The following is a 72,089-nucleotide window of genomic DNA, read 5'->3' as shown; positions in this document are numbered from 1 at the left end:
TGCTGTCGACAGCAATTTAGCCGGACCATATATATATATATATATATATATATATATATATATATATATATATATATATATATATATATATATATATATATATATATATATATATATATATATTAAGAGGATTTAAATGTCCTTAATTTTTTGTCTTCATCAAATTTTTATTTTTTAAATATTAATAATTTAATATTTTAAAATTTATATATTTAAAAAAAAAACAGTTAGATGTGACTATATTATTTTTTTACATGCACATAATAAATTTATAATTTTTGGATTTTGGATTTTGTTTTTTTATATGAATAAATAAATTGAAATATTAACATCTAAAATTTATCCATATCTATGTATTTCTACAATTTCTTGATATCATTCAAACAAAGTCGAAATGTCTTAATATTTTATATGTGCATATAGAAAAATGATATTGATCAAATCTAATAATTTTATTTTTATATTTGAGTTTTAAACTTAAAGCTATTAACATTTAAAAATAGAGACATACCAGATGCATAAAAATAGAGATATTTGAACCCTCCACTAATATTTTTATCTCTCGAATATTAAAAAAGTATAATTTCATACTGACAAATAAAATGGGACAAACAACAAAGCGCAAAAAAAAAATAATGGGTGAAAATTTTGTGCAAAAAACTTTAAACAAAGCCTTATTCAAAATCAAACTTATACCGTTTAATTGGTGTCAAAATGTGAAGAAATAAATTAAATTTACGAAACTATTTATATTAATTAAGTTTTAAATTATTCGACTAAAATTTTAAATCCGCTTTTGAATAAATTTTATCTATTTTTTTTTTTTTGTGACAACCAATTCCTTAAATATAGACGGCCAGAATCAGAAATAGCAACCCCACGTTGCTGGCCCTGAATCTAATGAAGTCGTATCTTCTGCATTGATACATACACCGTACATTAATAGATATAGACCGTCCGATTGAGATCCGCACTAATATTAAAGAATCCCGTACATTATAGACGGTTGAATTGGCTATGATCCTGATCAGACGGCCGAGATGTATTAAACTCAAAACATTCTCTTCTTTTGAGTTAATGCAGAGGATACGCGTTCGAATCTGATCCGCTCCGCTAAAATCTGAATTCGTATTCTCAAAGATATCTCAAACTTTGTGTGACTTTATGGAAAATCTCAACCGTTAAGTTGAGATATCTCAGAGGATACGCACTCCTAAAATCTCTCAGTAGACTGTTCTCGAACTTGTTCGAATTTTAACGCGATAGTTCTAGAACTTGTTCATCTCCCGCGAACCATCCCTCACCACCGATTCTCTCCATTGAACGGTTCAGATGTCGCTGTTTCGAACTTTCTCGAATAAAAAAAAAGCCTTTAAAAGCCTCCATGCCCTTCGTTCCTCCTCACATTTTAAAAGAAAGCTTCCCAAAAAGTGCTCTCAAAAACCTCTAATTTCATCGATATTTGTTGTGATTTGTTAGTTTTGATCGATAATGGCGGGAAAGGGAAAGGGCGAAGGTCCGGCAATCGGAATTGATCTTGGTACCACTTATTCGTGCGTTGGTGTGTGGCAACATGATCGAGTCGAAATCATCGCGAATGATCAAGGGAACCGTACTACTCCTTCATACGTGGCCTTTACAGACACGGAGAGGCTGATTGGAGATGCAGCCAAGAATCAGGTCGCCATGAACCCTACCAACACTGTTTTCGGTAAGTTCGATTTTCAAAATCATGTTCCCAATCTACATTCCTTCTCTGTAAAGATGTTAATTAGAGATAAACCTCACTTATTTTGGGGAATTTAATGGTTTTGTAGCAATCACTTGGAACCCAGAAAGTCACAAAAGCACTCTTCAATTGAATATAGTTTAGCAAACAGCCAATTGATTTTGTATCGAAATATATCCAAAACCAAATTCATGGCATAATAAAAATTAATTTGGTAACTGGCATGTTGTTGTACTTTTATATGAACAGAATGTAACTTGTGCACTAATACATGGAACAAATGAGAACTGGTGTGAAACACTTAGGATTTATGTGAACATGCAGTTTAAAAATAATTTCTGAAATCCAATGACAGTGCTGTGGTGCTTGTTTTGTGCTTGATTGGATAGTAGATTCTCCCATCAGCCTTTATTCCAAGAAAATGAATTTTATGGAGACATTCAACTTACCCGCTGATCTGTTTTGTTTATGGAGGCACTCTAACTTACTCGTTGTTTTGTAAATGTTGCAGATGCAAAGCGTCTGATTGGGCGTCGTTTCTCTGACCCATCAGTCCAGAGCGACATGAAGCTCTGGCCATTCAAGGTGATCCCCGGTCCAGGGGATAAGCCCATGATCGTGGTCCAATACAAAGGTGAAGAGAAGCAGTTTTCAGCAGAAGAAATCTCCTCTATGGTTCTCATCAAAATGAAGGAGATTGCCGAGGCCTATCTTGGCTCCACTATCAAAAATGCAGTGGTTACGGTTCCTGCCTACTTCAATGACTCTCAACGCCAAGCTACAAAAGACGCCGGTGTAATTGCTGGCCTCAATGTCATGCGTATTATAAATGAACCGACTGCAGCTGCCATTGCCTATGGCCTTGACAAGAAAGCTGCCAGTTCAGGAGAGAAAAATGTTCTGATTTTCGACCTTGGTGGTGGAACCTTTGATGTGTCTCTCCTCACCATAGAGGAGGGAATCTTTGAGGTGAAGGCAACGGCTGGTGATACTCACTTAGGCGGTGAGGACTTCGACAACAGAATGGTGAACCACTTTGTGCAGGAATTCAAGCGAAAACATAAGAAGGATATTACTGGTAATCCCAGGGCTCTTAGGCGTCTCAGAACAGCTTGTGAGCGAGCTAAGAGAACCCTGTCTTCCACGGCACAGACTACCATTGAAATTGATTCTTTGTATGAGGGAATTGATTTCTATTCCACCATCACACGGGCACGGTTTGAGGAACTAAACATGGATCTTTTCCGGAAGTGCATGGAGCCAGTTGAGAAGTGCCTGAGAGATGCCAAGATGGATAAGAGCAGTGTCGATGATGTTGTGCTTGTCGGTGGGTCTACTAGGATTCCAAAAGTGCAACAGCTTCTTCAAGACTTCTTTAACGGCAAGGAGTTATGCAAGAGCATCAACCCTGATGAGGCTGTGGCATATGGTGCTTCTGTCCAGGCTGCTATTTTGAGCGGTGAAGGTAACGAGAAAGTCCAGGACTTGTTGCTGCTTGATGTCACCCCATTGTCTCTTGGTCTTGAGACAGCCGGTGGTGTCATGACCGTTTTGATTCCCCGGAACACTACCATTCCCACCAAAAAGGAGCAGGTATTCTCCACTTACTCAGACAATCAGCCTGGTGTGCTGATCCAGGTGTATGAAGGTGAAAGGGCCCGCACCAAGGACAACAACCTTCTCGGCAAATTCGAGCTCTCTGGCATGCCTCCAGCACCAAGAGGTGTGCCCCAAATCAATGTGTGCTTTGATATTGATGCCAATGGTATTTTGAATGTATCGGCTGAGGATAAGACCACCGGTCAGAAGAACAAGATCACAATCACCAATGATAAGGGTCGACTCAGCAAAGAGGAGATAGAGAAGATGGTTCAAGAGGCTGAGAAGTACAAGGCAGAAGATGAAGAGCTCAAGAAGAAGGTTGAGGCGAAAAATGCTCTGGAAAACTATGCGTACAACATGAGGAACACAATCAAAGATGACGACATCTCTTCAAAGCTACCTGCTGATGACAAAAAGAAGATTGAGGAAGCAATTGATCAGGCGATCAGCTGGCTTGATGGCAACCAGCTGGCTGAGGCAGAGGAGTTTGAAGACAAGATGAAGGAGCTCGAGAGCATTTGCAATCCGATTATTGCTAAGATGTATCAGGGCGGTGCACCAGGTACAACTATGGATGAGGATGGTCCGGCCTCAGGTGGTCCCAGTGGTGCTGGTCCCAAGATTGAGGAAGTTGATTAAGCCATGATATTAGGTGGGTTTTAATTTTGTTGATGCATGAACATGTTGATGTTGTAGTTTCTTGTTTATTTTGTTGTGGTAGTAGGGTGTTGATGTGTTGATTAAGCATTGTGATCAAACTCAGAATCTATTCAAGTTGAACTTCTAATCCAATTTGGCGGCCAGTCTTAAAACAGAATTAAACATAAAGCAAAAATCATGACCTTAGATTAGCAATAATTAGCAGGAGGTTGATAAATAATTTTTTTTGTGAATTAAATTGCAGTATGCTGTATTGCTCAAATCTTTATTACAGCATACAATCATTTTTTTATGTATACAAGAGTAAGGCTAAAGCCGTTGGAAAGAAGGCTACAAATTGTGAAAACTATTGCATTATTTCCTTGTGGAATTAGTCGGAAAGTTTCCTTTAGCAGAAAGGTGAAAGAGAGATGGCAGTGTCTTATTTGTAAATTTCTCAATTATAGTTATGATTACGATCTTCAATACTTCCATCTTCCATGTGTCGCTACTTTTAGAAATCTGTAGGGGTGTCAGTGGGTACAATACGGTCTGGGTTGAAGTGAAATTGTTTTTTATCAAAGCAGTAGAAGACTGGTAATGGATAGATATCAGTGTTGAAGGTTATTTGGTACCGATCTGAGAGTTGGTATCAGTGGGGATTATGTGTGCCAATTTGTAGGGAGTTGTTACTGGTACCTTGAGGAATATGTATCAGTGAGATCGCAGTTGGTTGTTTTTTTAATTCTTTCCAGGATAATATTGCATTGTATGTGGTGGTTTCTTTAATGGAACAGGTTTCTAATTTCATCATCATCTTGTATACATCATGTTACACCATCAAATCTCCAAATTAAAAGTTGGTACTCTAAAAATAAAGCCATTTTGAATCGTAATAAGTGTTTGAGAAAACTTTATACCAGCCATAAAACTCACCTTTATGTTGGATTGAAAAATAGGTTGAATGTTAACCACCAAAAATAGTTTTTTTTTTTTTTTTGTAGTCTAGTTCTACTTTGAAAGTTAAGTTGAGTTTTAATCATAAAATATAAGCAACTTCATAAAATGTTCCAAACCATTGAATTTATTTTTCTTCATGATTATATAAGGCAAATTTTGTTTAGTATTTATAATAGATAGTATATAAGAACAAATCTCCACAAAATGTATCTATATAAATTTTTAATATTTAAGTTACTGGTACATGGAGCTGGACTGCTGCTGGTACATGATACTGATATGCACTGTTAAGATTGGATGTAACTTATTTTCTGCACAAATTGACAGCACCTGTCTGGTTAACAAAAAAAAAAAAAATTCTGGTACATTTGTTTTTCCTTTTTTTTTTCCTCCTGTTCCGAAAGAACTTGTTTTAAGCAGTAACATTTTCACCCTTGACAGCCTCTGTCAAGCTTATATATATATATAAAAAGTAGTAACATTTTCATTTCACATTAATAAATTGGGGGAAAAAAGAACCGTGCATTCCATAAATATTGTGCCACAACCACAATACAAATTTGTCCAAACTAGAGATGCACCAAATAGGTGATGTATTTCAATTTTGTAAGATGCCAATCAATTTTGTTAGTACGAAATATAAGCATCATATTCTAAAATCAACAATCCTTGTGGAGAAGGCACTTGCTTGCTGAGGGTATATCCTCGAGCCATCCTAAATTCGCCAGTGCCGCCTATTATTCCTCTCTCCATCACTGTCCCTAGCACAGCCCTGCCGAAGATGGCCAACGTGCTGCCCTTGTACGGCCCGTCGGTGAACCCAAAATTTAGTATTGTTAGAATGCCGCCGTTCTTTTCCATGGATGGTACTGTAACCAGCCCTTGGGCCCTACCTGCAGTAGTGTGAAGGAATTGTTTTGAATTTTCAAAAATAAAAAATTAGTGAATTTTTTTGTTGTAATTCTCACAATAATTCCTGTCTAGTGAGGTTAGGGTGGTAAACAGAGCAGATTCGGAGCGGATAATGCTGATGCAAAATCTGTATCCGTCTTTTGATGAGCGGATACAGATACGGAAAGCAAACGGATATTAAAATTGAAAACTAAATCCGCCTTAATGGATACGGATACGGATACGGAGCAGATATTTTACGAATACGGATACAAAATGAATAATTGTCGGATAATTAAGTTATATGAAACTAATGACAAAAATATTAACTAACAAAATTGAAATATGAAAATGTATAAATATATTTTTTAATTTTTTTTATGAAATTTGTAAAAAGGTACAAAATAAAACGGGTACAATATATATGTTGGTGATTTGTACTAAGCAAAATCAAATAATGAGAGGCCTTTTCGAGAGTATTTGTATAAAGTCCATTTTCTTGGCCCACTATGTAAATATAGTTCAACGAATCATTATGTAGCATTATGTAGCATTAATTACGAAGTACCAATCAATTTGGAGGTTGGATCTGGTCCTTCCTTTAGCATGTCCAGTGTTTTAAAATGCAGTTTTGTTCATGCATGCGGAAGGCTACTTCATACCGCATATGCGGTATGCGGACGCATATGTAAATTTTCATGCGGATTTATATATGTGGATTTTAAAATAAAAATTCACGTATATATATATAGAGAGAGAGAGAGAGATAGATAGGCTAATATGCTTTCGGTAGCACTTCGGCCGAAGTGCTACCGGTCCAATTTTCGATTTTTAAAATTCAAACGGTCGATCCAAGCCGTTCATCTTATTCTCCATATTAATATCTGCTTGGAAACCAAATTTTACATTTTTATGAATTTTTTTTACTATTTATTAAGTTTTTTACAAAATTGTTGATCCAACGGTGGCTGCACAAAACAGTAAAACCGTTGGATTAGCGATTTTCAAAGTGGCTTAATAAATAGTAAAAAAATTCAGAAAAATGTAAAATTTGGTCTCCAAACAGATATTAATATGGAGAATAAGATGAACGGTTTGGATCGACCGTTCGAATTTTAAAAATCGAAAATTGGACCGGTAGCACTTCAGCCGAAGTGCTACCGAAAGCATATTAGCCTATATATATATATATATATATATATATATATATCATATTCATATATTTGAATTTATTTTCACATAATAACATAACCAACAATATTTTTTTGACTTTTTTAATACAAATTTTAATTAAAATACAATCAAATTATCAAAACCGCATGGAAAAACTGTATGGCCGCATATTTCAGTCCGCATGACCGCATATGCGGCCGCATGGTCAAAACTACATGGACATTCTGAGCACAGCTGCCGATCGCATACGCATATGCGGCCCATACAGCCGCATTTTAAAACACTGAGCATGTCATCGATGACACCTATTGCGCCAAAAGATGAATAATTTCTTGGGGGATTTACAACACCTACAGTGGTTGCATTAGACCCAGAATAAATCTCGTGGGAGTAGAAATGGAGATGAGTGGTTTTCTCTCCTTGGAAGAGGAAGAGAGTTGGGAGTACAATGCATATCTACAAAGCTGGTTATTTATTGATAAAGTGTGGTTTAGTTAAATAATTTGATTAATTTCTACTAAACATAGTCCTTTTATATTCGGGCGGACATATGCAGCCCAAAACGTGTGGGGTCCATTTTGACCAATTATTTTTCTGTTTTTGAGAAATTTAGATATATGTCTAGTTATTATTACTTGTTCAATTATATATTTTGTCATCTAAATTGAAAAATTAGTTATTTAACAAATTTATTAATGAGGAGGGTTCAAATGCCTCCATTTTTAGTGCCTACACCATGCCTTCATTTTTCAAAACTTTACTAACTCAAAATTTAAAACTTAAGATTCAAAATAAAACCGTTAGATGTGATCTATGCTATTTTCTCTATGTGCTCATAAAAAAATTATCACATTTAAATTTTGTTGTTATATCAATCAATAAGTTGAAAAATCAACGTTTAGAAATTATCCACGTTAGTATGTTTTTTACAAGCTCTTGATGACAACCAAAACAAAATTGAAATGTCATAATCTTTTACATATAAATAGATAAAATGATGTAGATCATATTTAACGATTTTATTTTGATTTTTAAATCTTAAATTTTGAGTTTTTAAAGTTTTTAAAAATAGAGACATAGTATAGAGACAAAAAATCAAAGTATTTGAACCCTCCTCTTTATTAATATACTCATGTCTGAATATTATAACTTAAAAATATAATTTAATAATAAATAAAAATTAAATATACTATTTTGCCCTTCTTCGAAACTGTATATCACTAATTGTTCCTCTCTTTTGCCGAAATAATCTCTCTATTCCTCTCCGTTCCCTCGATTTTGGCACTCAAATAATAATAAATGAATAGTCGTTTCCACTTTCCAGAATGCATGTGCTGCACATGAAACATTTCATTATACATGGTATCTGTAATTTATCTATTTGTACTGTTTTCTTTTAGGGGAAATTAGTTCCATCTCACTCTCAAATGGTGAATTTAAAAAAATGCTATCCCAAAATTTTTTTTTTGATAAATGCCACTCCAAATCGCATTTATTAAGAAAATTGCCACAAATACCATATTATTATACATTTGTAATAAAAAATAAACATAATATGTTGAGTATTTTCGTATATTCCAAAAATACCCTCAGTCCCTAATCCTTTCCTTTCCTTAATGGTCCGATCAGAAACGTCTCCTCTCTTTGTTTCTTTGTCTCCCAGTCACAGTGGTGAGGCTGAAGAGAAACTGGGGTCCGGGAAGTAAAAGGAAACTGGAGCTATTGAAGCATTCTGAGGCTGAAGAGAGGGACCCGCGCAGCAGAAATGAAGGCTACTGTAGAGATCGCACTAGAAGCGAGGCTGGACTGAAGGGAGAAGGATCTGTTGGGCCATCTCAGTAATAAAAGCTGATGTAGAAGCGAGTTGATGAGCCGAGATGTGTTTGAGAAATCCAAAGCCGACCGATCAGATTAATTCCAGTTCTATAGATTTCGCCTATATATATAGAATTAGTCTATGGTTTCTGATTATGAAATCATTTGCCAACTGTTTGGAATTTTATTATGTTTTTTTTTTCAATTGGCTTAGGCAACCCACTGTATTCATTTACCAAATAATTTGTGTTAGAAGAGAAAAAGAAATTTTGAAGATCAATGCTATTTTCGTCAGTTCACTTATACTGTAAATTGTTTATTTAAAATTATACATTAATATGGTATTTGTGGCAATTTTCTTAATAAATGTGATTTGGAGTGGCATTTAGCAAAATGGAAATTTTGGGGTGGTATTTTTCTAAATTCACCATTTTGGAGTGGCATGGAACCAATTTCCCCTTTCTTTTAAGATGCATTTACCTGAATCTTGTCAAATTGGTGACAAATTAGTGAATCTCTTAGTAAAATAGATAGCTGAGAGTAGAACTAGGGTGTTCTTAAGTTCACCAAATTTTTTGGTGAATTCAAGTCTAAAACTCATCAAACCGGTTTTAAGTGACGAATTCAAACCGTTGAAATCCGTCTACTTTACGAGTGATGCGTCTACATAAAAAAAAATTAATTTTGCGCAGAGTCGAGTGGTCAAAATATGTTCAAAAAATGAATGCATTAAAATTAATTTATTAACCTTCTAATTTTGACCGCTTGACTTTAAACTAAATTAATTCGAATGTTTAAAATCTTCACATGTAGACGCATCACTCGTAAAGCAGGGAAATTTCAACGATTCGAATTCATCGTTTGAAGCCAATTTGACGGGTTTTAGACTTGAGTTCATAAGAACACCCTAGTTTACTCGATAGCTGCTTATCACAACCCAATCTGATCTTTTGAACACTTCGTGTAACTCTTGAGTAATTGAGCAAAACTGGAACGATATGAGAAGAAAAGAAGAAACAAATAACTTAATGATATTTTCTGATTGGATAAAAATACTACCGTTCTCTCTCCTTTCCATTTGTATGATACGCTGGACCACTCTTAACAAATGCTGAAATGCTATTATTTAAAATGTACATGTAATTAAGTAAAAGCTGAAGAACTCAGTAGCAATTTATGTCATGCGTTGGCCCATCTCTCTCAATTTCTACTAATAACTCTTCTCAATCAGCTACTTGATTTAAGAGAAAATTTCTAGTGTGTCCATGTAAATTTTAAAAATAGCCACTTTTCCTATAAAAGTTCCATAATATCCAACATCTCATCAAAACTTTGACATTATTTCATGTATCTCCGTTTATTTATTTAATTGTTTTAAAAATCAAATTGACAAATTTACCCTTTCACTGCTTCTCTCTTCCAACACTATGTCCTGCTTGATTACGGAGGAATTAGAAGTGGTGGATAAGTATATCCCTCTGTAAACTCTTCAAACAAAGCATGAACTAAGATAAATTCACCATTTGGGTAAAATTATGATGGCTTCATCATTCCTTAAACAAAATTAACAAATAAAAAGGGAGTATTTGCATGTACTAAGATATGAAGGAAGCATTGAAAAAGAAGAACCTGTCTTCTAAGAGAACTAATATGTCATTTCCTATTGATAGCTGCAACCTTAGGGATTGTCAAAGCAATTAATTACATTAACCCTTGAGGATGTTAATTTTGCATAAACCTCCTTAAAAAGTATTATATTTCTTTCCAACTAAAATGTTCCATAAAACTGCAAAAAGCATGTGGACTTTACCATCTAACAGGACGAATAGGAATATAAAATATTCATTTTTTTAAGGCCTATTAAAGAAGCATGTGTTGAGTTGCCACTTGCCAGGCCTTGACAATTTCCGAGAATTCTTGCTCTTGAGAATCGATTAATCGAAGCATGAGGAAGAAATTTGAAGTTTAACTTTTATTAAGGAAATGAAACGGAAGGTTTATCACCTTTTTTGGTCAGTTTCAAAATTGTTGTTTTATTTGTAAAATTTTCAGCTTTCCCCAAAAGTTTGCTATCGCTTAAAAATGAAAATAAGAGCGAGCGAGCGAGAGTGAGAACAACTTGACAATCTTAACATTTTCTCAAAAAAATAAATAAACAGAGAGAACAATCATTTTAAATTATAGCTGTAGATTTCTCGTTATGAAAAGAAAAAAAAAAAAAAAAAAGTCGAGTACTTTGTATATTATATCGGAGAGAATTATTTTATCATGAGAGTATTTAGAGGCATTTTTTATCTTAAACTTTTAACAAAATGTAACGAGCATATCGGTGGTTTTGTTTTTTAGTTAGTGGTTCCAACAAAATAATTCTTATTGTTATACGTAAATATTTGTTTAATTTTCAATGAGATGAGGATAGGAATTAATTTTCTGGAACCACTGACTAAACGAAACAAATATATTATTACTCAATATATATATGATAGAATTAGTAATTCAATAATTGAAGATAGAATTATTAATTTCTTTAATTTCATTTATCTTTTTTTTTCTTATAACATGGTCTTATATATCAATTCAACCTCTTGACTACTCTTAAAATATTTTTATGAACTGGGACTTCAAATTAACATCTCATGATCACTTGTTTTATTGGCATAAACACGAGTAACATTCCAATGATCCGAGACGATCGAGCAAACAAAAAGAAAACAAAAAAATGTTGTTAGTTATATGAAAATGGATGAATGGATGGAAATGTTGTTAGTTTTATGAAAATGTGAATAAAAAAACAAGAAACAATGAACGAGTAATTACTAATTTTAGATAGTTGCTTAATAAAGTTTATTTGAAAATTGATGGATGGATGTATTGAGAGTGTTCATAAGAAGTCCTGCTAGTATAACATCAGTGTCATACGACACTAATTTCAAAATCAATTGAATAGGCTTCAAATGACTAATCCAAAACGTTCAAACCGATTTACTTTATGAGTGATGCGTTTATATATTATTTTTTTATATTTTCGAGTTATTTTAGTATAAAATTAAGCAGTAAAAATATTGAAAAATGAATGTACTAAATTAACTTAAAAAACTCACACATTTGACCGCTTGACTTGATATTAAATAAATTTGAAAAATTATAAATTTTGATGTAAACGCACAACTAATAAAGTAGATCAGTTTGGATTCACCATTTGAAGTCGATTTAATAAGTTTTGAAGTTGATGTTATATAAATATTAAAAAGTGAAGTCACGTGTTCATTGGAGGATTCAAATCTACTGAAATCTTTGGAAATTTCAGTGATCCTGAAATTCAAAATCCAACAGTTTTAAGTTTTCATACAAGAATTTTAAAGCAACCAGTTTTTTTATATACAAATCTCAAAACATATAGACATTTGAATTGAGAATTTCATATTCCTGAAATCTCAGAGATTTTCAGCAGATTTGTTTCCGTTCATAGGATTGTATTTCCTTCATAATAAGTCAAATCGAGAGTCACTACATAATTTCTTATGACATATGTTATGACCTTTTCTTTTGTTAATTAACTCAATGTTTATGTTTATGTTATTTGGGCTTATGTTGTGGCCCAAATGTTATTTGGGCTTTTTTGGGCTTATACTCAGTTTCATGAAGCTGCAATGCACCCGAAACAGATTTGAAATAGACAAATACTAAAATTATATATATTTTTGATACGTTACTTAGCAAATATATATATATATATATATATATATATATATATATATACAGAGATAGGCTAATGTGCATTCGAATGTATATGGTCCGAAGTGCTTACGGTCCAAATTTGAAATTTTAAAATCCAAACGGTCGATCCGAACCGTTCATCTTGTTATCCATATTAATATGTGCTTGGAGACCAAATTTTACATTTTTCTGAATTATTTTACTATTTATTAAGCCACTTTGAAAATCGCTGATCCAACGGTGGCTGCACAAAACAGTAAAACCGTTGGATCAACGATTTTCAAAGTGGCTTAATAAATAGTAAAAAAATTCAGAAAAATGTAAAATTTGGTCTCCAAGCACATATTAATATGGAGAACAAGATGAACGGTTCGGATCGACCGTTTGGATTTTGAAATTTCAAATTTTGACCGTAAGCACTTCGGACCATATACATTCGAATGCACATTAGCCTATCTATATATATATAATAAATTGATAATTAGTCAAAATTTAAAACTAAATTTCTCCTATAGAAATTTTGATGAAAAACAAATATGGACGAATACAGATTTAGAATTATTTGAAACAGATAGTCTAATAATGAAATTTCACACAAGTATTATTTGATGTTTCATCAATGACCGTTAATTTGAAAAGCGATCGTCTCACATAAATAAATAAATTGATAGATAAAATAAGTAAGTATAAATAAACAATAAAAAATTAGTCAAAAATAAAACAAAGGTTTGTATTGCCAAACCATTTTGATATCTTAATTAATTATATACATGTGATCTTAAATAACTAATTAAGATAGCATATATACATATCACAAGCGCAAACAAAAAAGGATGTCTGTTCGTTTATTAGACGCATCTGGTTTTTTTCGATGATAAGATTTCATACAAAAGAAAACTATATATGCAGCAATTCATGTTGTCAATGCAAACAATTTTAATTTTGAGATTGTTTGACATAGGGTGATATATTTTTATGCGTAATTCGTCCGATAGTGTAGTGTTTTTTTTATTTTAATTTAAAATCTTCATTTACATTTTGTTTCCATCATAAAATGATTTAATATATTTTTTTTTTGTGATAAAAGAATTTTTGTTTGTTGATAGGGTCAAATTTGTCATGATTTTTCCTATCACTTAGCCTATATTATTGCCATTCATCGAGTTACAATTGCTTATTTTATAGAAAATCAAATTCTTTTTTGTTATTTCACTTGATTTTAGATAATTGCATATTTTCAATGATATTGGAGCAAAAACAGGCATAAAACACGCAATTCTGACACCTCAGCCACAAGCTCACGGGTGTCGTCATCCACATGCTATCCAGAAGCGCTTCCACAAACGGTTATACCGCCCATACGAATCTCAGCCAAACCTCATGCTATTCCGACATCTGCACGCAGAAACTGCTAGAACAGCAGTTATAGATCTAACTTCCCAATCAATGCCTATTTAAGCAAATGGACGCCAGGGAAAGAGGAGACTCTCCGAATTGACATACCACAAAAGACAATACACATCTGAGAGCACTTAGAACTAGGGTTTCACTTTAGTGGATGCTATGCAAAAGGAAATCACTAAGTAATAACAAAGTCTCAACTAGAAGAGAAGAAAGGAACAAGGCATGAAGACGGCGTGCATGAGATAAGGAGTAGCATAGGTGTTTTCCCTTCATCTCTCTCTATTGCTCTCCCTCTTTATGTATTTTGTTTCTTTTGTTGTTGAATCCACCATGAGCGACTGAGCAACCCTATTATAGGGTGAAGACATGTAATCTTAAATTCTTATGAGTTTAATCTAGTTGTTCATTTATATTATCTTTGCACTATGATCTGAATTCTTACTAAGATTTTATGCCTTATGATCTTATTTATTGTGTGGTTAAGTGACCTCGTATGAATGGAGTGTACAATCCATTCATACCTAATTGGGATTAACCAATATCCGAAGAATATAAGTTATCCTAGATACAAGTATAATAGACTGACCGATTGACCGCTTGTATTTGAACCACAGTTACAAGACCTATTGGGAAGTGGTTTAGCAGACGAATATCACATTCCATCACCGATAGTGGGGTAATCTTGATTATTGCTATTACCAAAGGTTAGAGGAAGGACCGACCAAGTGAACTTGACCCTTTTGTAATATTAGTAATTATGACTTATCATTAATCTACATGCAATTGTGCTAAGTATTCGACAGGTACTTACTCAGTTAGGGTGTTGTGAGACTGACCGGAGATCAACACTAAGATAGGATTAGCAGCTCTCAAATCGCATTGATATTAGTATAGGGCATTTGCGGTCTTGGCCAAACCATGTGTGATTCCGACTAGAGTTGAAACCAGATCTTGTACGGTTTACCCAAACGTGTGCGGATGGTGACAGAGCCGCAGGCTATTGAGTAACTTTGCAACTGACAAGTATTAGCAATAGCATGCGGATTGTGACAGAACTGTGCGCTATTGTTATGACAACCAAAACCTAGATTAAACAAGTTTGAATGATAAAATGTCTGATTCTCTAGAAGCTTATCTTCTAAACACTTAAACTACTATCACTTCTTTGTTGTAATCTAACATTACAACTGAGAAACCAACTATCGACCAACCAAACACAATCAACCAACTTAGAGGAACCGATAACCTAGACCTTAGTTTATACCTTAGATCTCTTAATACACCATCTTTACGGATCGACACCCCAATCTATACTACACAGTAGATTTATGCGCTTGTGAATCGACAGCAAGTAGAAATTAAGATTATAAATATTATTAGCATTGATTTTCACCCTATCATTTGTTTATACAAAATAATGTTGCACACATTAATTGAGGTAATTATCGTGCCGCAAATAAATAAATAAAAATCGTATTTTTTTTTCTATTTTTCTAGAATCTCAACTATTTTAAATGAATATGATTTTCTATAATAGTTTAACGTTTATTAATAACTAAATCATCCTCTCAACTTCTTATCAATGACCGGAACTGCTAAAGAAACATACATTGTTTGGCTCCTATTTAAAGTTAAGAACGACTAAATTGTTTACTTCAAGTTAAGGTGACTTAAATTATTCATGTTTAATTAAAATTTATTATTCAATCCATGACTTAAGCTAGTCTTATTTGGTTGGAGATTGTTACGTAATTTATGACTCAAAGTTGTTGACATCCATATATTATACATTAAAATTAAATAAAATAATATTACATAATTTGAAAAAACATTACATAATTTTAAAATAACATTAAAGCTAGATTTGCATTCTGATAAATTAATAGACAAGAATACAAAGAAGAAAAATTATGAAAAACATACAACTAATAAAAAAAGTTAATATTGATGATGGTTTTTACTTTTTAGCAGGGTTCTAAATAGCTAGCTATAGCGGCGCTATAGCTTTTCCGGACCATAAACGCTAAGCTATGAGATAAAATTGTGCTAACTCAGCTACGACCGCTATAGCTGTAATAGCTGACCGCTATTACCGCTATATGAGACCCGCTATAGCTACCGCTATGCTACATGATTTTTTTTTTGCAATTTATATGGACTTCTGTACTTCTATTCTTATTTCTAATGCTACATGGTCTTCTACGATAAGTATACTAAACCAAACTATATGCTTCTATTTTTATTTGTGATTTATTCTATCATTCTATATCGAGAAATATTCAAATACTAATTCTTCATTTTGATTACTCTTTTTATAATATTCATTTGTAAAATTATTATCGTTCGTTTCAATTGAAAGCTGATTTTGATTATTATTATAATTATAAAATGTTTAAATATGTATATTGACTTCATTTACCTTATAAAATTAATTGCTCTTTGTCTATTATAATATGTAATACCATGAAGTATAAACTATTAAATAATGTTACTTTTTAGATTTTTTTTCCTTCTTATTTGCGTAATTGATAAAAAGTATAGACTTAGATTAGTTGTTACATCAATTCTCTAATATTAATTATGTTGATAATTAGTAGAAATATAGAATATAAAGTTTGAAAAGGGAAAATCGCTATGTATGATAGCTTCCGCTATAGCTACGCTATTCGCAATAGCTTTTTTTTTTGTCTCCCCACTATGCCGCTATAATCGCTATTTAGAACCTTGATTTTTAGTGAGTGGGACATTATGGGGCCGTTCGGCAACAGAGAAGGTTTAATCCGATTTCTTTAGCTTTCTTAGTCGCTTAATCCTACCGAATACCGGTTCCTTAGCGTGGATTAAGAACATCTCCTTTAGTTTTTTTTTTTGCCCGGATCTTAATCCTCTACCTAGATCTCAAGCTCAAACCCCATTTCTTTTAAAAGTTAATTAAATGCATTTTAAAGTTTCTAAAATAATCCATTTTATTTCTTTATTCTAGAAAAAAAAAAGAATGAAATCGTGAGTTGATCATAACTTTTTAAGTTGAAATAATGCAATGTATATGTTAAAGCATTGTGAAAGCATTTTGGAATCATGGAAATATCATGTTTATACATATTTAAATGAACAATATGTGTGTATTATAATGATTGAAATAAATATGTCGTGCACGCTAGCCTATTTATATGATTATTTCAAATCCAACGATTCTTACATAAATATATTTATGGAACCATATTGTTTCACAAATAAGTTCTCGTATTTATGTTTTAATGTTATTTAATTTTAACAGTAATAAAATTAATTAGATATAAAATATATGAAATTCAAACATTGTTTTCTAATTTTTAAGATATTAGAGACAATCAATTTATAAAAAAGATGATTGATTGTTAATATATAAAAACCAACCGTCTTCTGATAGCCACTATCAGTTTTATCGAAAAAAAAAAACCAACCGTCGAACTAATTGAACCAACTAATCTCACGTTCACCATATTTACAACAGTACTCTCTGATTATATTGAGCTAACTTTTGAACCAAATCGGAGTGCGCAAGCTTGTGGAGAATCACAAAATCACAATGTAAAATTTTATATTTTGATCATTGATTTATTTTTAGCCTTGATCTCGAATGTGCAATCGATTATTACAATTAATCAATTTTGTCGACCGTCTCAATTTGGAGTAAAGCAACTCATGCTACTTAAAATTTCATTTATGGATAGATATAATAGTCCAAATTATTTGGATGCTCTATATGTATGTTGCAAAGCATCATAATTGAAATTTTAATTGAAATTAGTTTTATACGTAACGGTTTTATTTCAAAGAGACGGTTTTATTTCAAAATTAATTTTCAATTGTTTTAATTATAAATTTAAAGATAAAAACACAACATATAGACTGCAGACACAAAAATTTTGAACATGTTCCAAAAGTTGCTTTCTTATAAAATGGATGGCAAAAAAAAGTTACCTCATTATAGAAGGACACAAGTAGAACTAGACAAAATGTCACAGCGCTATGTCAGTTTTGATACACTTTACACGTAATTTCTCATTATATGCCTTCCACTTAGGAATCAGCATCATATTCATATACATTAATTAACTCAGATTTTGAGTTAGTGTATCACGATTGTAAACAGTCCGAATCCGAATCAATCCAATCAATCTGATTTAAGATAGAATGCACTGAGACTCTTAATATTTGTACCAATTAATCAACATTAATTAAAAGTTTGAGATTCATTCTGCATTAACTTAAGTTCTGAGCTAATGCAGACGATAGGAGTTCTCTCTCGGATAAATACATTTAGCAAAATAATATAAATAATAATAAATTTTGTTTGATAAATTTTCTCATGAAATATAACTATTTAATAATTTCTGTTTAGCTAAGGCTCTGTTTGGCCATTCAATGTTACCGTGGAAAAAAAAATCACTTAGAGTGATTTTTTTTTTCTACGAGCACAGTGTTTCGGCCATTTAAATTGGACCCGTTCCCGCCTGACAGCTGAACAGAGCCTAAAATATATTGAAGTCCTAAAGTAATCCCTAACTCACATACAGCCAATTTTTTTAATATTAAAATCTGTGATTTAAAATATAAGCTCTCGAACATTTTTTTTTAATTAGAAAACAGTTATATAAAAGATTAGTGCAATATTTCTTTAATGTTTGTCTCATTATTTCGACTATAATAAGCCTAATATTAAATACCTTTTGAGATTATATGATGGTTATATTTTTTGTAAACAAATCGGACGTCAAAAACTAACTAAAAATTAAGAATAAAAATATGTGATGTGTGTAACTTTTTTTTTTAGTAAAAATTGGAGATCAAACCACTCAATTATTTAATATTCACAGAAAATTTTTCTATTCGGATTTTGAACCTGCAACTTCATACACGGAGAACATTACTTTTGTCACTAAACAAAAATAAATGTTATGAAAATTCTAACTAGTAACCTACAACTATAAGTTAACATTCATGAGGAAATTTTAATTATATAAATCCTTTTAAAATTTATAAAAGATAAAAGATAAATTGACTAATTTGTTATTTACGATATAGTTTAGTCAGTCCCACAAACAAGACTTAGAATTAAGTTGTTGTATAAGTGTCAGACATAAAAAAAAAAAAGTCAGAGAATTATAATGGCATTTTTGCTGCGATATATGATTGATTCCTTGATTTCTTATACATAGAAAGAATTTATAAAATTAAACATGAATGCATGTTATCCTTCCTTGTATTGTATTCCAAAAAGTCGCATATCTAACTTGAAACAATGACAGACATATTAATTGAGCTTTCAAAAAGTTTATAATTTCACTTATTTTTTATATAGTTTAGATTAAAATACTACTTGCTATAAGTAGAATGAAAATTTTATATAATTGACTTCTTTTCACGTTTGATCTTTATAATTTAAAAAATTAATATTTTTGTTTAAATTTGAACTATCCAATCATTATCCAGACCAATTTGATTTGAAGTAGAATGCATGAGGTCCTTTAAATTCCATACGGATTATGATCGGACTCCAGATCTAAACAGGGGCGGAACTAGAAAATTTATATAGAGGGAGCTGAAAACTTAAAATTATTAATTATTAATTTGTAGCTAGTGAAATTTGAACCCAAGACCTCCCAAGTACAAAATAGAGCCTTAACTATTATACTACAAGTACACATTTGATATTTTATGAGGGGGCTAAACTATATAAAAATTTTAAGAAAATAAAAATTCAATTAAATTTCAACTTACGTGATTAAAAATTACGAAATCATGGGGTGGCTTAGCACCCCGGGGCTATGTGTAAATCTGTCCCTGGATCTAAACATAAATATTATGTTACCTTACGTAATATGGATTTGTTTAGAGCAAGGTAGGTCCGATGAGAATCGGATCTACTTTTAGAATCGATCGGCTCCAAAACCATCCAATCTACTTTAAAATATGTAAACACGAAAATTGAAGCGCGTGTGTACAAATATTAAAGCGGACTGTTTTTTTAAAGTAGCATTTTATCTTATTTATTTTCCTCATTTTGTTTTTGTTTTTGTTGCTTTGGTCCTAACTTTCTCTAAAATGTACAAGCAAGAGATATGTATTTGCTCGCTTTGTGCACTTGCTTTTTGCCCGTAAACAAATGCCCATACCTTGTGCAATCGATTGGAGCGCGGAAGTACAATGATACGAAAGATACTCATGATGACTAAGGAGCTTTCATGTTCGATTTGTCATCATATATACCAAATGTATATAACTATATATCAAGTGGGCTTTACAGCATGAAAGAGCATGTATACTTTTGACTATTTTCAACCTTCGATTTAGATCGATTATTGTATGAATTTTTTTATAAACTATAATTAGAAAAAAGATTCTTATGAAACTAAGTTACCAATATGATTATTATTTTTTTTTTTACAAAAATCATAAGGACCGAAATGCCGATTTTTTTTTTGGAGACCGAAATGGTTGTCCTAGGTCTTTTTAAAAAATTTCACCGTATTTTTTTCTTGAAATCTGTGAAAATGACTGGGACCGAAATGATATCTCGGTTCTTATGGGTTTTGTAAAAAAAAAAAACAATCAGTTGGTTTGATAATTTTTTTTATTTATTTATGGTTTCTAAAAAAATTCTTATTATATACACCCATTGATTTATTGCTGGCAAATAATATATACAAGGGGCAGCATAAAATCAGTATGCAGAAGAAAATAAAAAAAAAATGCTGATTGAGATTATGGTATTATGCAGTGCGTACATCAGTCCGTACAATGAATTTATATTTTTATTCTTAAAATTTAAATAGTCGAACTGAAACACTCAATGTGATTTTCGTATGAATACGTATTTTGGAAGCCATATTTTTTATTTTTATAGAAAGATAGAAAATCATTGAGTATATTTAAATAAATAGTAAAAAAATATAAAATTTGACCTTCAAGTACATTTTAATATGAATATGATATTAAACGGTCCAGATTAACTGTTTGAACTTTTAAATTGAAAATATGACTGCGTAGTACAAACCGATTTGAGCTATGCATTGTAACGTAGCCTTAAACATAATTAAGTAGACTGAGTTTTCTATTTAGATTGGATATAATGTTTTAAATCAAATCTAGCTTTAATTGAGATTAAGAAAAATCAACAAATCTAACTTTTACTAAGAAAATTGAACAAATGTGATATGAAAACCAGGACTGTGCTTAATCCCATTTAAAATTCTCAGAGTCAGAGGTAATTTTTTTACTGGATGGATCTGAAGTTAATAAAAATTTAATAATTTAGTAACTATGATAATTTATTAAGTTATTATATAAATTTTACACAAAATATTAAGGTATGGATTTGTTGATGAACACTTTTTTTACACTAGATGTATTGACAATCTTAACAATATATTTCTAACGGTTAATTAATGATAAAACCTCCACCGAAATTAATTATTCTTACGTGCATGATAAATTTTTAATAAAATGACATTTCAAAAATTAAATTAATATATTATCAATAAATCACAACTCAATCTAAAGTATCTATTTAAGCCAATTTTTCATACCATTTACAGTGTATTTTTTAAATTTTGGGGGCTGCCAAGCCAATTTGTGCTCTCCAAAAAAAAAAAAAAAAGAGAGCAACATATTGGTTTAAAAGCCTTGGTATTTTTCAAAATCCCTCAAAAACATGTTTTTTTTAATTTTTAAAATATGGAAAAAAAATTTGGGTTTAACATAGAATTCATATCACCTGAGTTACCTCGAAATACATTATAGATTTAAATTCAATCAGACGGTTGAGATTTAAATTCACCGTATGAAATACTCGGACTTGTTCAACATTGTCGGCGAAAAAGCAGAGGTCAAAATTTGGAGACCACCTGCGAATCTCAAGCAAAACTTGAGACCTGCACCTGCTCCCTCAAAAGACAATGAAATAAAATAATGTCAGGCTGTGCAAGAGTCAATGCCAATGAACGAGCATCTTTGAACAATTGAACAACACACCGTAAATAGTGGTCAATTTATTAAACCAATGCCGGGTAATTGGTAAAAAAAATGCTTGGAAAGGGGCAGCGCATTGGGTGGTTCTGATCTCTCGATTCAGAACCTGAGAGATGTGAGCCGTCCGTTTTAATCTAATACGAAACTCAAAATGCCGAATTTTTATTGAGTGATGCTTCTATGGACAAAAGGACCTATTTGTAAAATGAACATCTTTTTTATTTTCAAAGTTCAAACAGTCAATCCGAACCGTTCATCTTCTTCTCCATATTAATATGTGCTTGGAGACCAAATTTTACATTTTTCTGAATTTTTTTACTATTTATTAAGATGGGTACAAAAAATATCAAATTCAGACCATTGAATTTTGTACCCATCTTAATAAATAGTAAAAAAATTCAGAAAAATGTAAAATTTGGTCTCCAAGCACATATTAATATGGAGAACAAGATGAATGGTTCGGATCGACTGTTTAAACTTTGAAAATAAAAATATGTTCATTTTACAAATAGATCATTATGTCCATAGAAGCCTTTGCCATTTTTATTTATACTATATTAAAAAAAACCCAAAACATCTCAAATTCTGAAGATTTTTAAAAATATTTAGGCCGCATAATGGTTTGGCGACTCCATTCTTGTGGGGACCTAAATATATTAATAGTACAATGTATTTTTGGGTTTTTGGGAACCTTCAAATCAATCTACGGTCTTTCAAGAATGGAGACCCCAAACCATTTTGTGGCCTGGACATTTTTGAAAATCTCCACAATTTTTTTTTTAATATGGTATAAATAAAAATTTCGGCTCAAAATGAATCCACTTATATTCAGAATAGATACTAAATTAAATTTAACTCGATTCGATTGAGAGTATTTTACTTACTATATGACAAAGCATCATCATTATCTAATAAGTTACATAATAAGACATCATCGAAACTTTCATAAATTTTAGACATTAATTTATGAAGTTTTAAAACATTATTTAACAAATTGTTAGAGATATCAAATTTTTACTAAAATTCATATTTTTATAAAGTAATGCACCAACAAGAGGAGTTCCATGTTATTTTTTATGGATTTCAATTTGTATTTCTTAACTATTTTTAGTGATAAAGTCCACAAGCCATCCTTTCACAATTGTATTAAGAATAAATAAATGATATAATATTGTTATATTTTTAAACCAAAAAAATACAATTATGTTTTTAAGTAAAAAAATGTGCTAATCGAAAATTTTCATATTGATTATCAAATAATTAAATAAGTGAGAATATCAGGCTAATGTTAGCAGCTATTTTTATTTCCAATGTGTTTGGATCGACAATGAAAACCCGGATTAGTGAGCTATTTTTTTTTTTTTAATTCGTTCAAAACATAAAATAGTTGCTAACCCGGGTTAGTGAGTTATTCTTGTTAATTATATGAAGCTTAAATTTTAAGCTGCACTAAGGAGCATCCGTTCGGCAATAGAGTTGAAAAATAACTTTCTTAAGAGAGCTTTAAAGTTGACAAAATGCTTAAGCCATGTGAAACTATGGCTTAAAAATTTTAGACAAACTTAAAAAAAGTGAACAAAATGAGTACTAAGGAGGTGGCATTAAGCTTAATAAAGCACCCGCCTGTTGGGTGAGCTTAAGACTCCTTAGAGCACTAAGGAGTGCTAAATATTTGACTAGTTTAACTTCAAAAAATTTTAAATTAATTTCAAATAACAAATTCAAATATTAAAACTAATTTACTTTACAAGTGATTGCATTTACATGTACAATTTATAAATTTTTAAACTCATTTAATATACAATCAAACAGTAAAAAATGATAAAAAAATAAATATGTTAAAAACTGTTTGAATTCGTCATTTTGAGACAATTTGATAGGTTTTGAGTTGAACGGATCAGGAGTGTTGATAAACTGAAAAACACCCTAATTGGTACACTTGATTTCAGGTTGTAGACTTGTAGCCTTGTTGTGGAGTAAATGTATGTATGTAACTTGTTAACTTGTGATTTGGCAGCATTTGTTTGTATTTACACTTTGCCAGTGAATCCAATGCGGAGAGACTAGAGAGCCTCTGTGTATTTATGTCAAACACGAGCACTCTTAACCCCACTGCGATCCGACCCCACAATTGTACCAAGTTTTGTCTAAAAAGATTTATTACTATTAATGGTACTCACAAGTCTCACCCTCTCCAATCAAATTAACTGGATACATCCATTCATTTCTTTCCCTGTACAAACCTAGCACAGGAACTTCTAACGTTTTAAAATTACTGGAGAAGTCTTTTTTTACAATTCTAAATATTCTAATAAATCCACCCAATAGGGTCCGAGTCTTACCCTCTGAGGTAACAAAATATTTGATTTTAAACCCTAACCGTTCGATCATGTCTAAGGATGTACGGTAGCTTTAATAATCGTGCCAAAGTAGATCGAACGGTCTAGATCTAAACTGAAAATTTCCTTTACCTCAGGTGATATGAATTAATAGCGCCTCTGGCCAATAAAAGGCTGTATATTATTCCCATTTCTTTTTCGCTCAAAAAGAGAGAGATTTGAAATAAGCAAACAGGAAACACTCACAGAGTCCGAGAAATCACGGAGGTACTAAAAGAGAGTATAGAGAGAGAGTAGAGCGGAGAGAGAGAGAGAGAGAGGGAGATGGGTTTCTCTGCTCCTTGCCTCTTCTGCGCCTCTCTACTTCTTCTTCTCCATCTCCAGTTGTCGAGTGCCATTAATGCACCTATCAAGAGCTTACAAACCATATCCTTCGATGATGGGTACACCCAGATATTTGGTGATTCGAACCTGATGCTTCTTCGCGATGGCAAGAGCGTTCATTTATCTCTCGATGAGAAAACTGGTAACTGATCCACTAATCAAAGTCTTTAACTTTTTTAATTTCTATCAACTTTTGTTATTTTCTTACCATTTTCTGAAATACCCAGGAGCTGGATTTGCTTCGCAAGACCTCTACCTCCATGGTTTCTTTAGTGCCTCCATCAAACTTCCATCTCACTACGCTGCTGGTGTTGTCGTCGCCTTTTATGTAAGCTTCCTTTTTTTTATCGATTGCTTTTGCATTGCTACAAGTTTTCATCTTTGATTGTATTTGGGATTTTATTTGTAGCTATCGAATGGGGATGTGTACAAGAGAACCCACGATGAGTTGGATTTCGAGTTCTTAGGCAATGTGAGAGGAAGAGAATGGAGGCTTCAAACCAATGTCTATGGCAATGGAAGCACTCGGGTTGGAAGAGAAGAGAGATACGATTTCTGGTTTGATCCAACCGATGATTTCCATCAATACTCCGTCCTCTGGACTCCTCATCAAATCATGTAAAATCTCTTACATTCTGATTCACATTTTCCTTATTTGGAAACTCAAATCTTATAGAAAATGGTGGCTAAGTTCTCTTTCAGTTTTTCTTTAATTAGTATCTCTTCTTTTATTAATGGCTAGGAGCAAATAGGATATAACCTTGTTTCAGCAAAGCTTGCCTCTTTAGTTAATAAATAACTTCAATTAGAGATGCTTTGCCTGTTTGGAACTTAGTTGTAATTAGATATGCTTTGCCTAAACAAGAAAGGGGAATCACTATCTTAAAATGAAATAACAAGGGGGTCCCGAATGAATACCACGGTCTAACTTACCTTCTTTGCCATTGCATCATTATATCATGTCACTAATTTGAAATAATTTCATTGTGTAGCATTTATAATCTCTATACTATCATGTTGCTGATTACATAGATGAATTTTGTTAATCATTACTTAATATATTAATTTTCATTGCAGATTTTACATAGATAGCACTCCAATTAGAGTAATAAAAAACAGCAAGGCCATGGGAAGCGCCTTCCCTTCTAAACCGATGTCTCTTTATGCAACAATTTGGGATGGATCGACATGGGCCACACTAGGTGGCCGGTACAAGGTAAATTATAAATATGCTCCTTTTGTTGCTGAATTTGCGGATTTGGTCCTTCATGGTTGTCCCGTGGACCCGTTAGACCCATTATCCTCTTGCGACAAGGGGTTTGATTTATCTAGTTTGGCCTCGACTGAGCTGTCAGTTCAGCAAAGGTCTGCCATGGACTCGGTGCGGGCGAACCACATGACCTATTCATATTGTCATGATCGAAAACGGTACATGGTTGCTTTGCCTGAGTGTGAGTTTGATACTGGCACAAGTCAGTTGTATGGAGATGATGGAACCAAATTCGGAGAGCGAAAGCATCGTCGTGGCAAGAGAAGTCGGAGTGAATCTTCCATTTGAAAATTGAAATGAATGATTGAATTTCATTAACTTATGTTAGATCATTGTGGGATAATTCAAAGATATGTATAGTGAGAGTATGAGATTCAGAGTAGAGGATGCCCGAATTTGAGATAGATGTTGTGATTTGTGGCAAGTTAACATATACAAGATGTGCATTTGTATCTGGGGGGGGGGGGGGGGGGGTACTGTTCTTTGGGCAAAGTTTGATGCACATAATATTTGTACTGGTTGAATTTCTTTTTAATTTAGCATTTGCTGTTAGCATTTAGTTTCTAATTTAAACCGTTCAATTTGATTTACTTTATGATGCATTTTACATGCAATTTTTTTGAGTTAATTTAGTATCGAGTCAAAGTGGTAAAAAATGAATGCATTAAATTTAACATAAAAATATATACATTTGACTGCTTGACTTGATACTAAATAAACTCGAAAAATCATAAATTTTGCATGTAAACGCACAACTAATAAAATAGATTGGTTTGAAGTCACAGTAGACTTTAAAATTGATATTATATATGTTGAAATGACATTGATGTCATACTGCGATTGTTTTTTTATAGATGAATATTATCATAATCAATTGAATTATTCCGAGAGAAGGGTTGTCTGTGAGAAACTTCAATTTAATCTTGACATCAAAATTTGATAGATCCAAAAATTTAAATAAAATATGTCTTTTTATAATTTAGATTGTATGTAATTTTAAAGTAAAATTAAAGAAAGATGCAATTTAAAATGATAAGAGGGTCTTGAATTCTCCCTATATTAAGGAGATGGTAACTTTACAGCTTGTTTTAGGGGTGCATAAAAAATTCGTAGTTCGTGATTCGATTCGAGTTTGATTCGAAAAAGTTCGAAAAAAATTCGATTCGAAATAGATTCGGTTTGAAATTAATTCAAACCAGTTCGATTCGAAATTAATTTAATTTCGAATTCGAATTTGATCAGATTCGATTCGAATAGGTTCGCAAATTTATTTGGTTCGAAATCTCCGAGTGTAACCTGGACCGTCCAATTATTTCTGATGAACATCTCTCCCTTTCTCGCTCTCACTATATACGATCCTCCACGTCAGACTCTATACCTTCTTCTTCTTTTTTAAAAATTTGGATATTTCTGCTTTTGAATACTCGACAAGTCTAATCTTGGGTGTTGTGCATAAAAATAGTAGAATATTAGCTTCAAACTCAAAAAAGCATAACATTTTTTGCTTTTGCTCAGTACTGCAGAACTCTCGCCCAAAGCCTTAGACCTAGCCGACTAAAAATCACGTTCTTTCAGAAAGCTCTCCTTCGCTCCCTCCTCTTTCTCTCCAGATTTTGCGTTCATACTTGATACTTATACTTGAGCTGTGATTGATTTCGCATCTCTCCCTCTCGCGTTGATAATTGATAGTTGACACTTGAGCGTTGATACAGATTTCGCGTCTCTCCCTCTCTTGTTAAATTCGCTTGATTTTTGCGCACATCCATAGAAGGAGAACGCTCAAGCTCGAGCTAAATTTTGTTGATTTTTTTTTGGATTTTCTGATCTCAATTCTTCCTACAATTTGTCTCAATTTCGAATCAAATCGAACTAGTTCGAATTATACCGAACCAAATTCGAACTGCCCTTTTAGGTTTGAAATCTATTTCAATTTCGAACTGGATTTGATTCGAAATTATTTCGAATTCGAATTCGAACTAGGGCAGATTCGATTTGGTTCGGTTCGTTTGCAGCCCTAGCTTGTTTGTTTGTTTTTGTTTTTGTTTCTTTTTCTTTGGTAATACTTTACAGGTTGTAATTTATAAGTCAGAATGTGAGAGAGAGAGAGAGAGAGAGAGAAAGAGACCTAGCGAACAATTTGCCGTTGCTCACTGCAATCTTTTGTTTCTATGTTATTCCTTCCTGACCCGCATGAAAATGCTACAGTGAAGCAATGTGGGGTTATAGAGAAGCACATGGCAATGAGCTTTGGGACATTCCACAGGAGGTGAAAACAGTTGTAGATGTGTGTGCAATTATTGTAAAAAATAGAGAGAATTATTATTCTTTGTAAAAATGTGATCAATTTGAAAAAAAGAAAGAAAAAAAGAGTTGATCAGTTCAATCAGATACATGATAGGTAAAGTGAATATTTTTAAAGAAGAAAGTAGTTCATAAAAATCCATTTAAAAGGTGTTTCAGTACACAGAAACTTTAATATTCGTGCTAAAGTAGATCAGACGTTAAGGATCTAAACTCAAAATTTAAGTTCGGTGATATGCGAACAACATCCCGCTGTTTTTTTTAAGTAAAATCAGTGCATTATATTAAGTCAGATTTGGCACAGATCCCGATCGAACGGTCTGGATTTAAACTCAAAGGGTGAGGTAATTGCAGAGGACCCGAACCGTCCAATCATGTGCTTAAAAACCTCAAATTATTATTATTATCATATAAAAGCCTGAAAAATATATTTAAATTAGGTATTTCAGGGTTTTTGCCCATACCTTCTGACTGTTTTTCTTGTTTGGTCAGTACAATTATCAGTCTTCTTAGTCAGAATCAAATAGGTAGCCGTTATAGGCTAGTGGATAAGGTCTAAATTAATAAAATACAATGAAACAGTGTGTGTTTTGGAAAATTTGGTGTGGATGATGTTGAAATGTCATTAATTATAAGTGCATAGTGCATTAGTGCTCTCTAGCTGGATTGCTCTTTTGCTTTTTAATAGGTCCCAGCTCAGCATGGGGGAGGTCCAGTTGTCAGTGACCGTTGCTAGCAAATTTTTTTTTTTTTAAAGTGAGACTACAGTACAGTATTATGTGTAGCATGTATTGATAATTGATTTTTCCCAAAATAAAATGTATTGATAATTGATCAGTACTTATATTATATATCAATATTTCTATTTTCAAAATCATTTAGTTGATCTTAATAGTTTAATATGATCTCTGTATTGTATGAAAATATATTTGTAGATCAAATTTAATACTTTTTATACCTTTTTATTATTTTTTTAGATAGGGAGAAAATCACTTTGACCTAAAAATAGAGACCATTTTTTTAGCAAAAAGAGGGATCCAATCCCTATATAATTTATTGATAATAATTGGTTACAGAATCAGATTTTAAAGATAGAGACCGATTTTTTACATACTAAAAAAAATAGTAATTTTTTAAATAAATATAAAATTTAGCTTACAAGTATATTTTTATATGGAGATAAGGAGATTATGTTGAAGAAGTTCAAATCAATTATTTAAATTTTAAAATAAAAATATTAATATGTAATACGGATCAATGGGCACTGTACATAGTACCACTGCCTCACTACTTTTGTTTTGTAGAACCTGGTTTCCCTGTCAAATCAACTACAAACAGTTGATTATCGATTAATTGCAGCGCACATGAATGTTAGCTGAAACCATTAATGAACTGTTAACATTCTGGTATATTGTGCAAATGTGCATAACAATAAATTCGAAGGGCTATTGTTAATTACATATTTGTCAGAAAAAAAACTGTGCATAGCAGAATTCTGTTTTATTTTTTTTTAGCTTGGATCATCTAATTTAAAATATGTTAGATAATTTATGATCTGATATATGTAATATTTGTTTCAAACCAAACAACCTGAATTGAAAAAGAAGACCAACAATTAAATCAATTATGTAATTCATAACGAAACAAATTGAACAAGGATAAATGGATCGCCATATTGAAACAATTTATTATTCATCTGTCATTCTATTTCGTTTCTGTTTGATAACATTTTTTGGAAGATTTATTCTTTCATTTTATTTGGAAAGAAATTCAAACCGCCAAACAACCCAAAATTACTTGTACCTTGTTCTTCTAAAATACTTTCATTTCTTTTTGAAAAAATTGTCGATTCATTAGTTCATTGACAAGAAGCTGCTCTGACAAGACGAACCTGTCCTTGTCTGAAAGCTTAATGTTATAAATTATAATGTAATGTATCATGCGTGTATGCATAGTGTTGTTCATTTGTGGGCTCCAGTTCCATAGCTGTAATACTAAGAGGCAAAGTCTGGTGAGAACCTTATTTTGGGCCCAATTATTTGGTACCATGCAACTAAATGCCTGTGTTTGTGGGCTTGCTCTTGACGTGGTTTGTTGGGACAACTTATGAAGTCATTTCTTTGCTCTGAGTTTTAGCACCCTATATTTATTGTATTTAATTATTCAAGGTTTCGATGCCACGTGAAGTGAGAGAAGTTGATACAATTTTATTCTAGAACTAAAAAAAATATTTGTCATGAATTTTCTTAAAAATACAAAAATCAAACTATTGATCCGGTCTAGAGTATGATGGTCTGAATCAATAGTTCAGTCACATTTCGAACCGAACTAGGTTTGATTAATTTAAGAACCGAGCTGATTTGATTCATTTCGAACGGAATTTTTTTCTGAATCAAACTCGATCAAATCACGAACTACGAGCTTTTTGTGCAACCTTAGCTATGTGAGACAGTGAGCTAGGAATTGATGCTTCTGTGATAGTGTGAGGTGACTCGCTGTACAAGTCGCTGCAGTCTCAGTCGAACAGGGAACAGCGGTCCCTTCGCTGAGCAGTATTTGATGCTAATATTTAATTAATCCCACTGTTAGGTTTGTAATAATATGGGCTACTTACTTCAGGTCAACAAGTTTAGTTCTCACTGTTAGTGCCGTTTTAATAACGACAATATGAACTAGCTACTCTTTGAGTACCTCAAAATCTAAAATATATATATATATATATACGAGTAGAACTAGGGAGTTCTTAAGCTCACCAAAGTATTTGGTAAGCTTAACTCCAAAATCCATCAAATATATTTCAAATGACGAATCCGAACCGTTGAAACCCGCTTACTTTACGAGTGATGAGTCTACATGTGAAAATTTTAAATATTCGAATTAATTTAGTATAAAGTCAAGCGGTCAAAAAATGTTCAAAAAATGAATGTACTAAAATTAATTTATTAACCTTCTAATTTTGACAAAATAGAGCTCTAACCACTATACTACTAATACATATTTGTTTATTATTGAGAGGAGCTAGATAATATAGAAACTTCTAAAAAAAAATACTAGTTAAATTTCAATGAAAATAATTAAAATTTTAAAATTATAGGAGTGACTTAGTTACCTTTCTAGTATATTAAGATCTACCTCTACTTGGTGCGACTGAAGTGCGCTTCAGCCCACGTGGTTGTACCAGTTGTAGTTTGCTTGAGCCTTCCATTTGGTGTCTAAAGTGCGCTTGTCAATAGGGATTGAATCGTCTGCTCCCCTGGGGCAGGAATTTTCTGCCCCCGAGTCACTGTTGGGTGGGCCCCCTAAATCCTAAACCCTAAACTCTAAACTCAAACTCTAAACCCAGCCCCACTCCGGCCCCACCCCGCAGTGACTGAGGGGGCAGAATTTTCCTACACCCCGGGAGGCAGGTGATCTGCTTCCTTGTCAATAACCTTGATTTTGGCTTCCATGCCATCCAAACGAGTGTTAATGGCTGCCAATTGCTTCTCAAAGTTGGTGGTCATCTGATCAAGGCGGTTCCAGATCATGCGAAGTTGTGGTGGATGTGGTGTTGATCTTTATTATTTGCAATCGAAATGCATGTTGGTTTGATCTTCTTTTCTGTTTTCCTTTTAAATTTTCTAGTTGAGGCTTTCTCTTTTCAGTAAAGAAGTTTCTACTAGTCTAATCGCACATGATTTTATTCGCGAATGCACAAAAAAAAAAGGTTGTTCTAATTATGCACAGAGTCTAGTAAAGATTAAATCAGAATTCAAAGTTTTTTTAAGCTGTTAAAAAAAGTGTTCGATTGAAAGTACTGTCGGTACTTTTTAATTGAGAGTACTAATAACAACATATTTCGCCTGAATGTACTGATATAAATGTAAAATTTATTGTGGGACATTCTTTTCAGATAAACGATAAAATTTGTTGTGGAAAAGAAAAAGCACAATGAATAGTTGTGTATCTACATTACTACATATATTTTGAATGATTTTAGAAAGGAAAAAACTATTCCAAAAATCATATCATGATTTGAATTTGTTGTATTACATAAGATATAAGACTGACAAAGATTAATTGCCTTCTAGAAAATTTGTAATATACTACAGACAAAAAGATGATATTTGGAGGAATAAATTTGTAATACCAAAATTTATTTTTGGATGATCATAATTTTAATATGCACGTTAGTTGATCTTGCTGTTGTACAATATCAATATGCCACCTTTCATTGCATCATTATATTCACACATCACACGCATTTATTGTTTTGATTGTCACAAACGATCTGTCATACTAAAATCTTATAAAACAATTTCAGCTGTAGATCTGCTGAGCACATGAATCCGGAGTGCGTATCGTGTCCGGTGCCTACTCGTGGATAGCGCAGGGCCTGCATTATTTGAGCTTTGAGATTCGTGCATAACGTATTTGGACGGTTATTATTTTCTAAAAAGTCACGCAAAATATGAGGTATCTCAGAGGATGCGAATTCATGAATCCGATGCTCCATATTTCGTCAATACGTTTGGACATGATTGCCTTCTGAGAATATAGTCTTTACAGATCAAAAAATTGGTACTTATAGACTAATACGGGCCTCTTGTATTTGGGTCAAAGTAGCCCAATGTCAAAAGAGCAGTAACATTTAATTGCATTATTCATTGTTGTATAAGATGGTATGTAATTAATTTATTATGATGTGGTCGATAACTCAAATTATTTTTTCAGCAAAAATGTGATTATTATATAAACACTCATCCAATAATCACTCTGTAAAAAACGGACATTTTGATCCTTTCCAACAAGACAATTAATGTCAAAGATCATTAGTTGAATTAGGTTAAAAATTCATAACCCAAACATATAACACTAGGCAATTTGCCAAGTTATTTAATTGAAATTATTAAATAATTAGTCGGATTAGGCAGTCAATAATCATGTTTTGTGGTTCAGTTAGCATTCAAATCCACACATTCCCTTTACAATTCACATTACCATGTACCCATGGAACCCGACTAGCCCGCTACTAGGCCGTTTTTTCCGACACTTTTTAGGCAGATGCAAAAGCAATGAAATATATCTAACATTAATTAGAGAAAACTTTTTGAAGCCATAATACAAATTATAACATTAATTATAGCATGCTACGCTGTTTACAAAAAGACCATACTTCCAAACCAAATGCAAAAAACCATGCCTCAGCAAATCAACATTTCACAGCTTTCTAAATCCAGAACAACATTGCCAGATTAACATAACAAAGCAAATACTCTGGCAAAGAAAAACATATTTATACAAAAGTTAAAGCTTTATATGATGTAAGCACTGGGTAAATAACATGTGGTGATTATTAATCCCGGTGTTGCCTTGAAGCCGAATATGCTGAGATGGTAGAACATGAGACTTCGATAGATTGTTTTGTGAGGAGTATGCTTTTTTTCGCAGCAGTCCATGCCAACCAAAAGAACCCAATCCAACCTAGAAAATTCACACATATTTTTTCAGGAAATTTCCAAATACATATTAAAGAAAAACAAAGATGAATTTCATAAAGTGCAATAAAATTGGTCCCCAGCACAAGTTGGTTCTATACTCTTTGGTTTTTCTCACTGGGGTGATTGATTTATTCCAATCAAGTCATTCTGTCACCTTTCACAGAAAAACCCTTGAGGGTGTGCTCCAGAAGAGGATAGAGGAGGATAGAGGGGAGGGGAAGGGTGACCGGACCTGACCGGCCGTTGTTTAGTTGCTCCAGAACAATAAATTTTGAGCGGGAGAGGAGGGAAGGGGAAGGGATAGGAGGTGAACTCTATATACAAACTATTCAAATTTTGTAACCCCACATCAGAGTTGTAGAGGAGCTTAACTCTTAACACGGCTCCCCTCCCTTCCCCTCCCCATCTCTTAAAATTTCTGGAGCACAGTGTAGGATATTGGCCTCCAAGTCAGCAAACAAGTTGTCCACGATGACAAATTTTTTTTTTAAATAAAAACATGATAGCATTGAGATGACTCGGTCAAATACAAAAGTTCAAGGATTTGAGGCAGAGAAAAGAAAGTTTAGTGAACAAAGTGTGACGTCACACAGTATAGTGAACTCTAAGAAAAAAAATTATCTTATAAGGGACGGACTTGAATTGTGGTAGCACATGCCTATTTATGATTAGATTATCTAGCCAAACCAACATGTAATACCAGCACAGACTTGACAGGCCTACTTTAATTATACGGGTGCGAACAAAACTGAATGTGCAGACTGGACCGAGCCAAATAATGACAAAAAAAATTAAAAATAAAAGAAAAAAGGGTCTTCCAATTATTTAAATAGAGTCTTCTTCAAATAGATAAGAAGTGTTGCTATGGTTTTCTTTATAAAATGACTGTTAAGGTTCATGGATATCTCCTTTTTACCCAGCAATAGTTTGAATATTTAGATTTCAATTTACTAATTTGGTAATCTGATAAAAGCTATGGTCTATGGCCAGGAGAAAAGGCACCTCTCTAATAAATAGATTAGAAATATAAATAAGAAAAAGAAAGATTTTGAGAAATTCGAATTCTGTAATACTCAAATTGACCAAGTTGTTAGTAAACTAACTGTTTTTAAGCCCATACCATTAAACCTCGCCATTAAACACTGCAATGAGGTCACTGGTACAAAGTAGATCCAGCACTAATTACCAACAACAATCTTTGTTTTATCTTGAAATTCATTCACAATCTAAAATAACCCCTCCATATCATCTCCACAGACACATTTAAAAACTAAGAAAGCAGAGAAGAAACATACCAGTGACGACCATGAGAGTAAAAATTGTAGAAATGGTTACAGCAGAGATGGTGAAGACAGCAACAGATAAAGCACCGATATAAATAGCAGTTAATAACGCGAAAAAAATGGCCAGAAATCCTCCGACAGCTGCCATTGACATCAGAAGAGATATCACCACTGCATTCACAGTCGTTGCGGCAAGGAATAACATGAACACCAGAACCCCCGTCAGAGAAACCAGAGCAATTGACCCAACCTGATATTTAAAACAAAATGTTTCATTAATACAAAAAAAGACCCAAATTTAAGCTCCAATCATTCATATTTTCAATTATACATGTAAATTACAGGAAACCAATGATTGTAGTTCAGTAATTTGAATATGAACTAAGTTCTATTGATATTGAAAACTATATTGAAGCAATTGAATAAATTCCAAGAAATTCTTAGATAAGTAACAAAAATAATGTTAGCAAAGTGGTTCAGAACTAACTGATATAACAAAGAGCGCACGCAAAGGACTGCCGCTGCGAGTCCAAGCAACAAGATCCTTTGCGGAGTTTCTCGAAGCATCTGGAAGCCTAGGCACGTGCGCTGAGGTGGCATCCCTGACCCGCCTGATCAACGGCTTCGACGCGCCGTCGGAATACACCACACCGTCGAAGAAGCTCCGAAACACCGATGGGAGTGTGTCAGGGGACACAACGGGGCCGTCGACCTCGATCGAACGGTCAGGATCGTCCGGACCCACCACGCCGTTCGACATCTTCGTTTGGAGGTCTTCTTCTTCTACAAATTCGGTCGACATTGATTGGTCCAGACTTCCAGTGAAGAATCGGAGAGTCAAAAATGAAAAGCACAGATAGGAGAGGAGGAGAGTGGATTAAATTGAGAAAGTTGGATTAATTGTTCGTAAATAGAGAGGTGACACGTGTCCCTAAGTCTTGAGTCATGGGAGTCCATGTCGGCATGACTATGCAGGAGACCCTTGCTGCAGTGCGATGCCGTACGATGAGCATAATACAAAATTCGGTCCGACGTCCGTTTAGAGCCGTCCGATCAGCATTATGTTTCGTTCGTTTCAAGAGCACATGAATCTCAGTGCAAATCGGACAGCTTAATTTGGACATCGGACGGGATTGGGTCCTCCGTTCATTGTACCGTCGCATAATCTGACAGGGACCGTTTGGGTGACGCTGACGCAACGACGGAGAATAATATCTGAATCCTGGAAACCAACAAATGGGCCAATTGATTTGCTCTTAAATTATCAATGGTTGGTTGGGACTGGCTTACAGGCCTATGATGGCGAGTCTTTGACCCGAGATAATGTGAAAAACTAAAAAGGCCATTTAAGCCAGCCCATTTTGGAAAATTTCTAGTCAACGAGCATAGCTTTCTATGGGCTTAATCTAGTGGAAGCAGCACTGATGAGGATTTGATTAACTAAAAAGGCCTTTTAATCCGGCCCATTTATAATACTAAGAAGATTCTATACAGACAAAAGCCTAAGATTTGTAATTGACGCACAGATGTAATTTTTATTACACAAAAAAAAGAAGAAGATTATCTTGACAATTTTAACAAAAATTAAAAATTAAGCATGTTATTTCATATATAGATGGTCTAGCAATCAAATTTCATGCATAATTAATTTTGAACCGTTGAGACTCAAGCAAGTTATAACTTGATGTATAATGAAACAAACATCAAATTACATTATTTCTTATAGACATAATATGTACATATTATAGATCCTATATGTTGAATTTAAACTTTATGTTTAATTAAAGATTGTCAAAATAAGGACTTATTAAGTGATCCTTCCTCTTTTGATTATGTTATATATATTGTGGTTATGTGATATATGGCTGCATCAAAAACACCACCTATACAACCTTATGGAAAACAAAAATACCTCTTAAGATCAAAATTTTTATGTGGTTAGTAAGAGGGGGCAAAATTCTTACCAAGGACAACTTGACTAAAAAAGGATGGATAGGTGACCAAACTTGCTATTTTTGTAGTGAACCAGAATCAATAGACCATCTTTTTGTAAAATGCTCCTTGATATCTAGCATATGGCAATGGATAGCAAACCATAATAATTTCTCTTTCAATTGTGACCAATTAGATGATCTTTGGTTATTAGATGCTTGGATCCCATTAAAGGCTAGCTTTTTACTTGAATTAATTAGAGCAGCCACGATTTGGGTTATTTGGCTAACTAGAAATAATGTATGTTTCAATAATGCCACAATTCCATCTGTATCCTCTATTGGTTTGAAAATTACAGCTCTAACAACATACTGGTGCAAATCAAACTTAGATGAATCTTTTTTTAAACTTAGTTTAATTTTACCCATGGATGTCTCTAATTTGTCCCAGGCAGGTATGGCTATAACCCTCTCGGAGACCGATACATCTCAGGAAGTCAGCAGCAATTGGGATTCCGAGGACGATCCTTGTCATGGTTTAGAGGGGTCAGACCTCTCTGAGTATCTCAGGGACCGTGCTGACATGGATGCCACTGATGCCGCTTTCTTCTCTACTGGCACCCCTGATCCTAATACTCATGATAGTTCTTCTCTTACAAACTCTCCTGCTGCAATTTAGATGTTTTAGTCCTTCGAAAACCTCAAAACTGAATTCTAATGTTTTGCTTCTTAATGTGCCGTGGCACTATTTCTGCTGTAATCCTTTAGTCAGTACTAGTGGTGCTTTAGATATCATTTGACTGCTTCACAGTTGGAATGATCTTTAGACTAAAGTTTGGTCTTTATTTTTTGCAAATGGAACTCTATATTGTATGACTATTGGTTTCTATTGAAACAGGTGGCATTAATGTCACTATTATCAAAAAAAAAAAAGAAAAAAAAAAGTGATATATGGCTGGAAATTATGACAGTAATAATACTGGTGAGTATTAGCTTATATATAGGAAATAGAAACATTTAAAAGATGGCTCAAGATCTAAGAACTGGCCCATGGATGTCTAGATGTTGTAATATTGTAACTCGACAACTATAGTAGCGTTGTCTTGATGCGACAAAATATGTATTTTTCTATCAATGTTATAAATCACATTGATAAATCTAATAAGTTCCGGAGGGATCCTTGTAATAAAATTATTTTGATTTTGATATAGGTGTAGATAGATGCATGGGGAACCGGACGTTTAAACTAATATATGAAAGTCAAAATTGAATGGAGATTAATTATATGAAATTTTTAATGCAACATATGAGAATCATTTGATACTATCCATAATATTTTACTTTAAATAATATAAAAATAAAACACAAGTAAAAAAAAATTAAAATTTTCTTAATTACATGACTCTGCTATTCAATGTAGACAATTATAATGACAAAAGACTTGAGAATTGTAGGTAGTTGTATTTGTCTTTCTAATTTTTTTTATTAAAATACACTTAATATTAAAAAAACTACAAAATTATGTCTACACAAATTTTTTGTCACATCCTACTAATTATCCTGACTATGACTCTATTTTTGACAGGCTAGATATATATAACAGCGTGGAGAAGAGGGTCACTAATTAAGCAGAGCTTGTAATTAAAAAATTGCTTGAATTAATAAATAGGCGGTGTAATACTATTTTTGTAAACATGTGTTGAAATAGTGTCATAGTGCATGTAATGAGTTGTCGACTTCTTTCGAATAGTACTACTTGGTATATAACAATAAAAAAAATAAAAATAATAAGAGAGCCCGTACTAGACGTTGATTATAGACCCTCCAAGATGATTTAGTTTTCCTGTGCAAGTACCCACAAGATTGGTATTTTGGGGACCTATCTAAACTGAAAAGAAAAGAAAAAAACTTTTAATCTACTGGTCCATCCATAAAATTAAAGTCTGAATTAATTGAACCAATGAATTAATTCAAATTAGACGGCTAACAACTATTGTAGATAAATGCTAAGCACTACTATAACTTTAATATTTTCAGATTATCCTTCAATTTTTTTTATTTTTGCAATGAATATATTATGAACAGAGGTGGACCTAGTTTAGGCCAAGTGAGGCCCTCCTAGATTTTAAAATTTTATAGAAATTTATACGTTCAGACTGACTTCGACTCTCTTGAAATTTTATTTGCCCTCTCTTAAATTTTGATTCTTTGCCTATAACTAATATTAAATTTAGGATTAAATTATGATAAATTTCTTGAATTCTAATTGGAAATTAAAAGTCAGAACATTGGAAATTATAAAAGAACATTATTTTTTTTGTATCTTATATCCGATTTGCTATTTTCTTACCCCCAATGATAATTCCGGATGTGAACTCTCATAATAAAATGAAATTACAAAACACTTGTGTATTCAGTCCCCTTATGTCAATTTTCTGATTCCGCCCTGCTTTTAATATTCCTATTTATTCAAGGGGTGATTGAATAATTAACAGCGGAAAGGAATCATACTTTTCTAATAGAAAGAGATGATAAGGAAGTGGTCCAAGGTACTATTAAAACGATGAATTTCTTGCCATGCATTGTATATATCCCTACAATAATAAAAGGTATTGTTTTCTTGTCCCCAGGGAGGCAAACAATTTAATTTTTTTTTGGGTCATAAACAATCTGGAGTACTGCAGATGATACAGTTTTAAACTGAAGTACTGCAAAGAATTTAAACTCAGCAATTAAAAAATAAATTATTTTTATTGCATGATAACTCAGTGTTTTAAAATGCGGTTTTGTTCATGCATGTGGAAGGCTACTGGATACTGCATATGCGGCATGCGGCCGCATATACAAATTTGTATGCGGAAGTACATATGCAGTTTTACTATGTTTTTTTAAATAAATATAGATAAAATAAAACTAATTTATATCTAAAGACTTGTTTAGTCTAGTAGTTTGTGCTATTTACCGTACTATAAAGGATATAGATTCTAATTTCCTCCATTGCAAAATAGTTTTTAGGGTTTTTTCAGGTGTGTCCGTATATACAAAGGTACCGCATGAACTTGACTGCATAAAATTTTGTATGCAAAAGACCACTGCATAAGCATATACGGCCGCACTCCTAGTTTGACTTAATTAATAGCATGTCAATTTTGACCGGCCATAATTAATTGATGGACTGTTTTATGAAGTGATTTCTTAATGAGTATATGTTTTTGGACTCCGTTTATGTGGAACAAGATATCATGAATTTAGAATTTTAAAAATAAAAATTTCAGAAAAGAAAGGGGCAGAGGAATTAATGTGTACAGGAATGTAAAGCATTTGATTGCAATATTGCAACCAAATTCTCTACATTAATCCTGTAATAATTAATGCCTACTTATTAAAGGAATTAATTTCTTATTGTCTTTTGCAATGAAAAATATTTTGCTACTAAAAAAAATTAAATAAAAAATATTTTTTTAGGGATGACTCCAATTATTTTATTGAAAAATAATTCAGTTTATCTTACAATGACGATATATTAATATTATAGCAAAAGAAAGATAAATAATTTATTTAAACCTTTTAATTTCACTAATTAATTTTCAAATGTATTTTTTTCTAAAGTAATATTTATAAAATTAAAATATCAAATTTTCAACTAGAATATTAATGCCTCACACAATGACATTCAATTACTTTTTTCTATTAAAAACAAGCCCAAAGAAAATGTTTTATTTTTTATTATTTGAAATAAATTAAATGCCACTCTTTTAATATGATGATAGATTGTTCTCTTTGTATATAATAATATTAAATGACAGAAACTTCATGTCATTTTGTAACTACTGCTAAAGATCTCAGTGATGCATAATTGAATTTATTTATGACTTTCATTAATGAAAGGAGAACATATACCCAGTCAAATACATGCATTTGACCCTCAGAGACACGCACAAATCATGAACAAACACATCATCTAGAGAAAAATTAAACAGTACTGCTGTCAAAGGCTTCAGTCTTCATCAGCCAATATATACCTTTGAAATAAAAATTCCTTTCTTCTCTTTCTATCTAACACACATGTGGTCCTAATATATATTCAACTTTAGTTACTTTAGTAATTTCTCTTTTTATGGATGAATTTCATGTATACGTACCCCTAAAATTCATAATATCATATTTATCCTTCTAAATTTCAAAAACTCACAAATTTACCTAATTTATTGACTTTTTTTTTTATTGAAACTCATTTTAAATTTATAAAATAACAAATTTATCCTATATTAAAAATAAAATAATATGTAATACGTGTCTGAAAAATGTTCCGTCTTCTAACGTATCAATTATCGTGGACAAATATTGGTTTATTGGCATTTAGACATATAATTGTGTATTCATCACAAGGAAAAAAAAAATATTTGTTCTCAAAACTGATTAATTAGAAATTTAAGATACATATACTTTACTTTTTTTTAATAAATGTTAAAATGGGTACTTTATATATAATGATTTTTAATAAAAAGAAGTGAATACTTAAATTGGATAAATTTGTGAGTTTTTGAAATTTAGAAACGTAAGAGCATCTCCATCTCAGAAATTATCCCAGTTTCTAATATAACGTGACAGTTTCTAATTCAATTTCAGAGATGTGAACCAATTGCTTATTTAGCAATTATTCTGAAAAATTTCTCAATAAGAAATTGATTTCTAAAGCCACGCTGGACAAAAGAATTAATCTCATTCGTTGTCAGAATTGTCCTTTCTCTCTCTTCCCACTATTTTAATTTCTAATGAGTTTCTGAGAAGAAAATGCTCTAATAAGTTTTTTGGAATGGAAATGCTCCAAATATAATATTATGAATTTTAGAGGGGAAAAACTCACAAATCCCCCCCTCATTTATACAGCCTTTAACCTATACATGCAACTAGGTAGGCATTAAAGCAACCACACCTTTGTGTAGTCATTTTGTTGTACCCCTCTTGCACCAACAGTTGGAGATGCCTCACCATGCACACATGCAATAATGCTCTCGCCTTCTCTCTCTCTTTCTCCCTCCTCTCTCTCGTCGCTTTCACTAACTATTTAGACTGTAGAGGTCCCCATTTATTTCATATATTCCCGAATATATATACTGAACATATATTAGCCACGCTGGATAGAGACACTTAACAGTATTCTTCCCGAGAGAGACAAACCAAACAGTTTTTGTTTTTTCTCTTGTCTAGATCTTGACTACGATGTACATTTATATATATAACTGTAAAGCTATAAATGACTTGGTATGAAACCCGCAATATATAGAATTATATATATACTGATATCTCTCATTGCATGCAGTATTGATTTCTTAAAAGAGTATACAGAGAATCCCTAATATAGATCCAGAATACAAAGTTCAAGAATTGGCGGATCCTATATATCTTTGTCTTCTTTTGGATTTGTTTCTTAACAGGATTTATATTTTGATATTATATATTGAATCTGGGTAAATTGAATAGCCTGTAATTAATATATATCCGCCAGAAAATTCTCATTGATTCCATGCATCTAATCTAATATTTAATACATTTTTTATTTGGATTATGGCCTGTTGAAGTTTAATTGCAGCACCTTCATAACTACTTGTGTACAATTATATATGGTGAATATATATACTAACTATTGTAAAATAGTATTCCATTCTATATATATTCTAGAATATTTCAATTTAAATATTTAGGAGATGTATGTATGTATTTATATCTTAAAATATTCTAGTAATTTGTTTATTTAGGAGATGCTTGCATATTTTAGAAGTATCTTATGATAGGTTTTAAAATAAAAAAAACGAAGCCTTGTAACTTAATTGGTCTGTACTCCTTTCTAGTTTAATTTCCTGTTTAATTTTCTAGAATCGCATGATGGGTCTAACAGAATTCAATTACATGCTGCAAAACCCATATCTCCTGTACCGCCATAGTTCCCTGTTTAGAGCTCTCTCTTGCTTCTCTATTCAATTATGCATGTTACTGGCATTTTGCACAGAGGTCCAACAGAATCAGCAAAATTGCATCGAACTTTTCTCGTGAGCTAATTGAAGATATTCCTCACTTCCAAATCACCCAATAGATAATTACAGTTACAGACTTGAACAATATGCTCTCTCAGTTGCTGTTGGAGTTGTAGCAGATCGACACGAAAGAGGGGAACCAGGGCTGAGATATGGCGTGCGAGTGCTCCCCATTTCAAACTTTCAATCATTCATCAGACATTGTTTATCAGAACTTATCAGTACGTCTCTTAGGTTGTACATCACATTATAAAGCCTGGAGCACTTGGTGTGACTGTTCGTTGTTGCTCCACAGCGCGAAACCTTAGTAGTATTTGGCAGGCTCAATTTGTACTCACAGAGCTGTTCCACAATTAATAGACATGGTTCGGACAATGCTCAAAAGAAATAAAACATGCATGCCAAGTGTTTTTGGGTGGAGGGCTGGTGGAGGCTGTAGTATACAGTATACACAACCTATCTTTTCAACTGATGTCCAAGAAAGAGCATGCCAAGTATGACTCTCAAGAATTGTAAAATGGTGAGAAGTCGATCATATATTTTTCAACTGATATCTAACGAATGCATCTTCATCGGTTATATATATATTCGCAACTGAAGTCTGATAATATTATTAATTTCATATTCAACGGATGTAAAGAATAAGCATGTGTTGAAAATGATGCTGACAAGAAGGTACAAGACTATTAGTACTAGAGAACCCATAGAAGAGCAGCCCGGCACACAAACCTCTGGATCATCATCGTTATACAACAGTAGCGTGAAATTTAATACAGACAAACCTGAAGTCTTGATAAATTATATGAGATAACCCACTAAATTGATATCGATAAAACCAGTCTCTTGTCTCTATGCCGACATCGAGCCCCTTCGTTTTAAAGATTTTTGTAAGGACAAACAGGAGGACTGCTTCAAGAAATGATTTGGGTTTAGTGTTCTAAATACATACATACGTGACGTTATGAGCCTAGTATGTGTGCGACGTGACGCGTCAAAATGGTGATTTTACTTTATTTGTCCAGATATCGAATTATTGATTGAAGAAAAATATAATAACAAAATTATGATGGTACATGATGTGTACATCAAAGTCGATTCGCCTGACGTGATGCGTCGTGCCATCTTCACGGAAAGAAGTACATCACTCAAAACAATTTGTCACACGATACACGAGTCGCACCACGTGATAGAGACTCATGCCATGACGTGCATGCCTCTTAGGTGCTGTGTCGTTTCATGACGGACCCGACATAATGTGTCATTTTTACTTCACTAATTTGGGCCATTGATCAATAGCATACGGGAGCTAGTCACGCTTCTGACGAACAAAAAAATAATTTATTGTCAAATGAGTGTACACAATTAAGTGAGGTGCAAATAGTTCAATCAATTGTAAGTTTATATTACAGCATATAATAGTTCAGAAGTTCTACCAACTAGATGTCAAGTTAGAATTCTTGAATGATGTTGTTGATGAAAGAGTCTTCTTTGAGCAATCTAAAGGTATTGTTGAAAAAAAAAAAAAAAAAAAAACTATTTCATTTGTTGGAGCAAATGTATAGGTTCTTGTTGTTAGTACTCATTTAACAATTAATATAGAGTTGATTCTTTGAATGCAAGACAAATACTTATCAACATTATTATTTATAATGTTGATAATAATTTTCTTATAAATTATTGTAAAATATTTAATAATTATTTGTCAATAATACATATTTGGTGATACTATTTCTAAAAAATGAAAGTATATCATTATAATTATAGTCAGTTAATTAGTTGCTTCATTGTTCATATATAATGAATTTCTTTATTAATGAATATTTTTAGTTAATTAGTAACTTTGTGAACAATATGGGCGGCACTTTGCAAAATTCACAGAAATAAATGTAAAGAAAAGAAAGAAGAGAAGCACCTCAATCATAACGCAATGGATTGCCAAATCATTTCCCAGTGACCCCATGTTTTCTTTGGCTCACATTTATAAATTCTCTCTCTCTCTCTCTCTCTAGATCTCTGTATATCTGTCACACATAATGAATGCTCCTACTGAATTGTTGTCCAGATATTAGTTGAGATCATCCCTACACATTGTTCCCCTAAGCTTAACTTTGATATACCTCTTCCAAGTTCTCCATTTATTTCTGCTTCTCACAGGACCAGGGGACCACAGCGCACCGTTCTACGCTACTATTTGCTCCCTCTTTCTGTGTTCCACCAATTTAATTCTATTATTTTGAAATCGAAGATGAAGGTAGTTAATTAGAAGGTACCATGGTCCATTATTCAAGGTACAGTTTAGTGATAAGCTAAATGCATGCATGGTCTATAAGACTTTCAACCAATTGATAGGTAAATTTAATTACTTCATCCCTGAAATACTCACTTGTTGTTTGTATTAATGGCTAGCTTTTTATTGCTCCCCCTTTTAGTTGAACATTTGAACTTTTTTTATTAATTCTTACCGAGTAAATATATTAACAATGATATTTTGTCTTCAAGGAATCCGTATCACCCTAGGTACCTGAGGAGCAAGCAGAAAATCCGGACCATTCTTTTAGATTGGCACAAATTTTGAAGCAGACCTCTTACAGTCACAACAGATCCGGATTGAATTTGATTTGGATGGAATTAATCTGGGCCGTTCGGTTTTTTAAATTGTACCTTAGGTACTTGGGGGACACACTCTTGTACTAGTCAGAGGTGTAGACGTGTAGTATATATTTGCCTTGATATGGAGTTGAACCCTAAAATATTAAGGTGGAAATATTTTTTTCGCCTAGCTACCATAACAATGAGATTTTTGGCAAAATAAAAGATATAATGTAGGATTATATATATCCTGAATGTAAATGCCTTTCAGAGAGAGATATATATATATATCCATTCTATTATTAAGCACGTTGGGTGTCCGATCCGCCAACGGCTACGATTGAAAAATGATACTTCGGATTTGATCTCAGCCCTCCAATTACATAATTTGTCTTCTTTTGATTAAATGCATCTGTTTTATGTATAAAAGTCTAAATTTAGTTAAAAACATACTCATTACATGTGCTGCCACACGATACGTTACAATTAAAATTGAACAAATTTTGAAATTTAGCGATATATTTATCCGTTTCCTTATTTATTTGTTTCCATATATCTCTTCTTCAATTGAGAAGACTCCACCTTCCATTTTCTTATTTCTTTGTTTCCTAACTTCTTCTTCGTTTCTATACGGATCACAATGGAAATCAATTTTTTTTCTTATTTCTCTTTCTTTGTTTCTATACATATTGGTGTGAGCAATTTAGAATATATTTTCAATATAGAATATATCAATGTGTGTGTGTGTGTATATTCTAAATTGGAAACAAAGAAGGAGAATAATATAAATTGGAAACAAATTAAGAACAATATAAATTGGAACGTGTGTGTGAATATATATTTCTCTTATAATATGTGTGTGTATATATATATCATATACATACACACGATAACACTTTTTATTTATGTTTTTTGATATCATATTATATGTCGATATTGAATTGTTTGTATGATATTTGATATTAGATTCGAATCGAGCTATTATTTGATATCATTGGTACTTAAAAATAAAGAATCATCACATCATCAAATTGTTATCAGATATCACAATTAAAGTTAATTAAAAATACAGAATCATATAAATTTTTTATTAACATGTGTCTTGATTTTTAGTAATTATTATTTTTTATTGATATATTTGTTTCTTATAATATGTCTCCGTTGCAACGCACGGGTATGATACTAGTATATATATATATATATATATATAAAGACATGATAATTACTCCACAGTACTTCCACAAAATTGAACACTACAAATTCATGTTTAATGAAAGTCAATGTGTAACTTTCGTTGTACCTCTATTGCACTGTATGTGGGCCTTGCACCAGTACCTCCCAGCTATATAAAATTGACCAATGCTTAAGCATTGTGCTAACTGCTAAGAATATATATACGTCAATAGAACTTTGGTTGGATCTCAACTAATAGTATACTTCTATAATAATTCGTTCTTCAGTGACGTATTAATTAGGGAATTGGGAGTTCAAAACACATAACTAATTAACTATTCAACTACTATTATAAACTTTTTGTTCCATTATTTTTCTTCAATGACAACATATTAATTGCTAGCTCTTGCCTTTATTATTTCATGTTTTTTTTTGTCAATTAATTAGCATTCTTACAAGTGTTAGATAGATCTAGATCTACCGATATATTTCCACAAGTTTTGTGTTAAGCAAACAAATGTTTTAGCAAATTAAGTGGTGTACTGTACCATCACTTGGATGCATGCAAATATACTAATTAAATTAATAGATCCTCTTCTTCCTGGTTGCTTCTACAAAAACTGGCTATCTGATTTGTGCTAACCAGGGGTTGGCTAGAAATCTACCAGGTGTTAAATTTTGTGCTTTTCATCCCTAATGTTGCATTTATCCAATTTCTTGTTTTGTAGTGATTTGAGACAGCATTCATTCAGAAAATGTGCAAAATTTGGACTCTTTCTCGACAGGTGTACAGCATAGAGAAGAGCCATATATTGTTGAGTTGCCACAGTGGCTGTACATTGACATTTTCTTTTGCATTTACTGTAATTTTACTATGTATTATTCTTTCAAGAACCCCACTATAGATTTGTCCTTAGCCTCTTTTTTACTGCGCTCTCCTTGAGGAATCTTTTGTTACTAGTTTTTTTCTTCTTCTTTTATCTAGTTATTAATGATCTTTTTGCACGGATTTATATTACATGCACGTGTTTTAAAAAACAAATAAGGGCAAGATATAGACTAGTCAAGAAAAAAAAATCCACTCACATTTACAGTAGTAACTAATTGTCAACACAGTTTTCCAATTTTTGGTAGCAATTTAAATAGAGGTGCTACACTGTGTAATTTTCCAACTCCTCTGACATATGATAGCACAATTATTTTTGCATTATTTTCTATGAAATGTAGGCAAAAGAAGGTATCTATTAAAGCTGACTAAAATAAAGATCACCACACGAGAGAAGAATGCAAAAGGAAATAAGCAAAAAAATATTATATTTCCAGATAGATTGCTTCACAATAACACAACCTTTTCTCTTCTTTCCTACTTTGCATGTGCAAATGATAAAATTTAGTAATGCCTAATGCAGCTTTAGTCACCTCCATAAGCTGTTGTTTTAGAACAGAAAAAAGAAAGGAGCAAAAGCAAAGAAAAATAAAGAGAGATGCTTGCATGCATGCATGGTAGTGTTCACTACTTGCTCTTTTATATATGTTCTCTCATGCTCAGATTTTGCTCTCTCTTTTTCCTTCTCCCATTCACACTAGTCACTAACTATAGAAACAAAATCATATGACCTTGACTTTCATAGAACTATTTTCTTAGCCAATCTGGTCGGGTCCATGCCAGTCGGGTCTACCAAGCGTGAACTCAAGGCTGAGGCTGTTGAGCTCATGGTTAGACACTTGCGAGCCATTCAATCTGCATGTTTCATTGTTCTGTTGCACAAACAATAAATAGAATGGTAAATTGTATGATCGATATAAGAAAAATGAAATGGTTATGTGCAAATTTTGTATGAGGAAGAGAAAGATTACGTACCGGATCAGCTTGACAAGATAGTCCCGGGGGTCTATTTGCATCCATGTTACACGAATTTACTAGTGGCCATGGATCCCTGCTGAGATTTAACAAAAAAAAAAAAAAAAATTATCAGACACATGCAAATAGAAGGGGGAAAAAGTGGGGTTGCTAGTATATATGTCATCCCTATATGAAGAGCTTAACAATATATAATTATATGTGCTATGTTGCAGATGCATCTAGCTTTGCAATATACAGTAAGGATTTGATTTGGAATTGCACATTTCGATATTCTATTTCTTTTCTAACTGTTCAATGTAAGGCATTTCTATATATATGCCTTATTTGTGGTAAATATTCTGTAAAATATACAGAATATATAGGTTGCAATAAAGTAACAGTGCTCCAGAGGCACTTATTTGCTTTTGAGGGATGCTCTATGTGCATTTCATTGTTCATTGCATAATTGAGAACTTCACACTTCTTACTTTAAAGTGTAAATTAATATTAGCCGTTTTATAAAATAAGCAATGAATATAACTGTCAAGTAGATGTTAAAATCATCTTAATTAGTAATTTGAAACTTTGGAAAAACATTTTATCAAAAAAAAATAAAAAACTTTGGAAAACAAAATTATCATGGTGAAACCTTTACACTAACTGGTCCTTAATGTAGAAGTGAAAGAAAGAAGAGGAATAATAATGAGATTATCACAGTTTTAATCGATGAAACTAGTAATTGGAAATATGAACAAATCAATCTCTTCTAATATATGCTACCAAAGCCATCCCCTATCCTCTCAAGTCGCACCATTTTGATTTATGAATTTCCAATATGTATAACTGTTATAAAGCCTTCCTACCACTTAAATATCTTCTAAAAATGTTTTTTTTTTATTTGTAAGGCATGCAGTAAGGTTTTTAAGTAATTAAATAGCTATTCTAAAATACACTACAATATGGATTTCTATATAGAACTTCTGATTTTATATCTATTATGTAGAACATAATAAGTACATATATATTCCTCCTAAATATAGTGCTATAAATCAGAGAAACAAATTACAAAGCAATAACTTTTATGAGCTTAAAAAAAGTGGTATATATGTTTTTTTAAAAAAAAATATAGTGGTATATATCATTTGCTAAACCTCTAATAAATGAGAGAAATTAATTATCCTGTCTAATTTCAGGTTTGAGCAAGAACTACTTAAGAGGAGAATATATATGTAAACTGATTGTAATAAGAGGAAAAAAAAATCTCCAACCAAAATAAAAAGAAAGGTGGGTGAAATTATAGGATACCCAAAGGTCGAGATTTAGAGTTAGAGCCCCTCGCACCCTCTGCGAAGCTTTAAAAAAAAAAAAAAAAGTGTAGAAAGAGACAAAAGACTTGCTTGTTTTTTTTTTTGTGGAAACAAAAGACTTGCTTGTGTAGAGATATATATTTGTGAGCATGTCAGATGAAAACAAAGCCATGGCAAGAAGAGTCATATGTGGTGCAAAATGACAAATACAATCCCTGACTAACATATCACATACTGTCCTTTTACTTCAATAAAACCAAAAGAGAGCACACAAGTTCAAGTCAAGGTGAAATAGAGGTTTTTGGTCTATTCTGTGGCATATATAAAACTTATCAAGAATTCAAAATTTCAAACCACAAGTTTGTCAGTACGAATATTATGATGTTTTTATAATGTACTTATACGCTGTTTTACTTTGTATGGATTTAACTTTTGTAGGCTGTGACAGGTTGACTCATAGCCCCACAGCAAATCTCTTCACAGACAAGAGAAGAGAAACAAAAGCAGTAAAAGAGAAAAGCTGGCGTGGTATTCTCTCCTTTTCTTCAAATATGGGCTAAAATTTGTGTGAAACTGTGAATACTTCTCAATGCAAGAAAACAAGGAAAAGCCCAATGGCATGCAAAAGTTAAAGTAGTACTGACTGGTACCAATACATGTCTATGAGAGAGATTAGAGAAAGAGAAAAGATGATGAAGGTGTTTAATGAATGTATCAATGTACCTTGATGAGTTGCTCCATCTGGTTGAAGTGTTAGTTAGAGAGTAATCCGTTTCAGTTGGTGGACTTGGTCTATCAGTTGCTCGTTGCTCCATTAACCGCTTTATATTAAGGTCTGAACCGGATCCTAAATCATCTTCTCCAGTGCCATCTAATAGAAAGACATGTCAACATGATTAGTGTAATTTGATATGTATTGATTTATTAGATTAATCATTTATCTCTATGTACCAAAAAAGAATTTACTAAAGAACAAAGAATTACCTGATGATACAGGCTTGTCAGTGCTCTTCACAGTTCTATACATCTGTTCAGATAAAGCAAGAGAAAATCAAATTTCTGAGAGAGAGAGAGAGAGAGAGAGAGCTTTTGCTAGTATACTAAAAAGATCAATCCCCCTATGACTGACTAATAAATATTCTAATCGATGGCACATCTTCAAATTTTTTTTGTACTATTCCAGGTTTGATATAATGGCATTATTGCATAATGATGTTGCTTTTCTCTTCTTTCCTTTTTTTCTCTCTCTTTCTATGAATAGCACTGCCTTATTTAATTGGATCAAGTCCTGTTTTCAGACTCATTCATGTCGTTCGTTCGTTCATTCATTCATTCATTGGCAACTGTGCCAGGAGAAAAATAGAGAGAAAAAGTGAAAAACTTAACCCATCTAGAGAAAAATAACAAACTAAAAAAAATAGAACAATGGAAGAATGCACCTCTACAAGACCAAATAATCTCTATTTTTACCTGTAAATGGCTCTTTACATGTGCCAGTGTGAGATCCTTCACATCCATTAACTCAAGTACTGATTTAGGCGTTGCCCCTGATATAAATGATCGATACCATTTAATTATCTATGCAATTACACGAAACCAATGCTAAAAAATTATTGAATTAACATAAAGAATCATACTTTCATGGCCGCCTAATAACTCGACTGCATGCACGAACCGCGCATGGAGTGTGCTGGTCCATCTCATTCGCGGAGCACGCATGCTCCTTTTCGCAGGAAGCTTTGACACGAATCTCGACCCGATTCCGAACTGACTTGCATGATGGTAGCCATTAAACCCCTTAAAGGGGTTCATCTCTGATGAGAACCCATTAAGCCTTGCTGGTCCAATTAACATCCGGTGGTACGCTGAGCTTGCACCTGGCATCTGAAATGCGGGACCCATAGAAACTGGGTCTAGGCCAGATGAGGAAGGGGAAGGCCAAGTTAAGGGGTAATTGCTATAATTGTTAGAGTTATTAATTTGGTGGCCATAGAAACAAGGCATGGTGGTGCTGCTACTTTTAGGGTCAGATTGCATGAAAGGAGAGGTTGAGGAACTGGTGTTGTTTGTGTGATAAATAGGGATGCCTCTGATGGGACGACAGCCGTCCGATTGAGGTGTGAAAGGTGATGATGAAACGGGATCAACACGGCCCCGCCAAGGGCTCTCGGCCTCGGCAGAGATAGGAGATGGTTGAGAAAGGGAGAGGTTCATAAAGCTGTCGCTATGGGACTTTGGGCGACCATCGAGACGACGCCATGTATCACGGTCTTGACATGCGGCAGGATCAGAGAGCGACGAAGGTGCGGTGTTTGGTAGGCTGATATGGAGCGAGAGGTCCGGCGATGGCGCTGACGCTGCTTCCATTTATAAAGAGATAAAATTTGTTACTCCTTGCCAAAAAAATTAATTCCTTAAGTGAGGTGTAGAGAATAAGGAATGAATGAAGAGATCAATAAAGTGTGAATAATTCAAAGAGATGGAGAGGAGGAGGGGAGGAAGAGGTGATGAGTAAAGTAGAGAAGAGAGAGAGAGAGAGAGAGAGAGAGAGAGAGAGGGGAAAGTAACTTGTTTCTTGGGTTTGTCCTGGTTAGGTGCGTGTATTAAAAGAGAAAGAAGAGAGGGGTCTCTTTTTCTTTGAGGAAGTATGTGTGAGACAACGACACTGAAAAGATATCAAATTGAAAAAGAAACGGAGAAGGCGTTATGAAGAGATAGAGCATCATATATCACTGTTACAGTGTATAGAGAAAACCATACAACATGATATTTATTTTTTTGCTTATAGTGTGATCAAGGAAACAGAAAGCTGAGTTAGATAATGAAATAAAGAAGAAGAGACTAAGAGATATAGTCGTGTGGTTTGATTCTTTTTCCCCCACACCTTTCGGATTTGGGTTCCTCTTTCTCTCTCTCTCTCTGTTCTATCTCTGTGACTGAGTCTTTAGGCTTTTTTTCTCTCTCCACAGTACAGACCCTCTTTTTACGGGAGCTGAGCTGTACTATAGAAAGAGAGAGAGAGAGAGAGGCTATGCAAGTTATTAAGCATTTAAGCAAACATCATATTAAATGGGATTGGATGTTTTGAGGGTTTTTAACTTATTTGATTTTGTGGGTTTTGGGTCTGGGTTTGGGCCTGTCAAGTTATCTTTTGGGTTTCCTCTCTCTTAGACAATGCTCTTAGCATTTTATTCTTTTTATTGTCTTATTAATTATTATTAGTGTTCTAATATTTGAAAAAGAAAATTCAAAAGTCTTAAATGCACTTATTTTTGTGCCATATATACCAAAGAAATTTTATTAAATGTTGACCATATATTCTATTTTAAATGCCAAACTAGAAAACATTAATGAGGTTCGTAACGGCTGCGGATTTTAATAACGTAATTTTTAATCACATAGCACTGAGGATAAAGAAAAAAAAATCGACTGTATTGCGTTTGCGCTGTTAAAATCTGCACCCGTTTTTAACATATATATGAAAAGCTTCAGGTAGAAATAGTTGTCAATAATGGAAAAATAATTTGAAATTTGAAGGTAGTAGAAAAATTAGCTAAATATTACAATGCAAATTTAAAAATTCTCATAATTTTGGCTCCCAATTTCAATTTATCCTAAAATAGTAATAATCTAATGTGGTAGCTGGATTTTTAAATATTAAACTCATCTCCAATTTCTGGGTCTTTGTTAGTTTATTTGATTGTTAATATTCATTCTGTTTGCTAGCTATTTTAGACTATGAATTTTTTTTGTAATATCAGAATTTTAAACACTATTTCTTTCCGTGTCTTGTAGCCAAATAATTCTTATTATAACCCATTCAGTTAAATTTGAAATTGCAATTGTAGAATAATAGTAATTCTAGAGTCATTTGACATAAAATTGCAATATGTTATTATAGTTGTCAATTGATATTAGATATTATTGGATTTCTATTAGCTGATAATTTAGGAGTATTTTGATTTTTTCTGTCAGTGACAATGCCATCCAATATTAATGACAAATATGACATTGGATATGAATTTGTTGGACAATTTTAATTCTCTTCTAACACTATTTCAAACAAGAAACAAAACAAGAGATTTTTATCAAATAAAAAAAAATACTTATTGAATAAAATGCTAGAAAAGAGGCAAAAGAGAAAAGGGAAAAAAAAACATTCTTTATATATATTATATTCAATGTACTGTTCTCAAGCGTCAAACACACATAATAATGTTATTAATTCTAAACAATTATCTATTCAATTTTTTTTTTCAAATACTACTCTTTTTGTCATAATAATTAAACAGAGCTAATTAAATATTGATAAGTAGCTTTGGCATATCTCAAATTAATTAACGCACTACTTTTCATTGAAACATGCATAACTATTGGTGTGTATTGTCATGTTCGGTTTCCTATACAGGCAATGGGACCTCTCCTGTTTTGAATTAATGTATGAAATGGCATCTTGGGAAATAAAAAAAAATATAATATATATACACACACACACAATCTGTGGTAAAACTGTCCGGTTCATCAAAATTACCGTCTCCCATAAATTACGCTCCTCCATCCCAATTAACTTCTCTGCTTTTATATATGGTCAGTGCTCAGAATGTCAGATGGGTTCTACCATCTGCATGTAACATCTTATATTTCGAATGTTTTTATAATATTCCACTTACACTTTTATTTATTCTGAATAAAAAAATTGATATCTCTTTTAGAAACACCAATCAAATTGTGAACTTACTGTTAAATAATTTTGAGAGAAATTTAAACCAAATATATATCATTAAAAAAGTAAAGGTAATTAATTAGTATGAACAGTGTTGTAAAAAATGACAGTTTAGGTCAATTAATCGGCCGATTAGTCAATGGCGGCGAACAAAACCGTTACGAATTTTTTCAACTAATTGACCCATTATTTTCGATTAATCACTTGACGGCGTCTGACGAGCGCATACCGTTATTTACAACACTGAATATGACCATTAATTTGTAATCCAGCCTCCAAAGAAGTAAAGAAGTACAATTAATTAATAATTGAAGGGCATGACGCTAATTTGTCCCCCAAAGTGACAAGAAGCTTCGAAGGAGTGTAAACTACACCTCGAGATTTACAATATTGTTCTTATCCTCAATTTTATATAACAATTAATGAAGCTAATTATTAATTAATTAAACTCTTTTGGGTTTGCCTTCCTAGCTATGGATGAAAACAATTAAGCGACTGTCAGGTGCCTAAGAGCTAGCCTCATTGATCCAAGGGTGTTTTTTGACTTTGTATGCACTTGAACAAAGGTACACAGACAAAAATATATAAAAATATATATTTTATGTTTGTCATTAAGAATCTAATGACATAGGCCCTTCTAATTCTAATTCCCTTTACATACTCCCAAATATTCCTGCCATTATCTCACCTCCACATGATCAAATCACACATCATAGTTGACTCCAAATATATAGCAAAGATCCCCATACCCCAAGAATTCATATCACCCTAAAGTAACTCAAATTTTGAGTTTATGAGCATGTGCTAGATAATATTGGAGTCTAATTGTATATATTTTGGTAGAACTTCAAATTAATGAAGTTCCTATTAATTTTAAATATTAATAAACATTTACAATGTATTGTAGATGAATTTCAACATATTTATCTATGGAATGTATGTCGTATCTTTTTTATGTTGCGAAAAACAATTCACAAGCTAGCATGTGGTAAATAATATTTAGAGTTCATCTATACATTTTGATGATTATACACTTGAAATTAAGTTCCTATTGATTAATTAAAAAGATTAAAAAAACATGTTGGAAATAAATTTCATCATAGAGAGTGGGGACCAGTGCAGAGAGCTGATCAGTACGTTATAGGTCAAGTAGAGGTGTTTTTGTATCATATCCGTCTAAAGTTAGTCTAATCCGTCCTTATCCTCACTCATACTCTAGTCTTACCTATTAAAATTAATGAGAACGACAAGTTATGAATAATTACCTAATAAATTGATCACTTATAATATATTAATTCAAAAAAAATAGCAAACCAGAGAGAGAGAGAGAGAGATAAGCTAATGTGCTTTCGGTAGCATATGGGCCGAAATACACACGGTCCAAATTTAAAATTTCAAAATTCAAAAAGTCGATCTGAACCGTTCATCTTGTTCTCCATATTAATATGTGCTTGGAGACCAAATTTTACATTTTTCTGAATTTTTTTACTATTTATTAAGCCACTTTGAAAATTGCTAATCCAACGGTTTTACTGTTTTGTTAAGCCACCGTTGGATCAGCAATTTTCAAAATGGCTTAATAAATAGTAAAAAAATTCAAAAAAATGTAAAATTTGGTCTCCAAGCACATATTAATATGGAGAACAAGATGAACGGTTCATATTGACTTTTTGAATTTTGAAATTTCAAATTTGGACCGTGTGTATTTCGGCCCATATGCTACCGAAAGCATATTAGCCTATATATATATATATATATATATATATATATAATACTACTTTGATTATTGGTCCCATTATTTTTATTTATCAAATATAAGTTACTTACTAAATAAAAATATATGAAATATTGTATAAATCAATCTTGAATGATGATGACGATGATAATAAGAGTAGAATTAGGGTGTTCGTAAGTTCACCAAGTATCTTGGTGAACTCAAGTCTAAAACCCATCAAATCGGTTTTAAATGACGAGTCCGAACCGTTGAAACCCGCCTACCTTACAAGTGATGCATCTACATGTGAAAATTTTAAACATTCGAATTAAATTAGTATAAAGTCAAGCGGTCAAAAAACGTTCAAAAAATAAATGCATTAAAATTAATTTATTAACCTTCTAATTTTGACCGGTTGACTTTATACTAAATTAATTTGAATGTTTAAAATTTTCACATGTAGACGTATCACTCGTAAGATATGCGGGTTTCAACGGTTCAGATTTGTCATTTAAAGCCAATTTGATAGGTTTTAGACTTGAGTTCACCAAGGAACTTGGTGAACTTAAGAACACCCTAGTTCTACTCATGATAATAATATATTATATAGTTAATTGTACGAATAACATATTATTATATAAAAATGTATATTAACTAATAATGGGTACAAATTATCATTACTCATATCCTTATCCGAAAAACTATTGAAAAAAAAATCTTACACATACCCTTTTATAAAATACACTACAGATATGATAAACACAAATGATATATGACATATCTATAAGTATCGACAAAAGTACGATCATATATATATAAGCATATTTCTTCTTTTATTCATGGTAGAGAGCAAGTAAATATTATATATTGGGAGAAAAAAAAAATCCAGAATCCGATATTTTTAGAATTAAAAATAAATGTATGTTGCAAGAAAAAAAAAGTTAAAAAACACATTCTGAAACCTTTTCTTTAATTAGTTAGGAAGAGACAAATTAATGCCTCCTCCTAGACACCTAGTAATTAATTTCAATCTGTTCAAGATCTTAATTAAACTCTGTTTGTACCATTTATAACATTTTCTGGCTTTAGACTTTTTTTAAAGAGACTATCAGACTAAACTTTGTCGCCTCAATTACCAGCTGTCTTTCTTACCAGAGTTTAAAACTTAAAACTTTTTGTATCCTTGCCGACCGATCGATCAATGGTTGAATAAATAAACATGCCTTGTGGGGTGCCTCGATCATGATATGATTGGCACCCAAAACCCTAGGTTCAACATAGAAAACTTCATCAGAAGTTGGGCTTAAAGGAGCTGGGTCATAAATCATAAATACGAAACTTGAACCTAATTTAAACAATGCACAGTATCCTTGCAGGGAAAATAATAAATTTATTAAAGGCTATGAATGTCACTGAATTCAAGCTCGGATTCCCAAGGCCTCTATCTCTTCTTCTCTGTAGACCTTTCCTATAGTAAACAAATGTGCTCCTAACCCCTCTTTGTCACCCCAACCTCTACACATGCCTCATTTATTAGTAAGAGAACTGTCCTCTTTCATTTAATTCTTGACATCTCTCATACAATACAAGGACCTTTACCATATGAGCACCATACATTCCAGATCCTCACTTATGTACATTTATTGATTTGGCTTGTATTTGGTTATAACAATTATATATATATAAAACTTGGAAGAGACTGTTGACCAGCTGACTTGGTTGTTTTCTCAATGAAAAAGGACTTCAATTATCTTATTTCCATTTGTGAATTTAAAGGTTCAATATTCATAGGTTTTTTTTTTGTGTAACTGAAATATTTACATGAGTGAGGCTACAGTGATTACATAGCGAATATATATTGGTATGTACTATGGATCAATATTTTTATTTCTAAAATCCAAATAATTGATCTGAACAGTTCAACATGCATGATCTACATATGAAAATGTACTCGTAGATTAAATTTTATATTTTTTAGAATTTTCTTACTATTTTTTTAGATAGGTAGAAAATCACTTGATATAAAGATTCTAGACCATTCAAAAGTAGTGATTTTCTACCTTTACATTTTTTAGAATTTTTTTATTATTTCTTTAGATAGGTAGAAAATCAATTGATATAAAGATTTTAGACCATTCAAAAGTAGTGATTTTCTACCTATCTACAAAAATAGTGAAAAAAAAAAATATAAAAAGTACTTGTAGATTAAATTTTATATTTTTTTAGAATTTGTTTATTATTTCTTTAGATAGTAGAAAATCACTTGATCTAAATATTGTAGACCATTCAAAAGTAGAGATTTTATACCTTTTTACAAAAAAAGTGGAACATGTTGAATGGTTCAAATCGACTATTTAGACTTTAAAAATAAAAATATCGATCAGTAGTATGAACCAATCTGTGTTATGCATATTACCATAGCCTCACTCTTCTTAAAATATTACTGCAGGTGAAAAAAATATTGTTTGAAATCAATTGTTATTGTAATAGAAAAACTAAAAACTTGTGTAGTTTTCTTCCAACAAACAACTTTACAAGAAACTTCTCATGCATCATTTGATTTTTATATAGTAGACATGATGTTACATGGACAAGCTAGTCAGAAAGTGAGCCTCTCTCTCCTCAGAAACCCACTAGTACAATCAATAAAAAAAACAAATTTTAAATCTGGAAGGGTAGATTTAAGACAGGAATCCAAAGCAGTCAACTGAGCGATGTCGAATATTCTTGACAAAATGGGTCGCTATTAATTTGATGTTTTCTACATTAAATTGCGACTGATGCTTTCTGGTAATAGACATATATATATATTTCTATTAAAAAACAATCCAAATTAATTATTCGAACACATATGACTATATAATTTGTTGATTTAAAACTAATTTTTTAATTTTTGTATGTGGTAATATAAAAGTTTTATACATGATTAAGATGTAAAATCTCATAAATGCTTTTTTATATATAGTCGTTGTTGACCAGCATTAATTTGGTCGACAAAGACACACACTTATAGACGAATCATATATATATATTGAATAACCCACCACACACATGGGCACTGACTAGTGACTACAATTTGTAGTTGCAGCTATTACATAGTCGATTATAAGGACTTGTCATAATTAATCAACAATCACACTATCACAGTAACAGGAGATGTGTAACTTATTTTACTTGGAACCGGAGCTAGAGAAACTTGAGGGAGAAGAGGGGTAATTAAAGATTTTAACATATCAGTTTTGGCTATTCATTCAGTGCGCTCCATGAAGTCAGAAATGCTCTGTTAAAATCTTTAGAGGAGAGATAACCTAAAGAGAACTCTAATATATATTATGTCCCTCTCAAATATAGCCGTCATTTTTATTAATATCCAACATTAGTTAGAAGTTAACAGAATTATCCAGTTTAGTTGGGTATTTTTAAAAATGTCCAAACCGGCCATTTTTCAGCCTGTTGGAATTTAAATGAGGACCGGCCAAAAAATGGCTAGTCATAAACTTTTTTTTTTAATATTGTTAGATTATTTATTTTGATATATAATTAGCATTATTATACTAAAATACGCTAAATTACTTGAAATTATATCAAATTATGCTCAAATACGCTAAGAGAGACAATATCTTCATTGAGAAAGACAAAAAATGATGACGAAACTTCAAACAGTCACAAAACAGCGCTCAAGTGTCCAATTTCAGCAAATGTCCGCTTTTCGGAAAATTTGCAAAAAGATGCATGCGTCTGTGACCGCTTCGCCATTCTCTAAAATTCAGAATTGCCAAAAAACAAACAGAAAAGCCTCAAAACTTGAGTTGAAGTATCCGATTAAGATTTTCATTTCTATTTTTCAATCTAAGTAGCTCAATAAATTAGTTATATAGTGAACTTGTAGAATCCCAATTTTTACTATTTTTGGAATTTTTTTACTATTTTTTATGATTTATGAAATATGACACAAAATTGGTCCAATTTAGCGTAATTTAACATATTTTAATGTAATTTTACATAATTTCAAGTAATTTAGCATATTTTAGTATAATTATGCTAATTATACATCAAAAGAAGTATTTTAACAAATATTTCAAAAAAAAAAAACTTCCTGACTGGCCAAAAAATGGCCGGTCTGGGTATTTTTTATAAATACCCAGATAAGCTAGGTAATTCTGTTAATTTGTAGTTAATGTTGGATATTGATAAAAATGGCAGCAAATATAGTACCGGAAGAAAACAAAAGCAGAGATTAAATTTGCTGTATGGTATCAGGCGTATGATCCTCTTTGGCATATGTAACGAAGAAAAAAAAGATGGAAAGAAGATAAGGGGTGGAATTAGAAATTTGAGACAGAGGAGATTGGATAAATAAGTGTTATGTAATCATTTTTTTTTTTGTAAAAATTAAAAAATTCAAAGGAAAAATTGAAAAATTTCAATTTATAAGAGGTGCTTAATTAGTACCATGCCTCTATCTACTTTTGCCATTGAAGAAGAGGACGGATTCATAGCCATTGTTGGCAACAAGCAAGGGTGGACCCACATGAACTAGGGGAGCAACTGTCTTTCTGGATTTCGATTTTTTATGGAGATCTATTAATCTGTTCCGACCGACGTTGCCTCCACCCTTCTTCAGAAATTTTTTGATCCCTTGGAATTCTGATTTGTAATTCGGATTAAATTTAGAATTAAAAGTAAAATAAATTTCTTAAATTATGATTGGTAATTAGAATTATAAGTCTAAGCATGAAAAATTATGAGTTAAATTATTGTTTTTAATCTACTACTCGATTAGAGTTTTGACCAAGGTTAATTTAGGTAATCGAGGTTGGCAAGGTGATCAGCGATGTGTCTATTGTCCTGAGTTGGAGTCGGTTGATCATCTTTTTGTTACATGTCCGGTGGCACACTCAATTTGGTCTTGGATAGCTACTTTTAATAATTTTGTGTTTGATAGTACTACTATAGGACAGTTATGGGAACTTGATTACTGTATACCTTTGAAGGATGATAATCTGGTAGAAATGATACGTGGAGCAGTTCTATGGTCTCTTTGGTTGGATCGCAACAGGATTGTGTTTCGTAATGGCAAGATTTTAAATATTCAAGCTTTAGGTTCTAAGATTATTTCACTTGCTTTCTTTTGGGCTTCTCAACAGAAAACAGATTTAACTGCGCAACTAAAGCTTATTATGCCTTGTGATGTGAAGGACCTATTAGGTACAACGCGGGCTATTTTCATGGGGGATATACAGGTTACAATCCTTACGAATGGAGGCGGGATAGCTTTGGATGATAACTATGGAATGATGGTGCCTTGAGAGTCTATGGAAGATGGAGGGTCTTAACTGCTATTTTCTCTTTTATAGTTTGCTGTTATATCTTATTTTGTGTGCTTTTCTGTTTTGTTGTTTGTAGGTTTTGATATATTGTTGGTCTCTCTATGGCTATTCGATGATAGGTTCTTTTTGGGAGTTTTTTGTGGTTTGTATGGTTCCATCTTAGTGATATCGGTGATACTCTGTAAAATTTTGATTTTCATGTTAATGAAAATCGGTGGCAATGCCACTTCTCTATAAAAAAAAAAAAATCTACTACTCGATTAATTAATGGGCTTGAACCCAATTAGGCAATTTTTTTGTTCCCCTCACGAAAATCCTGAATTGATCCGCCCCTGTATGGAAGTGCGAAAGTTGGTCCTATGTGTTTTCATAGATTCATATTTCCGTATGTATATTACTATTATTTAAAATAAATGATCTTACAACTTTAGAACAACCAATAATTTTCTAAAATGATCAAATAAACAGCAACCGAGCTCGATGAAAAATAAAAAAAACCCTAACAAATAACCTTCACAATTTAATACCCAGCAACCGACGTGGGCCAACAGCCAGGATATGAAAATTTGAGGCTAAACTCACAAGATTTGAATTTAAAAATCTCAAATGTTACAAGAGAGTGTTTACAAGCAAGAACACAAACTATTGCAGTGCTGTTTTGATTCTATAAGAATGAGATAATATTCACGAGAGTAAAAATATACTATTGTCGAGGGTATACTGACAAAAATGTGTTATTTTGAACGTATCGATTTTATTGACAAGAGTACCTGCGATGATACCGTCAGCAAAAAACACTTTTATTCTCGCGGATACTGTCCTATTTCTGTAGTATATATAATATGCGTGCGGCTAGTAACAATTTAGCTGTAAAGATATAGTTTTTTCTTAGTGAAGAAGATTTAGGGATCAAATCATAGCATGCAGGGACATAATTGGAGCTTTAATTTGAGAAGGTGTGTGAGTGAGATGTATGAAAGAATTCCCAACATATTAACTGGTACCATGCTGACAATATGCAGCGTTTCTTACAAACAAAGGACAGAACCTCCAGTTCCCTTTTAGAATAAATGGTCCCAAACTGAACCAAATAGTTATATAGATCAAGTCTGTTAGGTTGTACTGCCACCGGATGCTACATTTAATAACCCCCTACTTTTTAGCTTCTTCTCTTAAGATCTCCTCTCTTGATGCATTCTTTTGGTATGAAGATTGATCTTTTTTATATATAACAACTTTTTAGAGATAGGCAAGCACCACTTTTCTCAACAAATCTTTAAATAGATATAGCCTTTTTGAATTCTAAGATTTTAGTATATAATTGCATATATATACTTTCACCAAAAGGTTGAGATCTGTGCATGATATTTTGTATTTTACCCCCTAGTTTTTATTTTTGGAACACATGTAAATCCTAGAATGAAAAAGGTTCACATGACCAATGAAGAGATGCCACGTGTAATGAGAAAGCATAAGAAAAGGGTTTTAATAATTGGGTAATGATGATGCATGGAATGAAAGGTCAAAACGTGGGGATTTGGGAATATGCAGTGCGGAATGTGAATATTATGATATAGAAGCGGTGTGTAAGCGAGATTCCTGCAAGTCACGTGACATTGAGATGTGGTCACATGACCAACACATTTAATTAGCTTTTTGGAAGAAGATTTTGGGAATAGAATAGTTATTCCTTGCTTTAGATTTAATCTATCCCCAAACATGGTATCTAATCTAGGTTTAATTTTCTTTATACTTCTTCTGATGTCAGAATAACATCATGTATTATTCCGTGCATGCTTCTAACCACCTCTAATTTGCACCCCAAAATCATATATGCATTTTTTAAGAAGAAATTTGGGGATCACACCTCCAGATTTCGTTAACTTTTTGAACCCTAAAATCATATATGTATTAATATATAACATGATGAATATTGGTTTTAGTGGTGGAATCGAAAGATTGATATTGTGGGGGTTGGATGAATAAATTTCATGTAATTTTATTTTATGAGAATGATTAATAGCAATAGTTTTTTTTGTATAAATTAAAAACTTAATTATTCAAAGGATAAAAATGAAGAATTTTAATTCACAAGAGGACTTAGCACCCTTTTCCATATTGGTTTATATGGTATTTTGGACTATTTAATTCATATTTCTTTGATTTTTGATAAAATGCATCTAACTTTTTTTTTGGCATTCGCAGTCTCTCTTGGTATACGATTAATAGATAATTTCGTTATTTCAAAACTATGTATTTAATTAAAGAAAGTAATAATTTTCCCTTGAGTAACGTTTTTTTGGACAAAAACCATGTTATCATATTATATATATATATATATATATATATGAGGAGGGATCCAATCGATTACCATAATTTTGAGTTACCGCAAAGTTACCACAACCATTAATTTTCTATATTTCAAAGTCCAAATCGTCCATTCAAACCGTTCAACATGATCTCCACAATAAAATGTGCTTCCAGATCAAATTTTATATTTTTTTTGAATTTTTTTACTATTTATTAAGATGGATACAAAATTCAATGGTCTTAATTTGACTAGTTTTTGTAAAATACTTAATAAATAGTAAAAAAATTAAAAAAATATATAAAATTTGATCTGCAAGCACATTTTATTGTGGAGATTATGTTGAACAGTTTGGATCGACGATTTAGACTTTGAAATATAGAAAATTAATGGTTGTAGTAACTTTGCGGTAACTCAAAATTATATATGGTGATCGGATCCCTCATACACACACGTCTACTTCTCTAACACTTAGTGACATAATTTATTTATGCATTTTTATATATTAAATAAAATATTTCCCAAATACTTTTATATTTGTTAATATTTTAGTAGTTATTATAGCGTTGTGGCATATTTCATTCTCATGTTTACATTTATTTAATTCATGTTTACAGTACTTTGCAGAGTGTGAAATGATCTCTGTTATAAATTTATATCTTCATTTTTAAATTCAAACATTCAAACTGAACCACTCAATAATCTCTATATGAATATGCACTTGGAGATCAACATTTACATTTTTAATTATTTTTACTATTTTATTAAAAAAGGGAGGAAATCACTGCTTTTAGATGGTTCAAAATCTTTAGATGAAGTAATTTGCTACCTATGTAGTAAAAAAGTTTTTTTTCTTTAAAAATATAAAATTTGGTCTCCAAATACATTTTTTGTATAGAGATCATGCATGTTGAATAATTCGGATCGATTGTTTGAACTTTGTAAAAGAATATATTAATCCATAGCACAGATCGTTCTACGCATTGTAAAATACCGTAGCCTCACTATAATGTTTTTTTTTTGTTCAAATTAAGTAAAATCATAAGTTAAGGACTTAACCTCTATCATATATATTTTTTTAAATAAAGAAAATTTATAAGATATCTACAGCATAAACTGGATTTTGGGCTAGGTAATAGGTGTTTTGGTGGGTGTAAATTGGGTGGCTACCCACAAAACATATATATAGATGGTCAAAATTAAAATATTAAAATGATACAAATAGCAAAGTGTTGCAGCTTAACACTAGTAAAAGCACATCTCAAGAACATTTTGGAGAATGGAATGCTCCGCAGATTCTGCCCCCTCCTCCCTTTGACCTCTCTCTCCTCTCTCTCTCATTTTTTTTTTCTAATTAAACCCTCTCTCTCTCTCTCTCTCTACATTACTTTCCCACGAGGACTGTGTATATATAAAAATAAGTATATGACATTCTTGGTGGGGCCCAAGCAAAACATACCAGGCAAGGACAATGCTCAAACCATGCCCCCCCCTTAAATGCATTGTTTGGTGAATTTATTAATTGTGGATTTGATTAGTCAATATTTGTATCCCAAGACAAGGGAGAGAGGGAGCAATCTCTTTACTCCATTATAGTCAATGGGAACTTTATTCGAGAAACCACTAGCCGTCCCACTTAATTTTTCTTCTTCCTTGTAATTAAGTCTAATCAATATCTTAATCCTTAATCTCATTCTCGTTGAAAAAATTCATTTGATTGCATTTCATTTTGGGATTTATATCTTATCTTGTAGTCATCAACAATTATAATATAATTAACAAATATACTATTACTATCCCCACTCTCCGGAATTTGTGAGTATATATAGCCAAATAATATTTTTTCTTCTTCTGAAATTTATTTAGTTGTTAATTACTAACCAAGTAGTAAGTAATAGGTCTTTCTTGAAAAAGATATATTCTCAGAATTAGTCTTTGATCTACTAGTAAAGACAATGCACTATGTGTGAAAGATCGCAAGTTTGAAATTTGGATGAAAAATTTACATATTAAATAAGTGATGGCTTGACCTCTCTAACTGTTACTCAAATTATTTTTAAGAAAAGGTAAGGATGCCAGAAATTTTTTATTATAGGAAACTTTAATTAATAGTTATTTTTAAGAAATAATTAAACTAATTATATATCTGAGAAGCATGATATTATCAACACTAGTGCATGGTTTGGCAGATTTTTCGACACTAATCATGAAAATAAAAGAAGATGTGAGCTTGGAGATGATAGATCTACTCGAGGACGGAATCAGAAAATTGAGATTGAAATGGTAGAAAATTTTAGTACTTACAAAAATTGTAAAGTGTAAAGAATATAATTGTTAATTTTTACATGTTATCCTTCAATTTTTTTCTTTTTCTTTTTGAAGTAGGATCTCCTTCAATTTTACATGTCATGGTCCTACAATATTTATAAAGTTGACATGTTTCAAAACTATTTCACCATCTGTAATAATAATTTGGTTGTATAATACAAAAAAAAAAAAATGTTGTATATATGGCCACAGAGATGGAAATAAATGTTATGAGCGCAGGAGAACCAGATTGATGAATAGGATGCAGTGGTTGTGGCAGTCATAGCAAGCTTTAACTATAGCCCTTTCTTCCTTTTTTTCTCACATTCAAATTATTCAATGATCATGACCCCATCATTCATTCACTTTGTTTCTGTTCCTATCTCTTTCCCTAATGAAGTTTTTTTTCCTTTCTCTTTTATCTCTCCTCTCTCTCTCTCTCTCCCTGTGTAGAGTTCAGACCCAACAATGCCTTACTTGGAGTGCACTCCTATATATCAACTCTCCCACTTGTCTCTAGGGAATACATAGCATAGCTATATGGCAGCAATTTTGAGGTCAAGACACAGTATTCTTTTATACTAGAAGACTTTATTTATCCCACCGTTTTCTCTCTCTAGGGGATATATAGCTGTACAGTGTGCACTAATATTTAGGCCAAGACAAACTCATCTTAGTTAATTATAACCTTGTGGTCCGTTTCCTTGGAATTTACATGAGGTTGCTAGGCATGAAATTTAATGCGTCTGGTTTTTTTTATTTTTCCTTGGAATTTCAACGGCAATTCTCATTAAGAATATAAGACAAACTCTCTGGGAATGTAAATTCATGCCGTGGCGTGATCAAGTTAGATTTTTACATTCTTTGTTGTGATTAAATTTGGAGAGATAATCACGACACGTTAGTTACGTTGTGACCACAAATGTAATGTCTTAGTCAAGTTTGATCACATTTAATTACTTTTTTTTTTTGTAATTTAAGTTAGTTTATTCAAGATTCACAAAAGATCTAACGGTCTTAATCACGCGTGACTCACGTGACCACATGTGTCATGCTGTGTTATTTTTTCGAAGGATGATCATATCATGCCAATGTTCATGGCACGAAACATGTGAGTTGCATCATGTGAACGGCACACATGCCACATCGTGACGGAACTGAGCCATAATGTATTCCATCAAAGCATGACTTCTTTACATCCCTAATTAAACTCCCTTGTAGAGCAGAAACCATGCTGATTAACATTCATAGACTACATGCTTACAATAAAAAAATACTTTAATTAACCCATTATACCCATATAATTTAAACATATTTCATGTTGTCGACAATACTTTTAAGAAAAACAATGTTATTACAAAAATTATATAAAAAATATATACTATTTAGATATCTTTTTTTTTTTTTTTTTTTCTGTATAACCACGCCGTGACGGAACTGGACCGTGACGTATTCGATCAAAGCATGACTTGTTTATATCCCTAATTAAACTCCTCCCTTGTAGAGCAGAAAAAACCATGCTGATTAGCATTCACAGACTACATGTTTACAATAAAAAAAAAGACTTTAATAAACCCATTTTACCCATATATATAATTAAACATTTTTCATGTTGTCGACAATACTTTTAAGAAAAAAAACAATGTGTTATTACAAAAATTATATAAAAAATATATACTATTTAGATTTCAAAGGTGTCATTTCATCTACATATATATATGGTACATATCTTGCTTTATTGGGAGGGTGACTTTCATAGAGAAAGTAAAATGATAGTCACTTTTTTTTTTTACTATTTAACTGTTTGTGTTTAGCAAAAGAAAAATTTAATGCGCTTAATTAGGAATATAATCTTTCGCTCATTTAATTGTTCTTAGGAATATAATCTGTGTCTTTTTTTTTTGTAAACTCCATCTGGAACTAAATTTGAAATTAATCTACGTCTTCTATGCGCATGAAGGCAATTCTTATAAACACCACATGTACTAATTAAGCATTGTTTCTAAGCCCTTCAAACTTGTCCCTTATATAGTACTATTATTTTATCATTAAAATGTATATAGTACTAGTTATAATAACACAACAAAAGCCTGCAAGAGAGGAATTGAATTTCAACAATTCCTATTATCACTTTTTACAAAAAATTATTGTCCTTATGCTTTTGGATATACAACCCCTATTGGAGCGACTTCTATCATATGTTTCACCATATTTTTTACATATATGATAATATATTTCATTTTTTTTTAAAAGGTGGCACCACCTGTTTCAGTAATAAAAAAATAAATACTTAGTTTTATCTCTCCCTTTCATCTGGAAGTATTATTTTATGTTTATATCCCCTCCCACAATAAAAATCCTGAAAGAGCTAAACAAAATTACACTAGCTGATCTGATAATTTGAAAAAGGGTGGATTGATTTTCAATTTACTGTTCCTTCTTATTTTTAGCAAATTATAAATCAAACTAAAATTAATATACACCATACACGGTAAATGATGCACGAAAAATCTATAAATTTATTAATTTTGGTAAATTTAGATAACACTTAAAAATAATGTCAAATGTATATGTAATTGTAAACAATATAAAAAAATATGTAATTATAAATAATATAAATATACATAATATGAAGATGCGAGTATATGCTAAAATTACCCGTATTTAGATGCCGCAATCATTTAATAGTTCTCTTTCATTTCCAATACAAAATGACCAACTATATTTACCCGGAGATTATTTATTTTTTTTACACCGTTAAGTTTCAATTGTAGGAGATACGTACAAGTCGAATGGTACCACACATTTTCGTGCTTAGATATTGAGAGAACGCAAATGGTTTTTTTATTTGCATGATAAATATTTCTCAAATAACTTCACAGCCTTCAGTGCAGGCACTAATATTTAAAATGCATTAATGAGCTGTATTAGACTTGGTTTTTAAAAATCCAAATGTTAGAAAGAAAGAAAATACTATTAGATATAAAGTTACAAATTACACGGGAGGTGGGAGAACCGGCCGCTCTCTCTCTCTAGGAATGTAAATTTGTGCCGTGTTGTGATTAGAATGCCGTATTGTGATCAAATTTTCACGTTGTTTCGTAATCAAATTAAATCGTAGAGAGTGGACACACGCCACATTAGTCGCCCCGTAACTGATCACGCCTTGTTATGTTTGGTCATATTTAGTCACGTGTAGTCATATTTGATCACATTTAACTATTTTTTTTCAAAATAATTTAAGTTTGTTTAAGAAAATAAGAAAAATATAAAGATGACGAAAATGTAAAAATATTGTAAATAATTATAAATAAAAAAAATATTTATATGTACAAAAATTAGTTTGATTTGTTATTTTGAATAGATGATGGCACAAATTTTATGTTGTTTTGGATCACTTGACGTGTGGTACATTATCGTATTGTGTTATTTTTTTCGAATAATAGTCATGACAAGTGATACGTGAGTCGTCACACCACGTATCGGCACGTATGCCCGTATCACGCCATGATGTATTCGATCTCGGTTGTAACCTTTTTAATTTCCTCCTCCTCTCTATATCCCAACGAGATTAGTCTTTTCAGCTCCTTTTTTCCTTTTGAGAAAAGAGGATTTGAAGGAGGAGCCAAGCAAGGAATATATCTGTAGGGTTTTGCAACGGTGCTCCCAAAGTTCACACCAGATGAATAAAATATATATATTTATTGACAAGCACCCTGTTAGTCTTTTTCCTTTTTGAAATATTCTCTGATCAAGAAATAAATTTTCAGTAATAGGTACAAATTAATGACTATTCCAACACAACATATTTTAACAAACTGGATAAAGGAGATCGAAAGAAATAGGCAGCACAGCAATGTCAATTAACTAGTTATGTCAGAATATTAATTAGAATAAAATTATCTAGCAATAAATAAATAAATGCCAAATAACTAGTTATGGAGAAGTCTTATATATAGTGCACACAACCTACAGTAGTACAGTACCAGCCACCAGTGTAATAATATATCCTGGAGAAATTAAAGCCAGTCAAAATTGAATAAATTATTGGGCTTAAATTAAGATAAGATAATAACAAAGTATATACATAAAAAGAGGGAACAGAAAAGGCTCTGAGTAAAATAAGGAGGTGGTGATGGTGATACCAAGACATGAATGATATAGTCTGAGAGAGAAAGAGAGAGAGAGAGAGAGATAGAGTATTTAAAGTTGTGTCAGTCGTCAACAGAGTATTTTACTGCTTTCTTCGATTATGACTTCTCTTTGTCAGAATACATACAATACATACAAGAGAGAAGGATCCATATTCTGTCATTCTCTTAATGGCAAATGTATACACGCACATTATTGCTAGGAAAACAAAATAGAAGATTAAAACTGGATTTTGTTTATTTTAAAAGGAAGCCCATCTAATTAAAACACAAGTCATGAGATGACATAATTTTTGCACTACTATAATCTATTTTATTGCTGTCTATATATAATTGCTTAACAACATGGTAATAATTTTGTCAGAAATAACTATCTCACTAAATTTACTAATGACATTAGTCATTTTTTATTACTGTGATGTTAGTTAGTAAATAATTTATATATTTATAATTCAACAAGAAGTACTATTGTTTCAAGTAAATGAAACAGGTAGATAGTAATTTTTTGCGACTTATTTAAAAAAAAAAAAAAAACAATGCACCAAGGAACCAGCACTGTGTTTGTTTGAATTTTTCTTTTAAAATTGTATGGTGTTAGAATGGTAGGGGAATAACAGAGAATAATGGAAGGATGCTGACTAGAGGCAGAGAGTAAAGAGCAACATCCCTGATATTAATACACAGAGGAGGGGGTAGGAGATGATTTTGTAATCCATTGCTTTATGATTGAGTTGGGGCTCTCTCTGTCTTACCTTTCTTTTTCTTTCTCTTTTCTGCCCCTTCCTTTTTCTTTTTTACTGACATAAAAAAGGGGTTATGATGGCCTTATGATAGGCATGAGACCCCCAATGCAAATCCCTTAAACTCAGATTACTTCTTTTGTACCCTGTTGTGATTTCCATCATTTAGCATTTAAACCTCCTATATTTGTTATTTGCAAGGAAATGTCAACATTCTTCTTTTTAGTGAAAGATCAATGCACACTTCAGGTAGGTTGGAAAACATATAATTAAAAAAATTAAGGGTCAATAAGGAAAAATAAAAACAAAAGCTAGCTAATTAGCTATGCAAAGTCATGATTTCCTTTTCTTGACTTTCCTAATTCTCAAATTTTACCTCATAAATTTTGTTTTAAACTTGGCTTGATTTTTGTTTTCCCCAAAAGACAAAAATGTTTAATTTGCTAAATTCTAAAATGCATTTGTGATCCATGATATATCGATCAATTAATCGAATTTATTTTCATTTTGATCATATATACATATTCACCGAAGTTAATGAAAGATTAGTTGCACTTTATTTACGCTAAGGTAATAAATAATTATGCGATGCTCATGTTTACTAACCTAATAATTTGATTAGTAAAAGAATCTTCTAAGGATTGCACTGGTAAAATATTGAAATTTACACAAAAATAGAACTTACTAACTTTAGCTACCAAATGAGAAGCTATATTTCACTTGAACTTTTTAACATATATATAAATACATATTGAAAATGGTACAACCCAAGAAAAACACTACAACTAAATTTTGTATCTCGTCTATAAACTTTAATGTTTTTGCCATAGTGATACATGTAATCAAATATAGTAGAGTGACATGTAACATGCAATTTCTACATGGCCATATTAGTTCTTTTTTAATTAACTTATCTAAAAAGGCAACTAAAAGGAAAT

At 32.1% G+C, this 72,089-nt stretch overlaps 4 protein-coding genes across 5 annotated transcripts; 2 read left to right on the top strand and 2 right to left on the bottom strand.

The window, feature by feature from the left end:
• The first annotated feature begins 1,417 nt into the window (after nucleotides 1–1,417).
• Nucleotides 1,418–4,123, top strand: LOC144575744 (heat shock cognate 70 kDa protein-like). The gene is made up of 2 exons (XM_078325981.1): nucleotides 1,418–1,711; nucleotides 2,241–4,123. Exons 1-2 carry the CDS (start codon nucleotides 1,492–1,494, stop codon nucleotides 3,968–3,970), a joined length of 1,950 nt encoding a protein of 649 aa, XP_078182107.1. The 5' UTR covers nucleotides 1,418–1,491; the 3' UTR covers nucleotides 3,971–4,123.
• A 20,359-nt stretch (nucleotides 4,124–24,482) lies between these two features.
• On the top strand, nucleotides 24,483–26,490 carry LOC144575847 (putative xyloglucan endotransglucosylase/hydrolase protein 27). The gene is made up of 4 exons (XM_078326092.1): nucleotides 24,483–24,808; nucleotides 24,894–24,994; nucleotides 25,076–25,284; nucleotides 25,744–26,490. The coding sequence occupies exons 1-4, from the start codon at nucleotides 24,607–24,609 to the stop codon at nucleotides 26,222–26,224; spliced, it is 993 nt and encodes a 330-aa protein (XP_078182218.1). The 5' UTR covers nucleotides 24,483–24,606; the 3' UTR covers nucleotides 26,225–26,490.
• A 6,833-nt stretch (nucleotides 26,491–33,323) lies between these two features.
• Nucleotides 33,324–35,874, bottom strand: LOC144575685 (uncharacterized). The gene is made up of 3 exons (XM_078325918.1): nucleotides 35,488–35,874; nucleotides 35,013–35,250; nucleotides 33,324–33,700 (listed from the first exon to the last, which is right to left on the bottom strand). The coding sequence occupies exons 1-3, from the start codon at nucleotides 35,800–35,802 to the stop codon at nucleotides 33,573–33,575; spliced, it is 681 nt and encodes a 226-aa protein (XP_078182044.1). The 5' UTR covers nucleotides 35,803–35,874; the 3' UTR covers nucleotides 33,324–33,572.
• Nucleotides 35,875–48,103: 12,229 nt separating this feature from the next.
• On the bottom strand, nucleotides 48,104–52,572 carry LOC144575815 (putative transcription factor RL9). Of its 2 annotated transcripts, none has more exons than XM_078326060.1 (6): nucleotides 51,516–52,572; nucleotides 51,349–51,425; nucleotides 50,863–50,905; nucleotides 50,602–50,749; nucleotides 48,590–48,668; nucleotides 48,104–48,486 (listed from the first exon to the last, which is right to left on the bottom strand). In XM_078326060.1, exons 1-6 carry the CDS (start codon nucleotides 52,243–52,245, stop codon nucleotides 48,370–48,372), a joined length of 1,194 nt encoding a protein of 397 aa, XP_078182186.1. In that variant the 5' UTR covers nucleotides 52,246–52,572; the 3' UTR covers nucleotides 48,104–48,369. The 2 variants fall into 2 exon arrangements, with proteins under 2 accessions (XP_078182186.1, XP_078182187.1); XM_078326061.1 differs by having other exon boundaries at nucleotides 48,590–48,665; nucleotides 51,516–52,556.
• Nucleotides 52,573–72,089: the final 19,517 nt, after the last annotated feature.

This window comes from Carex rostrata, chromosome 24 (genome assembly GCF_964058835.1).
Source record: "Carex rostrata chromosome 24, lpCarRost1.2, whole genome shotgun sequence".
NCBI lineage: Eukaryota > Viridiplantae > Streptophyta > Magnoliopsida > Poales > Cyperaceae > Carex > Carex rostrata.
The sequence above is the reverse complement of the archived record's forward strand: the minus strand, read 5'-3'. Positions and strand labels throughout refer to the sequence as shown.

Excerpts from the sequence above, each read along its gene's own strand:
- LOC144575847 (XM_078326092.1), top strand. The coding sequence starts at position 24,607 with ATGGGTTTCTCTGCTCCTTGCCTCTTCTGCGCCTCTCTACTTCTTCTT. Across the intron at positions 24,995-25,075 it reads GTGTTGTCGTCGCCTTTTAT|CTATCGAATGGGGATGTGTA; the intron begins GTAAGCTTCCTT and ends TTTTATTTGTAG. Across the intron at positions 25,285-25,743 it reads TGGACTCCTCATCAAATCAT|ATTTTACATAGATAGCACTC; the intron begins GTAAAATCTCTT and ends TTTTCATTGCAG.
- LOC144575815 (XM_078326060.1), bottom strand. The coding sequence starts at position 52,245 with ATGGAAGCAGCGTCAGCGCCATCGCCGGACCTCTCGCTCCATATCAGC. Across the intron at positions 50,906-51,348 it reads ATGTAAAGAGCCATTTACAG|ATGTATAGAACTGTGAAGAG; the intron begins GTAAAAATAGAG and ends TTATCTGAACAG. Across the intron at positions 48,487-48,589 it reads TATCTTGTCAAGCTGATCCG|AACAATGAAACATGCAGATT; the intron begins GTACGTAATCTT and ends TTTGTGCAACAG.
- LOC144575685 (XM_078325918.1), bottom strand. The coding sequence starts at position 35,802 with ATGTCGACCGAATTTGTAGAAGAAGAAGACCTCCAAACGAAGATGTCG. Across the intron at positions 35,251-35,487 it reads GTGCGCTCTTTGTTATATCA|GTTGGGTCAATTGCTCTGGT; the intron begins GTTAGTTCTGAA and ends TTTAAATATCAG. Across the intron at positions 33,701-35,012 it reads TACTCTCATGGTCGTCACTG|GTTGGATTGGGTTCTTTTGG; the intron begins GTATGTTTCTTC and ends TGAATTTTCTAG.
- LOC144575744 (XM_078325981.1), top strand. The coding sequence starts at position 1,492 with ATGGCGGGAAAGGGAAAGGGCGAAGGTCCGGCAATCGGAATTGATCTT. Across the intron at positions 1,712-2,240 it reads CCCTACCAACACTGTTTTCG|ATGCAAAGCGTCTGATTGGG; the intron begins GTAAGTTCGATT and ends TAAATGTTGCAG.